Raw genomic sequence first — 72,089 nt, forward strand, 5'->3', positions numbered from 1 at the left:
GGGAAAGGCAGGAATGAATTAATGGAGTACAGGGCATTTTTAGGACAGAGAAACTATTCAGTGTAATACTGTAATGGTGAATATATGACATTATACATGTGCCAAAACCTTAAAATATACAAAACCAAGAGTGAGCTCTAATGTAAATTAGAGGCTTCCGTTAATAATAATATATCAATATTGGTTGTTCAATTATAACAAAAGCATCCCTCTAATGCAACATGATGATAATAGTAGGAACAGTAGGAAGAAGTAGGAAGGGGTATATGGCAACCCTCTATGAGCAATTCTTCTGTAAGCCTAAAACTGCTCCAAAAAATGAAATCTTCTTTAAATACATATAGAAAAACTCTATCCTCAACTTTGCCAAATTTGTTTTTAAGCCACCATGTCCATTCCCAGAGAGCACCCACAATATGGGATGAATTGGGGATCTACATATATTCAACATTTACAACCTTAGTTCTTGCATATGTTGCATCCTGCTTGTACTTCCCCCAGATGCCAACCATACTGTTTCTCCATTTTTCTTACCTCATTTTGTCTTTTTTAACTTTTAGCCTTACTTCTCTTTTTTATAGTTCTATAGGGTTGGGTATACATTTATCTATATGTACATATATTAAATTCAATAAATATATGTACATGTAGTATATAATATACTCAACATGAACCATCAAGACTAAAGTCCATGCAAACAATTTAATATATGTGCTACTGAAGCAAGCCCAAGTCCTTGCAAACAAAGTAATAACAGCAAACACTATGTACCTGACACCCTTACGAACACTCTACATAGCCTAACAAATTTAATCATGACCCCATCAACATCAAATCAATGAAAAATTTAAATTGATAACCATTAATTTTTCAAGATTAACAAACAGTCATAAGTTGAAGGTCACACTTAAAGAAAATGTTTTCTGCTTTTCTGATTTCTGTTGACCCTTATTAAACAGTACCTCAGTCTAACGTTAATATTAGCCCAGCATAGAATACTAACCTACACGTACATAGTGTCAAGCACATTGGAGGTGCCCAAGACTCAAAGCTTGATAGAAATTAGGCTGAATCAAAGACACTTGAGGTGACACTCAATGGAAATTTTCAACAACATATACAGTATGCATTACAAAAACCAGATTTTTTTTCTCATAGATGATCATCAGATACATTTTTAATGATGGTAGTAAACAAACAAAAAAGGGGCTGGGGATATGTTCATGGTCAGGTAACATTATGTTACTATATTATCTGTCTATCTGCCTATGTATGTATTATTTATACCATTCTATATACTACCTCATATATTACATATTACAGTTATTAAATTATCATAGTTGGTGTATGGACATGTAAAATTATTTCTCTTGCATATGAAATATGACCAACTGGAACTAAGAACATAGAAAATAATAAAAATCTAATTATTCAAACACCTCTACGTGTGTGTGTGTGTGTGTGTGTGTGTGTATCTCTCTCACCTTCTCTATCACAGCTCTCTGATCATGTGAAATAGAATAGCTTCAACTATGCCAGTGTGAGTTTGTGAACACTGGAAAACTCTTCAAAATGGGGTGTCAGGGAAAAGAATTGACTCTCTCATGAACTGGCTTGCTGTGCTAGTCAGTTAGATTTAAAATACATATATATACACACACTAATATACACATAGGAAAAGGATTAGTAGTTTAATCTTATTCCCCAAACTACCCACAGCCTGCCTACCAAAAAATTCTTAGTAGAATTTTTTACATATCCTTTATTTATAGGGAAAGGACCATTGTTTCAAGTATTCGCTAGTAATATAGCCTTTTTCATCCTAGTTTTTGATTCCCCAAAAGACATCTCAATTTCAACCTCCGGAACTCAGTTATTAAAAAGTACTCCATTGCTTTACAATTTAGAGATAGAGAAAAAGGTGAATTATCCACTTCATGATTGGCAAACATTTTCTGTGAAGGTCCAGAGACTAATATTTTAGGCTTTTTGTGCCTTACTTTGTGTCTCTGTAGCAATTTCTCAACCCTGCCAATGTGGCACAAAAGAGCCATCAACAATATATAAATGAATGGGCATAGTTGTGTTTCCATAAAATTTTATTTACAAAAACAGGTGGCAGGCTGAATTTGTCCCATAGGCCATAGTTTGCCCACACCTGATCTGATCTAATATTCATTTCCTAAAAGATGAAAGGACTCTATGGATCTCTGTTAGTAATTATTGTTGTTACCCCTTTCCATAAGATTCTGTATCTGTTCCCTGAGTAGTCCTCTCCCACAGTGACTTTGCTGAGCCATATCACTTGTTTAGCCAATGATATAACAGCAAATATGATGCAAGCAAAAGATCCACAAAGGCTTGTGCACTGGGACTCACCTTTTCTGCTTGGTCTTCTGGAACTACAGAAAAGCCTGGGCAAACCTCTTAGAGAATTAGAGAGCATGCAGAGAGCAGCCTGAGCTGTCCCAGAAATAGCCCAAATATAAGATTGAGCCTAATCCAATATCTGGTGTTGCAGAGCCAAGCCAACTCAGCTGGGCCCAGCCCTAGTTGCCAAGCCACAAAATCATAAACAAAGAAGTGGTGGTTTTTTAAACCATTATTTTGGGCTGCACTGGTAGACAGCCATAGGTAAATGATAGAATACTCCAGAAGCATAAAAACCCCAAACAATCATTCTCATACATTTGTTCTATCAGTATAACCAAAGCAAGAAATTAATGAGATGTACATTTAACTTGTGAATATGGAGCTTTCTTAGCAGCCCTTTCAGAGAATTCTGAATTTCTCAATTGTCTTAACAGCTAAATTGGACTATTCTGATATTTCTCTGAATATTCAGAATTACTATAAAAATAGCTCAGATTCACCCAGTAATTCACAATAAACCTTTGCTTCCCTTGATTAAAGAGGCTCCATGATGAAGATTCATAGAAATAGCTAACTTTGTAAAGACATTACCTTGACTGAGGTTCCCACAAATTACTTTCCCTTGGATTACAAATAGCAAATCCAAGTGGAATTTTATTTAAGAAGCTAATTTTCATAAGTGACTAATGCATGAATCACTGGATTAATATATATTATGTCCCAAGTTTATGAAAGTCCTGGATTCTAGCTTTTTTTGATGTCATTCTCAAGACTGTGTTATGCTCTTAATAAGCTTAGCATTGCCAACATGTCTTTCTTAGGAGACCCAACTTCATGACTATTGATCACATAATTTTATAAATTTTCTAAATAATAAATCTGGAAATAAATACATCCAAGAAAACCATGGAGTACATGGTTTTCACAAAGGGAGTTTCACTGGAAGAGATTAAGAGGGAAAATTAAAATTTTCTCAGCATTTAAATATAAGCAAAGGCTCTTATATGGAAAACCGATTTCCTGTAACAAACTGACAAGGGTCTACAGCAAGACTGAGAGGTTACCAGTTAGAATTAGTAAAATGTGACATTAATGGATTGTAGGTTTTCAGGTAGGGAAAGCTCTGAGTTTGTGTTGAATTTTCTGATATCGTGTTTTCATAGATATGTTGGTAGGCTATATACTACACTGCAACATAATTTGTGGAAAACAGATCATTTGTTCTCTAATCTGCAGAATATTTAGCTCATGCATAATCCTACAACATGTGATGGTTATTCTTTACCAATTAAAAAAATTAACTCTAAAGTATTCTGGGGGGAAGAGGGCCTCTAAAACCTGGGGAAAGATTCAACACTGTCCAAGATAAATAGAAGTTCAAAGATACATTTTGGAAAGTTTCAAAAATAATTTTGGGAAAAGTTAATAGATAAAGAAAAGAAAAGCTAAGGAATTATAGGTGATAATGGGAGCCTCAGGAAGCTGCAAAACTGTGCCTAGAGACCAGAACTAGTGTTATTTCTGGAATGGAGAACATGGGACCTGTTATGGGGAAAGGAACTCTCTCCATTCAAGGTCCCAGAAAATCTCAAGGAGGACTGGTTCCAGATTCTCCGGGCCTCTTGCCACACTATCCTGGAATCTTCAACCACTGGCAATTCCATATTAGAGAGATAGTTAGGTATAATGAAACAAAGAAACAAAACACGATCTTTCAACCACTAAGACATACACTCCGCCTCTACTTCTGCTAATCGTGCTGAGTTAGACAAAGACAAAAGAAAACCTGTACAGATAACATCCTAAAGGTTTGTTGTGAGCATTAAATTGATTCCTTTATGTGAAGAATCCTAGCAGAAGGCGCCTGGGTGGCTCAGTGGGTTAAAGCCTCTGCCTTTGGGGCTCGGGTCATGATCTCAGGGTCCTCAGATCAAGTCCCGCATCGGGCTCTCTGCTCAGCAGGGAGCCTGCTTCCTCCTCTCTCTCTCTGCCTGCTTGGTCTCTCTCTGTCAAGTAAATAAATAAAATCTTAAAAAAAAAATTAAAAAAAAAAAAAAAAGAATCCTGGCAGGATATCTGGCATTTAGGAGACCCTCAACAAATGCTCATTTTTCTTTCTTCTTTTTCTTGTCTGCCTCTGGCATAAAAGCAGTCATACTCAATCTCCTTGTGCCTCCACATTTTTCCTATAAAATGGATGAAAATTATTTAGTCAATTGTTAAGGTTCTTTTCCATCTGTAAATCTATGAATCTGAAAGGATACCACAGGTATTCATAATAACCCTCTGGTTTATATAAATACATATATGAAAAATATAAACATACTCATTATTGTGATTCCAATATAATGTGTCAACTGCTCTTTAAGATTTTAGCAATTATTAATTGCACAGAAACTTGCAAGCTACTTTTGGGGTTGATGAGGTCCAGTGAACACATTCTCACAGAACTCCTATGTATTTATTTATTGAGTGTTTTATAGGCCTTCTTCCCCCCAACCCCTCCCCACAGTTGCTCTGCCAGTTAATTAATTCTCTCTGGGAAAGGAAGATTAAGTGTTATCAGTCTCTTGCCCATTTCAGCTGGGGGCAATTGAACTGAGCACTTGCCCCAGGTTTCTGAAGGAGGTAATGTCAGAGCCAGGTTTAGCACACAGGGGTGCCCCTGTCCCCAAGCCTGTGCTCACCCCACACCCTTCAGCCAAAGCTGGGATTGTTCCTGGTGCCAGATTACACTCAGCAATGCTTTCATTTTTTATTATTTAAAGATTTCAGGGATGTGAGGAATGATTAAATATGAGTTCTAAGAGATATAAAAGGATATAGAAAAGACTCAGGGGACTTCAGCGAAAAATACATGCTGCCATTATTCAAGTTTCTATTCTTATCATAGAGAAACATGCATAGCTAAATTTAGGAGTGATAGTACTGTGGAACTGATGTACTACTATTAAATAACAAAAGAAGTGTATCAATTGGGGACCACTGCTACAGGATGACATGTATTTCCCACTACTTGTGAATACACATGCTCTCATGATGGGACAATTCACTTACCAGCTATTGAGCCTAGGATTTAATTCTTATGGGCTTTCCTAATTACTTCATGGATTTCAGATTGTGTAAAAATAACCAGTTAGCATCTGTTAGGTAGGGGATTGATTTTGGCCAATCTCACATCCATTTGTAGTCACATTTATAGACTAGAGACTTCCTTCAAGGTCTGTGCTCTCACAGAAGAACAGAGAGCCTGAGGTACTGGAGATTCAGAAAATGTAAATCCTGCCCAGAAAGTTTTGTGGCGTTTCTTTTCCTCACCATTTTTTTTTTTCTTTTTACTCTGGCCTTTGGAAGTTACTCATTCTGGAAAAGTTAGCCTACCTACTAAGTCATGAAGGACTTGGTTTGATCCTGAAGTTTGTGAAAGTAAGACACTGTAGCCAGTCAGGTGTCAGATTTTCTGGAAAAGTTTCTAAGCAATGGCAACTTGAGAAGTTAAACCAAATGCTTTAAGCTTTGCCATTCAAAGTGTGATCCAAGAACCAGTAGCATCAATATTAACTGGCATCTTTCAAAAAAATAGAAGTTTCATACCCAACCAAGAACATGCTGAATCAGCACCTACATTTGAACAAGAACCCTACGAATTTGTACACTTGTTGAAGAATAAGAACTGCTGTCTTAAAGAATCTCTGGGTCAAGACTATGCTGTCTTTCAGAAGGATAATCTCAAACACATTTGGGTAGGGGAGAGAAGTAGGTATGTGAGAGAATAACACATCACAGTTCTGGAAGGGAATAGATTTTGCTTTATTAAGAGCAATAATAACTCAACTATAAAATAAACTTTTTAAGTTTTAGGATCCTGAGTCTCACATGCACCATCCGAAGGGGTTTTAGGAAATAGCTATGGTTTTTCCCTTTCAAGTATTCCTTTCCTTTATAACCTTCTTTTGATAACAGCACTCCTCTTTCCTCTTTTCTTTCACTTATTTCATGTGGTATAAAAGGAAGTGCCCTCATCCCAAAATAAAGAGAGATCACAGTGACAACACTGTATCAGCTCCCGAATCCCGCCATATCTGAAGACTACTCTGTGTTTTATTTCTGTGTATGGCAAGAGAGTTCCCTTTTTTCTTAAGCTAGCTTAAACTGAGTTTCCGTAAATGACAAATGTCAATTCTGACAAATGAGAAAGTATAGTAGCCTGTCAATTTTATTTTCTGATGCCTCTCATTCACTGATACCTATGAGTCACCAGGCAACTGAGAAAAAGCTCCAACACAAATGTAAGATTAAAAAGGAAAGAAAAATGAGAGACACTTCTAAAATTTTTCAAATATTCAAAGTAATAAATGGAAATGTTATGTCTATAAAACAATAACTACCACATGCTATGTAAAACAGAAAAACAGAAACATTTAAAGAACAAGAAAGAATAAGTAAAACATGCTAAAAAAAAAAAAAGAAACAGGGTAACTTTATAAATGTTGGAAAACAAAGTTGAGAAAAATCTCTCACTAAAATAAAATGATAAAACAATACAACAGGAAAAATAACAGAAATTGGAGAATTAATTCAGGAGTTTTACCTTCTCATTGAGAAGAGTTCCAAGAAGAGAGAAAAGGGGAAAAAAAGGGCTGGTATCTATCAAATAATGTAAGAAAATTTCCAAGAACTGAAGGATATGCATTTCAAATCACACAGGTCCACTGAAAGCCAAGAACTATGAATGGAAAAGTATCAAAGTACATCATCATGAAAGGATATATTATAAAATATGGGAAAATTATCTACATGAAATCCAGGAAATAAAGATTCCAACACAGGAAGGTTAAAAAAAAAAAAAAAAAAAAAGGTCTCAGAACTACATCTCTCTTCTGACAGAAGGAGAAAGTGAAAGACTAGAGTAAATTGGAGACATGTCGAAGGAGGGTATTGTGGAGGAAGAGTTTACTCTACCTTTCATAGTCCTTCTAGGTGGGCTAAGAATCAAATTGATGAGAGACGATTAACAGGAGAAAATCAAATTTAATAGCCTACTTATGGGGAATCCACACAGACATGGAAATTCCAAAGACAGTGAGGCAACATGATGCTAATATGATCTAAGGAGAAAGAAAGTGGTATGAGGATACAAGAGGAGAAAGACCATTAGTAGGGAGGTGAAAGGAGATGCTTGGAAAACAAAGGTTGCCTTTTTACTCAGGTAAGTTTCTTAGGTAAAGAGAAATCTCTATTAATAGGTCTTTTCCTTACTGTTATGCTGAAAATAAATAAATTAATTTAAAAAAATAGGTCTTTTCCTGGTACAAACAGGCATTTGGGGGGGGGGGTGGAGATTTTTCTGAAACTGCAGGTTTGGATTGCTTTTAACTCAAAATAATATTGATGCCAAAGTGGCCCATCTTGGGGCTGCCTGCCTTTGGTCCCTACAAGGGTTACTGAGGAAAAAAAATAAAACAATATATTACTTAGTGTTTTGGTATATAGAAATATTTTAAGGATTAGAGCAGAACAATTGGACTATTTGGGGAGAAAAAGCCATAGGTTCATAGAGAGCTAAACAAATATTAGAGGAAATGTTTAACTACAGAAAAAAAATATCCCAAAATAAAAGAAGTCACAGTATGTTACTTGAGTCTGCAATGCACAATATTTACAAAGTAATAATATCATAAACACTAACAGCTGATTTAAACAAAAATTGTGGTAGAAGACTATATAAGAATAATGAGGACAGAAATTAGAAGAACAATGAAAAGAAATAAATGTTATTATATAAAAAAATTAACACGCAATACCCAATGTTCATAATTCAGGAAATAGCAGTATGTATCTATTATTTAGAAATATCAAAAAAGAAGAAACAGTCATTGAGGGGGTAGAAAGGGATGAAAGAACTCTCAACTTTAACCTTGTTTCTGTTTATAAGTCTTTTAAAAAATATTTGCTTTAAAAAGCATGTGTTTATTACCCTGGTTAAAAAAAATAAAATTTTAAATATATTTCAAAAGCTAGGTAGCCTGGGTGGCTCAGTTGGTTAAACATCTGCCTTCGGCTCAGGTTATGATCCCAGAGTCCCAAGATGGAGTCCCATGTTGGGCTCCCTCCTCAATGGGGAGTCTGCTTCTCCCCAACCCCCAATGCTCTTTAGCTCTCACTCACTCTCTCTGTCTCAAATAAATAAATAAATAAAATTTTAAAAAAACAAACAAACAAACAAAAAAAAAAACCAGAAGCTAGGTAGTCTGGAAGGAGAATATAGAGAGACTTCTTAAAGCAGCAAGGCAGGAGAAGTATTATCTGAGATGAGGAATGCAGAGGGACCTGTTGTAAGAATTGTGGCCTCTCTGGACAGGCCCACAGCAGAGTCCTAAAAGGTGCATCCTTTCTACAAGAGAAGCCACCTACATGTTATACCAGGAATAGGAGCAAACCCCATTGTACAAAAGCAGAAAGTCACCCGATTTTGAGGAAACTCTGAAGATGACCAATGAGGATTTCAGAAAGGATGAAAACAGCAGGAATTCGACCAAACTCAAACTCTGAGGCTTACTTAGCTAAAATTCTGTACAGAAATTATGGAAGCCAGGGGCACCTGGGTGGCTCAGTGGGTTAAAGCCTCTGCCTTTGGCTCAGATCATGATCTCGGGGTCATGGGATCAAGCCGGCATCAGGCTCTCAGCTCGTCAGGGAACCTGCTTACTCCTCTTTCTCTCTGCCTACCTCTCTGCCTACTCTCTCTGTGTCAAATAAATAAAATCTTAAAAAAAAGAAAAAGAAAGAAAGAAATTACGGAAGCCAAACTGCCAGGGCAGACAGAGTATAAGCAATAAAAGAAAGAATCTGTTTAATGAGAGAAACAGAAGAAGCAATAAATAAAAAAATATGAACAAGGTTAAAGTTGAGAGTTCAAAGAAATTGGAAAAGAAAGAAAGAGAAAAAATAACACAGGAACCAAAAGACAATACTGCTGCTTAAAAACTGCAAAGATCTACACTACATGTAACATTTCAGGTAAGTCAGTATCACGTCTGAAGAATTAAATCCCTAAGATGACATCTAGAGTGTGGCCCTGAGCAATGCAATTAACCATTTAGGTCTCAGTTTCCAATCTGTAAAATGAAAATGATATCTATTTCACAGTGTTGATGAGAACACAACGTTGAGATGATTTTAATAAATAACAACACTGAGGAAATAGTAAATCTCTATGGCAGAAATTCCAGTGTGAAAGAAAAAGGCCCCCAAAAAAATCCTAAAAAAGGAAGAAAGTTAGTGAGGTGAGAATGGAGGGATAAGAAATAAACTCCAGGTTTTGCTATCTGTCTCCTTGGGGAAGAATATGCCAAGGCTATCATTTGTTTGAACATCCCAAGTTTGATCCATTCTGATTTGATCCTGACATTTGTACTGATAAGGACAATACCATAATCTAGAAGTTAAAGAAAATTTCTCCTCAAGATTAACAAATATTCAGGGCACTTGGGTGGCTCAGTCCATTAAGTGTCTGACTCTTGATTTCGGCTCAGGTCATGATCTCAGGGTCATGAGATCAAGTTCTGTGTTGGCTCTGCACTGGGCCTGGAGTCTGCTTAAGTCTTTCTTCCTCCCTGTCCCTCTGAGACCTTCCCTCCCTCTGCTCATGCTCTCTCTTAAAAAAAAAAAAAATTAAGTATATCCAATGGCACAGTAATTTAAGTAAAGGTGAGTATTTACATGATGAGAAAACCTAGAAACAAAGTAACAGAAATAGAATTTCAGAGTGGAGGTGCAAGATGGCAGAGAAGTAGGAGACCCTGTTTCAGCTGGTCCCCTGAATTGAGCTAAATATCTACCAGAACACTCTGAACACCCATAAAATCAGCCTGAGATGTAACATTATACATTTCTGGCTCTCTACAGGGGCAGAAGATCATCAGGGGAGAGGGGCACCTTGACTGGATCGTAGTTGATATATATACATCCTCATAACCGCCTCTCACCAAAATGACTAGGAGGATGAAAACCCAACAGAGGAAAAATTCAGAGACTGCAACCTCTGCCACAGAACTATTGGATATGGATATAAACAATATGTTGGAAATGGAATTCAGGGTAAAAATTGTCCAGGCAATGGCTAGGTTGGAGAAGACCTTTCGTGGCAATAAAGAATCTCTAAGGGTGGAAGGGAGAGCTGATCTGGAAGAAGTTAAAAATACTACCAAGGAGATCCAATCTAATCTAAATATTCTAACAGCTAGGGTAACTGAGGCAAAGGATCCAATTAGTGATCTAGAAGAAAAACTGATTAGAAAAGCAGGATCAGGAGGAAGCCTGGAACAAACAACTTAGAAGCCATGAAAACAGAATTAGGGAAATAAATGATGCCATGAAATCTTCTAATGTCAGAATTATTGGGATCCCTGAGAGGGTGGAGAAAGAAGACTAGAAGATAGAACTGAAAAAACACTGGGGAAAATTTCCCTTATCTGGGGAATGGAACAAGTGTTCGTGTCAATGAGTCTAGAAAGACCCAAGATCAATGAGTCTAGAAAGACCTCCAGACACCTAACTGTGAGGTTTACGAATCAGAGATTCAGACAGAAGGTCTTAAGGGCAGCTGGGGGAAGAGATTCCTTATATACAGAGGAAGGAAGATCAGAATAAAATCAGACCTGTCCACAGAAACCTGGCAGCCAGAAAAGGCAGACAACACATATTCAGGGCACTAAATGAGAAGAACATGCACCCAAGAATACTTTATCCAGCAAGGCTGACATTCAGAATGGATGGAGAGATAAAGAGCTTCCAAGACCCACAAGGCTTAAAAGATTATGTGACCATCAAGCGGGCACTACGAGAAATACTAAAGGGATTATATAAAAGAAGAAAGAAGCCACGAGTGAGAAAGTTACAGAGATAATGTATGGAAACAAGGACTTCACAGGCAACATGATGTCAATAAAAACTTACCTTTCAATAACCACTCTCAATGTGAATGGCTTAAATGCTCCCATAAAAAGGCACAAGGTTGCAGGTGGGATAAAAAGACAGGACCTGCCCATGTGCTGTCTACAAGAGACATGCTTTGAACCTAAAGATACATCCAGATTGAAAGTGAAGGGATGGAGGGGCACCTGTGTGGCTCAGTGAGTTAAGCCTCTGCCTTCAGTTCAGTTTATGATCTCAGCATCCTGGGATTGAGCCCCGCAACGGGCTCTCTGCTCAGCGGGGAGCCTGTCCCCCCCTCTCTCTGCCTGCCTCTGCCTACTTGTGATCTCTCTCTCTCTGTGTCAAATAAATAAATAAAATTAAAAAAAAAAAAAGAAAAGAAAGTGAAGAGATGGAGAACCATCTTTCATGCCAATAGGCCTCAAAAGAAAGCTAGGGTAGTGATTCTCATATCAGATAAATTAAATTTTAAGCTAAAGACTATAGTCAGAGATACAGAAGGACACCATATCATTCTTAAAAGGTCTCTCCACCAAGTTGATCTAATAATTATAAATATTTATGCCCCTAACAAGGGAGCAGCCAACTACATAACCCAACTGTTAAACAAAATTAAGAGTCATATTAATATGAATATATTAATTGTAGGGAATTTTTTTTTAATTGTAGGGGATCTTAACATACCACTCTCACCAAGATACAGATCATCTAAGCAAAAAATCAATAAAGAAACAAAACCTTTGACTGGCACATTGGACTAGAGGACCTCATAGATATATACAGAACATTCTACCTTAAAACAAGGGAATATTCATTCTTCTGGAGTGCACGTGGAACTTTCTCCAGGATAGACTACATAGTGGGTCACAAATCAGGGCTCAACTGATACCAAAAGACTGAGATAATTCCCTGCATTTTCTTAGACCACAATGCTTTGAAACTGAAACTCATCCATAAGAAAAAGTTTGGAAGGAATTCAAATACTTGGACACTAAAGACCACCCTGCTCAAGAATGTCTGGATCACCCAGGAAACAAAGAAGAACTTAAACAATTAATGGAAACCAATGAGAACAAAGAAACAAAGAGGTCCAAAACCTAGGGGATATGGCAAAGGCAGTCCTAAGAGGGAAATACATAGCCATCCAAGTGTCACTCAAAAAAATTTAAAAATCTCAAACACACCAACTCCCTTTATACCATAAAGAACTGGAAAATCAACAAATTAAGCCAACCCTATGCACAGGAAGGGAAATAATTAAGATTAGAGCATAGATCAATGAGTTAAAAACTAGAAAAACAATAGACTACATCAACGAAACGAAGCTAATCCTTTGAAAGAAATTAATAAGATTGATAAACCAATGACCAAACTAACCCAAACTTTTAAAAAGAGAGAGGACCCAAATTAATAAAATTATGAATGAAAGGGGAGAGATCATGACTAACACCAAGGAAATAGAAACAATCATCAGAAATTACCAACAGTTATGTGCCAATAAATTAAGCAACCTAGAAGAAATGGAGTCAACCTAGAAAGCTATAAACTTCCAAAACTGAAACAGTAATAAATTGACAACCATGAATAGACCAATCTCTAGTAATGAGATTGAAGCAGTGATCAAAAACCTCTCAAAAGCAAGAGTCCACAATCTGGCAGATTGCCTGGGGAATTCTATCAACCATTCAAAGAAGAAATAATACCTATACTCCTGAAGCTGTTTAGAAAAATATAAACAGAGGGAAAACTTCCAGATTCTTTCTATGAAGCCAGCATTACCTTGATCCCCAAACCAGGCAAAGACCCCATCAAAAGGAGAATTTCAGACCAATATCCCTGATGGAATATGGATGCCAAGATTCTCAACAAGATCCTAGATAACAGGATCCAACAATACAATAAAAAGATTATCCACCATGACCAGGTGGGATTTATCCCTGGGATGCAAAGGTGGTTCAACGTTCACAAATTAATCAATGTTATAGAACAAATCAATAAGAGAAAAGAAAAGAACCACACAGTCCTCTCAGTTGATGCAGAAAAAGCATTTGACAAAATACAGCATCCGTTCCTGATTAAAACTCTTCAAAGTACAGGGATAGAGGGAACATTTCTCAACTTCATAAAATCTATCTATGAAAAACCCACAGTGAATATCATTCTCAATGGGGAAAAGCAGACAGCCTTTCCCCTGGAAAGGAAGAAAACTACAATGAACCCTGTGGTGTTAGATTATAACTAGAAGTATTGGTGTGAACTCACAACTCCCAATACATGTAGAGATGAGAAAAATAAATTAATATTTAAATATGTGAATGTGTGTTTCTGTGTGCATACATATACACATATTCCTTAACTCTATTTATTGAGACAGCCAACAAGCAGCAACATCCTAATAATAATGAACACATCTACCAAAATGATTTTGGCTTCTAAATACCATTTTCCATTAAAGAAATCAAAAACTGAGGGATTATGCAGGGAAAAGTATACAATCAGCTTGAAACACCTTTTTTGTGTCAGAAAGTAAAAAATGATTGAGATAAATCAAAGGAACACAGCAGTCAGACTGAGGTAATCAGCTAAAAATGACAATTTGGGCACCAAAATAAATAAATAGTAGCAGACTGAACTGAATCAACTAGGAAACTAATAGTCTATATTGATATAAGTAGCAAAGAAATTAGTTAATTGATTGATGTGTAATGAGACACTTTGTGTTGGAATGGGGTATTTAACTGTAATGAGAGTGTTTTAATTTTGATCAGGAAAATGTGAACATATATTACTAATATAATTAAAATTAATTACCAAAATATAGCTCATGACCTGAAGGATCTTATAATCTATTTGGAGAATATACCATACTGTGAGAGTTCTAGGATTTCTCTGCACGGCATATTTTTCCAGCTTCTACACGAAGTAGCTGACTACCTACAATAAAGAGGGAAGAATGTAATGTGGCTCTTGTGTTTCTTGCTTGGCTTTTCAGGTGCTACTGATACTGGGACTGTATGGGGAAGGGAAGGTTAAAGATAAAGGAAGACAACAGGTTCAGTCTGTAAGATCTGATAGAGGAGGTTCAGCAAGCAGTTGGTTTCCCTGGCTTGACACTCAGAGGACCGTCTACTGCTGAATCAGCTAACCACATGAGCACACAACTCATCTAAGGAAGCAGGAGAAAGAAAAAAGCGATTGGCCTAGGGCAGAATCTGGGGTTAATCAGAAATAGGAAAAGCTTGATGCTCTTTGAACAGGATTGTACTTGTTTATAAACAAGTACAATTATGACCAAACATGGCAAGCAAAACAGTAAAATTTCAAGTTAGAAACTAACCAAATGTCAATAAAAAGCAGTTGAATATTCTACCACTTAAAAGAATGTTATCATAAAAACGTTATGAACGTTTATAATAACTTAACAATGTTTATGATAGTGTTTTCAGATAAAATATGTATTATTTAAGCAGTATTAAAAGTAGACATAGTAAAATCTCTAAGAAGATGCATCAGAAAGTTAACGGTAATTGTTTTGAAGGTGGGAATCTATGAGGTTTTTTCTAGCTTCACCTATCTTTCAAATTCACATTTAATACTTTCTAATAGTGGAAACAGTTGCAAATGGGATTCTCTTCCACCGCTTACTATGATAAACATGGTGACACTTCCTAACACAGAACCAGGACACACAGCATGCATGAATGCATCAATGCCCGCAATGTAAGGCAATTACCTGAGTGTTTCTAATCAAAGACTCGTAGTCCCGCCTGCTGGAGAGGTGCGCGTCCTGCTATCCTGGTTCAGGCAAGGCGTGACAAATGGCTCTGCCTCTAGCCTGTCCGTAATGCCTCGATGACCTATACCTGAGGTTCCCACGAACCATTCCTACTGAACTCACCGCTCGGTCCCCGTGGTTGAAGCTCTTGTTGGCTTGTTTGAAAACTGCGAACATCCTTCCAGTTCCGGGTTCTGCCCCGATCAGAAATGATGACTGTTAATTGAGTGTCTGATCTCACATCTTGACGTCTCACTGTCCCGACCAGTGCAGGCACTTGCAAGGCACTAGGCTCTCCGGGGGCCGGAAGTCCCACGAGGTCACCACAGGCGCCCCAAACCCTTCAGTAACATCAACCCTTAACACGACTCTAAATGTTTCACTTCATTCCACGTCTCAGGGCCACCCCTGTCAGATATTATTATCTCTGCAAATAATAGATGAGATCCGAGCCAGGCTTCTTGTACAAGGGCAGGCAGCTGGTACAAGGTGAAGTCTTAACAGGGGTCCATATCGCCGCCCTATTCATTACTAGGATCACCTCAGCAAGTTCCATCCAGTGACCTCCGCAAAGGGCGCTCGCGTGGCCCAGGCGCGGCCCCACCCCCAAGCACGTTCTCTGAGGCCCTTAGGCGTTGAGAGGCCTCTAGAGCCAACAGCCAGGATGGAAAAGGCAGACTGTGGGAAGGGTCCTTCTGGGTAGAAGGGTAGGTCGTTCCGATATCCAGAAGTTCTCCGTCAAAATCTGACTTTGAGGCAAATCAAAACTCGACTTTCAGAAGTGATGGAGACAGGATCCAGAAGACTGAGGTGAAATGCTTAACAGTCAGACGGTACAGCACCGCCGCCATGAAGAAGCCAAACACCACAGTCTCCTCAGCCCCGCACCTAGATGGGCTCACTCTGGACATGGTCCGCCCCCGCCGACACATTGTCCTGAACGTTGTCCAGCTCTTGGCACGGTTTGACCTGGACACAGTCTCCACCCCAAGTGTGGCTCGTCCTCCAAGTAGCCCCGCCGCGTGTGTGCCTCGACCTCGACGTGACCCGCCCCTGAGCGTGGCTCACCCTGGGGTAATACCGCCTCTGGGTGTGGCTTTCCCGAGATGAAGCCCGCCCTTGGATGCAGTCCCCTCCTGGATGCGACTCGCCTCAGGGTGCGGCTTCCCCCGTACGTAGCCACACCCCCAGGTGCGACTCGCCCTGTGCGTGGCTCCGCCCCCAGAGCAGGCGGGTTGGAACCTCCCCTTGGAAATCCTTTCCTTACTGGCTCTTCTGTCTAGAAGTTTCTGAACTCTGCTGGTGTGCTAGGCTGTATTGAGGTAAATATGTTCTCAATTTTCGAGAAATGTAGATGACTAAGCCCAATATTCAAACAATGGAAAAAAAAGTGTTATAGGTTGGGAAGCAAGGACAGATCCCCGAGGAAAACCTTCCAGTATAATAGGAAGGAAAGAAAAAAGAAGGGATAGATGTTCATGTGTTGATATTGTTACTCTTGAAGTTTTTTAATGATGAAAAGTTCTGGTGACTTTTTATTCCCCTGCCGTGGTCCAGCACATACGCTCAACGAATGAGGAGACAGGAGAAATTGTACAAAAATGAAATCGTTTTGAACACTTAAGAGAATTGACTAAAGAACAATCACAGAGGTTGGCTAAAACAGGGAGCATTGTTTCCTTCACTGGTGTGCCCCTAATGCTTCGAAGAATGCCTAGTGCACACTAAACACTGAAGGAAATAATGGGTTGTTTTTAGGGATTGCTGAAGCTAATACTATAGTATAGTATTTATGGTGTTATCGACATAATTACTTGTGTTGATTTTATCCTAGATGAATCACCCCTTTATTAGAATACAGGTCTAAAAAAGGCACTACTGACTTTTGCCCCGCATGACAGATGAAAGGCGAATGAAAAGCTGTCAAAAGTAGAGCTCTTAGATGGAGAGGAGCAGGGAGCTGGGGGAAGTTGGAGGGGGAGACAAACCATGAGACACTGTGGACTCTGAGGAACTAACAGCGTTTTGGAGGGGAAGGCTGTGGGAGGTTGGGTGAGGCTGGTGGTGGGAATTGTGGAGGGCACGTATTGCATGGGGCACAGGGTGTGGTGCGTAAACACAGAATTTTGTAACAGTGAAAGGAAATTTTAAAAATAAATAAAAATTTTTTTTAAAAAGTAGAGCTCTTTAGGTTTGGAATTAAGTGATGAACAATGAAGTTTTCCTTGGAGAGGGAGGAAACGAGACAAACCATTCTCAGATGAACAGAGAGATGTATAAAGTGTCTTGTAGTTCCTGACTAAGTTGAAGAATTGGCATAGTGAGGGCATAAGCTGAAAGGACAAATTGGGTGGAATGTCAGACTGTATGTTCAGGTGGCAGAAGTGTTCCTGGTGATAAGTTCTAGGATATGGCCATAACTAAACTGAAATGGAAGTAAAGGACTCAAGGATGAGAAGGGGTGAACAGTGAGAGATCAGATTATTGGATACTCTATCCACCTGGATGTTGGGGACTCTTCTTATCCCTAAGTCTCCTCAGAATCAGCGTTTCCTGCAACTCCAAGCTTTAGTCATGACATAACTCTGGACAAGAAAGCAGAAATGGGGCAGAGAGAAAGAGGTCTGGAGTAGATATCTGTTTTATTTTTGATACCTAGCATTCATTCACCTTCTGAAAACAGTCCCTTTATTGATCTCTAGGGAACTAACCCCATTCTCAGTCTCAGTCTATGGGCAGGTGGAGTTGTTTTTCCCTAACACTCCTATTTTAAGAATGCATCTATAACTCAAAAGATGATATTGTGCTTTTGACAACAGTGATTGTTCAGGGATGGGCAAAACTGAGCCAACAGTGGAGCCAATAAGGCACAGTGGGATTTTCTGCAAGGACTACTGAGAGACACAACCGTTTTTAGCTACACTTAAAACGTGGAAGATACTCTGCAAGATACAAAACTGACAGAAAGTCCATCCAGAATGCCAGGAAATGGATAGAAAGTGTAACTTGAAGGCATCATTTGAGGCCCAACATGAACCCTTGTACCTTAGGCCAGCCTTACTCCCAGACATTTTTAGGTACCTAAGTCAACAGATTCTCCTTTTAAGTCAGCGAAGTTGTATTTCCTATCTTTTACATGCAAATAATTCCTCACAGTATAAGGGGGCTCTCCATTCCTGGCTTTCTCTTTCATGCTAGCCCACTAAATATATAATACCTCCTCTGTCCTTCAGGTTGCCCTTCTATGAGAGAGGATTAAGAAATCTGCATTGAGATTGCAGCCCAAGATGGCAGAGGAGTAAGAGACCTTACTTTTCTCTGGTTGCAGGAATTCAGCTACATAGCCATCAAATCATTCCGAACACCTGCGAAATCAAGGGGAGATCATAGAAAAGAACACCTGCAACTCTACAAACAGAAAAGTGACAATGTTCTGCCAGGTAGGAGGTACCAAGGAGGGAATCCAAGGCTATATATGGGAAGATAATCCATGGGGGATAGGGAGCCTCCATCAGCTGGCTACAGGCAAGTGAGTAGCAGAAACAAAATCAGAACTTTCAGAAGTCAACTCCAGTGAGGGATGTCCCTGTCTGAAAGATGCCTTGGTTGTGAAGCAGGCAGAATTCTAGCTTGGGCAGTGTGGTGTCAGGATCCCCGGGATCACAGAAAGAATGGGTGCCTGAGTGTGACAGAGTCCCCAGGCATCAGAGCCTTAAAGATATAGGTATATGGAAAATATCCCAAATGGTAGTATGTGCTCTAAGATCCCTAGTACTGCTTTTTCCAAAAGTTGAGTGACCCATTCTCTCTGATGTTCAAGCTGTGAGAATTAAACTTGAAATGATGGATGTGCTATATTAAATATATTAACAAGAACAGAAATTAAACCTTGCAACCTGTAGGGTTCCCTTTCTCTATAATGTTGGCTAGGTCTACAGAAGCTGAAAGTTACTTCTGCACACCTAAGGTCTGGGAGCTAGGGCAAAAGAGAGAGACTGTGGTAGAGCTGGATGAGCCATATTACACCAGCTTCCCTCCCCATCCCCCAGTTGGAACACTGGTAAGTCGGGTGGTTCTCAGGGTTTATTTTCATTAACCATTGAGGATAAACCCAAACTACCTTGACCTCTCTATGTCACCTTTTCTTCCTTCCTTTGGATGCTCCAATCTCTTTGATGGTGACTTACCAGTGCCACTTCATTTAGCCGTTAAGCAGTTTTGACCTTGATGACTTGGACATGAATGAGGACAAAGATCCACATGGCAACTTTGGCCATGTTTGCTTCAGCAAACTGAATAGGGTGTCCAAGAAGAAACCCTTGCATTAAGAAAACTTCTGAGAAGATTCCAATCATCCCCACTCATGGTGTTCACACCCTTGTGTAATTACACCTCCCCTTAAGCATAGGCTGGATTTGCCTCTGAGAGATAAAGGAAAGGTGATTGGATGTCATTTCCATTACTAGTTTCCAAAAGATTGTAACTTCTCTCTTGTTTGCAAACTCTCTCCTTGCTTTGGTGAAGTAAGCTGCCATGCTGGAGAAGCCCACTTGATAAGGAACCAGCCAGCTCCAGCCAAGAGCCAGCAAGGTTCTGAAGATCTCATTCCAACAGACTTTGAGGAACTGCATCCTGCCAGCAACTATGTGAATGAGTACGGAGATTGGTCCTTCCCCAGTCAAGCCTCCAGGTGAGAATGTAGTAGCCCCACAAAAGCCATGAGATAATAAGTATATACTTTTTAACCCACTAAATTTTGGAATATCCATTACACAGCAATAGATAGTTAATGCACCACCCCTCAATTACTATAACCTTGGGGTAAAATGTTGCATGTCCGGGAAGGCGGGCACCATATAGGAAGACAACATCACTGGAGTTACTGTCTTCATGCTCAAAGACTATCCCGTATATTCATATGTTGAAAGGTATCATTGGGCCTGAGTAGCCTCCAGGAGGTGAGGCCTAGCTGACATAGTATCCTACCGGACAAATAGTTTGGGAGCAGATGAAAGACAGTTTTAATCAAGTTCTAGACTTTAAGGGTTTTTCTCACTATTTGTAAAGGCCTGAAGATTTTCAGAGTAAGCACATTATCCTTTTTATGAAAAAAAAAGTAAATGTTTTAAATACAGGATATTGGAGCAGGATCAAATAAAGGACCTCAGGATAAAACTGAGAAGGCCACTGTCAGGATTTGTACAAGGGACTGGTATACTTGTAGAAGCCAAAAGCGTTAACTACTAAGAGCTGAACACACTGCTTCCTTTCTCTGATTGCAAGCCCCAGCCCCAGTCCCAGTGCAGCACACAGAGAACACCACTCTCTATTAGAAGAAATGTTTATTGAGGAGGATGAATATTCTTTGTTGTGCTGAAGGTTGTTCTCATCAGAGGATATATTGTCATGAAAACTGTGAGGCTTTCTCAACAAGGACTGAATGATTTCTTTAGGGACATTTTTCTCCCTGCAAGTGCTGGAGAAGCATTTTCTGTCTGAGTAGAAGAGTCAAATCGCTAAACACACTACTTTCATCAGGGTCACCCCTGGTGGCCCAAAGGACCTGGCATACTTGATGCACAAAGGTGGGGCTTGGATGAGGCACAGACTCCCCAGAAGGCAGAGAAGAAGGGCATTGACTCTGGATTAATAGCTGATTCTCGAAGGTCTCAGCTTTCCGGGGCTGTCTGACCCTGTCTCTCTCCTGTCTGATACCTGTAGGATGGTTCTTGTCAACACAGACAGCTTCTTGGCTGCAGGACTTGATACTTGCCCCTTTCTCTTGTTGTGGGTCAGAAAGAGCCGATATTTGGAGGGAGGTCTCTTCTCAGGCCCTACCTGGGCCTGTAGTTCCTCCTGCTGCTGGCTTAACTCTGAGGCCTCAGATACATACATGCATTCCTCAGCATACATACATACATACATAGAAGCTTCTCTTCTAGGACCTTCCCAGTGGTAGTGAGCTTGTGAGCTTCAGGAGGCAGATCACGCCCAAAAGTAGCCACAGTTTCAACTGGGTCTTGGTGCTGCGCTAAGGTGGACATGAACTTGGCTTTATGCTGGGGACTTTCCTGATGCCCTGAGATTTTTTTCTTGGAATTGATTCACTGAGAAAATTGCCTCATCTTTTTTCTGAAGTAACTTTCAAGAGGAAACTGTTCATTTTGTGACAGAGTTGAGGAAGCATGCTCTAATTTTCTGTCCTCAGTATGGAGGCTCTCCTCTCTGCCTACAGATGTCCCTTCTCCTGTGTCCTCACTTCTGCATTTTCTTGCTTTGGGTTCCTGAGGACTACTTTCTTTGCACTTTTACTTTGTGAGAAATTTGTAGGCTGGCTCTTACAGAAGGCCAGTTTTGAGTCCCAGTATTCCTCCTTCTCCTCCGTGCTAATTCTGCTGTCCTTCATTTGGACGTGCAGCACCTGGGATGCTTCCATGTCCCCACTGCACACACCCTAGGACTGTCAGTGAAGCCTTGGAAGTCAAACTATTTGAAGGAAGGGGCATGTCAGTGGGACATCCTTGAGCCTGGTTATGCTCCTCACTCTTTAGTTTAAACTTTAACTCACTCAGGATCTGTCTTTTCAGATCTGATAGTTTAGAATCTAGGGAAACCAGTATTTTTGGTGAGGGGTGTTCGGTGGTGAGGGCAGTTTCTACTTAACTCATGTTGACATTTATCATCTTGGAGCTTCCCAACTCACTGCTTGTCAAGGTGTCACAAGATTGGGATTGAAGGGTACAGAGTTCCTTGGTGTCGAATATATCCCTGGACAGGTTGGACATGGCAAAATGTTGTAAGTTCTTCTCCACCATCACTTTGCCCTGTTGCATTTCTACTCTGTTACTGGAACTCACATTCTTATGTCCAGCCCCAGCTTGACTTGTGGGTAACTCTGGGCCACATGTGTTGTCTTGTCCAGTCTCACTGGTTCTCACTTGAGCTCTGATGCTCTGTGGAAGGAGTTGAAAAGTCTGGCTGCCCCACTCAGCTATTGGGATACACTCTGCAGTCTTATGGTCAGTGTCAGAGTGTGATGCCTTCAGGCCCCACTTTCCTTCATTGCCCACAGATGACATAGTGGGGAGAGGATGATCTGCAGTGGGGACTGACTTTGTTGTTCGCACGCTGTTTCCCAAAAAAGGTTTAGAACTTCCCTCAAGGGGTTTTAAAAACTCAGCTATGGAATCCACCCCAGAAATATGCATGGCTGAGGAGGAAAAGTCAAATTGGGGAAGAGGCCATATTTTGGCTTCTCTCAACATATAGAATTTTATGGATTCAAGAACCCTGAGGGGTACACCCCACCTCTCACTCATGTGAAATCTAATAATATGAGCCTCTAACACCTGCCATGTACTGGGATCAAGAAAAGAATGCTCTAGAGTGATGCTCTGGCCGTAAACCCTACCCACCATGTCTTTTTAGAATCTGTGTTTTCTGGAGCAGTCTGGGAACTCCCAGAGAAAGGCAATGTATTGTCATCAGCTAGCCAAGAATAAAACACACCTATAGGAATCCTACCCACAGTGATCTGCCAAAACTTCTTGCTCATATGTAAACTAAGAATACTTTTCACTTCATTCTGGTCTGTGTCCTTCCTTGAGACATTTAATAATTCATTCCCTGAGTAATTCCTTGAATGACACACACAGTTCCTTGTTGTCTCCAAGGCAGCCCTCAGACCCTTCACTAGGTGGCATTCTGAGATCCTCTGTGGGCTGTCTTCTGGACTCTTCTCCAGGATATACCCAAGATTCCTCCTCATATACTTTCTTAGCTGAAACGTTGTTTGGACCCTCTCATGGAAACTTCTGGGGAGACTCAATTCAGTCTTTGCTAGATCCCTGTTACTATGGCCCTGGAACTCAGAGAATTATAAGCGAACATGTCTGTCTTTTTGCTGAGAGAGTTCTGATAATGTATGCTGAGGCTCCATCACTGCTAGGGAGTCTAGATTTCTAGAGTCATGGAGGCACCAGCATGGGATTATCATCCTTGGGTTATGTAACTCCAGTGTTCTGGGGTTCACAGATGATATGAAAATGGCCAGGCAGGATGGAGACTGGTACATAGGCATGGGATGACTGGCTAACCAATGGAAGGTTGGGAGCTTGAGGACAAATGATTTCTTTAGGTTCTGGAACACAGGGACTAAAGCCCACAAACTTTCCTGTTGCTTCTGCAACACGTGCCTTCCCAGGTGTTGATTTTCATTCAAGACAGGAGAATCTGATTCATTCTTGGATCTATGGAAAGACACTTCACAGTCCCTAATCTGGGGTGAAGAAGGTGGTATGTTTGGGAGGCAGGATTGAAAATGGGTGTGAGTATTCACATTAGTGAAAGGTAGGGGTGGGGCGGGGACAGGGTTTGAGGCAAGGATTGGGGATATACAATGGGAAGAGGAAATGGTTGGGAATGAGGAAGTGGTGGAGGTGCTTGCATTTTGGTGGCGGAAATATTGTGAATTCCATTGAATAAGACAAAGTGAGACTCTGGTAGGGAAATACTACTAGAAAACAGGAGAGTGGCTACTAAGGACTCACTGTGCAAAGAAGGAAGACCCCAGAAGAGCTGGCTATATTTCTGATGCAAGTTTTCTGCCAAAGCCTTGACATAGAGGAGCTGTTGATAGAGAGCTGCTCTGGTTTGCCTTCAGTGTTCCAACCAGTTTTGGAGGCTGTGGTGACCTGTACATCAAGAGGATGCAACAAATTCCCTAAAGATGTCCATTGGAATTCTGACCACATTTGTTTGGAAAATGGCACCTCCTCTTTTACTTTCTTCTCTAAAATCTGGAAAGCCATTCTCTTCTCCATTTGTCTCTCCAAGAGGGCCTGGATGTTAAGGCAGGAAAAGAAATTCCACTGGCCTCCTTGTGTTTAGTAGCAGAGTCTTTCCTGAGATAGGTGTCTGGTTGATGGAGGTAGACTTGCTCTTGCTGAAAATCGGAGTGATAATGTGGGGAGGAACATGTTCTTGGCATGGACCTGCCAATAGGAGAATTCTGAACTCGATGGGTTTGAACAGTCACTACCTTTAATTGTTGGGACATATAGACAACCCACCGGGGCTATCTAGATATGACTTCTCAGGAACAGGTTTCAGTGAGATGGAAATTGATTTAGATTGAGTCACAGTTAAAAGGCAGTCTGGCAGTGGTGAAACAGACTTGGTGGTACACATGATGACAAGCAAAGAAATCAGTGGGATTCCTTGTCTGAGACAGATGTGGTAAGAGATTGTTATCTTGTGAAATGGTGGGGTCAAGAGTGGAGATGGTATTCAGAGGTAAAGTGGCCTCTGGTTGTCTGAGCATTATATGGTAGGAAAGGAGGAAAGGCAGGGGGTAGAGGTATAGAATGGTTCTCTGGGAATTAAGAATCCTAGGCTTTGGGCTCTAGTGGGAGGGAGTACCTAGCGGTGAGGGTAAGAAAAAGTCAGCTAAAGGGGTCATTGGGTTAGGTGAGAAGATGGAAGGGATTGGGGGAAGACTCAGGCAAAGAGCCTGGTATTAGGTCTGGAGCAACTGCAGAGAAGTCAGGAGACGAAGTGAATGATGACTCAGTCCCAGAAGCTGTAGGAACCAAGGGGATCACAGAGGGAGTAGCATCTTCCAGGGCCTCTGGAATAGCAGTTGTGTTGTTACACAACCCACAGAAGGGGTCTGGACATAATAGTTGACGAAAATGGATGATATCATGACGTTGGCCTAGGGGGCTGTGGGAGACAGGAGTTACAAAGCTGCAACCAGGACCTGAGGAAACATATGTGACCCTGGCAGGTCTGGCAAAGGTAGCCCCCACTTACCAATATCCCTAAGACTCAAATTCTGAGAATTTTCCATCCCATGTCAATCCCAGGCTTCCCTGAGGCCCTAGAAATACATAAACTCTGCTTAAAAGAGGGGTACAGGAAAGAAGGTAATGTTTACTCACCTTTATTTACAAGAGAAAGCACCTTTCTTGCCTCCTTTATTTCTCCCTGGCAAGTTTTCCACCCTGGGAAACCAGGAGAATGATGAAGATAGAAGTGAGAAATCTTATAAAAGACTGAATATAGTGTCCTTTAAAGATATCCTTGGTAGATTCGACTAGGAAAGCTCCCAAGAATTAGGATACAAGGTCACATGATCAATGATAATAATAAGACTTGCATTATTTGATCATTCACAGTGGGCTTTTATATGTATTATCTATCCCATGTGTTACTGAAAACCGCCCTATGTGAAACATAGGTCAACGGTTACCTCAAAGAGGAAGCTGAGTATCCATGATGTCACAGGTCTTTCACAAAGTCTCAGAACTTCAGTAGTTTTGACTCTTAACGTCTCACATGGCCATGTATTGAATAGCACCCATTGCCCAGATCCATTACTGCTTCATGCTCAGTCATGGTCAGAGCAGGGAATCTGAGAAGGGTTTTGCACTCTGACTGCATTTTCATGAGCCTCTCCTCTGAGGCCTCTGTTTTCTGAGAGGGAATGTGTCTGGCATCCTCAGAGATCATGGACTGGGCCCTCATGGAAAGGACAGGAAGGGCCAGCCTTGGAGAGCTCAGGTGGAATAGGCAGAACCTTACCTTTCAGAGTCCCACCTTTCCTCCTCTTGGCTCTGCCCTGACGCTAGAATGAAAAGAAAAGAATGAGGGGTGGGGACTCATCTCTCACTCTTCTCTCAGAAATGGAGATATTCTTGATCCAAGAATACCAGGGCTTTATTTTAATTTGTAGAATTTTGTGTTCCTTGCTTTTCTCAATTTTTAGGGTGATAAAATACTTTCCATATTTACTTTGAAAAACAAAGGAGGATTTTATTTGGGAGGTCCACACTTGATATTCTCACTCAGAAGTTCTTTGTTCAATCAGGACATAGAAACTGAAGCCTGAGACTCACATCTGTGCTCCCTTAGGTAGACCCTGTATCCTAGGCTATAGCTCAGACCCCAGTCTCTTCTCAGAGGCTCAGCACTGTTCTCCTGATCAGCCCAACATAAAGGCAGGCTTGATTGAGTGATGCTTGACATCGTAATGTGACTCATGATCAAGACCTGGGAAATTTTGTTTATTTACACAGACCTCATACTCTCCAAATAACCCAATTTAGAACTGCAGAATCATTATGTTTGGGCTTTTACCCAAGACCCACCACCATACCCAAATAGACTATGAGTTTCAAGTAGAAACCTTAGTGCTTCCTTAATCCTTCGCCCTATCAAATCTCTTTTCCTAGAGGAGTTAATGTTTATTCTTTCCTTAGACTTCCCATTTTAGGTGTTTCTCTGACCCTACCAAACTCATTTAGAAATGTGGGAAGAGGAAGAGGAAAATAGTCATTCTCTGAAGGGCAACTTCTGGTTCCAGATCTAATATTTAAAAAGCCTGGGAGTCAGGGGCACCTGGGTGGTTCAGTGGGTTAAAAGCCTCTGCCTTTGGCACCCGTTATGATCCCAGGGTCCTGGGATTGAGCCCCACATCGGGCTCTCTGCTCAGTGGGAAGCCTGCTTCCTCCTCTTTCTCTGCCTGCTTCTCTGCCTACTTGTGATCTCTGTCAAATAAATAAAATATTTTAAAAAATAAATAAAATAAAATAAAATAAAAAGCCTGGGAGTCATCACTTCAGTCTGTGAAAGAAGCAAAATGCTGAACAGACTAAAACCCAATGACATTTCTTGGAACCATAGTGGTAAACCACTACCTCAAATCTTCTGAGAGTGTCAGTGCATAAAATCATACCTAAGATTCACTTACCTGAAACAGAAGCACTGGAGGCTCAACACAGCTCTCCTGGTAGGAACACTTAAACTGACACTTTGACAAATTGCTGGAGGATGCATATGGGCTAGCATGAGAGTGAGAAATTCCTGGGATCATAATCTAATGGGGGAACCCCCATTTATTTATGGGTTACATTACCAGTAACCCAACCAAGTTCTCACAATAGAGTTACCAAAAAAAAAAAAAAGAAAAAAAAATTGCTCAAGTTTCTGTCAGGGGAATGTGGTGTTGGAGAGAAAAGAGAAAGGTAACCCATTCTGAAAACATTGTGAAGTATTCCCAGAGTGTTTTCCATAACATAAACCTACTCAATGGGAAAAGCCTACCAGAGTGTTGTGCCCCATGGGAGAAGGTAAATTACCCAAATACAGCAGCCCCCTCTAGGCTTCCTTTCTCATCGACAGAGTGGAACAAAACAAAACAAAAACTTTTAAACACTAGTGAACATCATAGTCCAGGGACATAAGCCCATTAAAAGATGAATGATTAATCATATCTCCTCCCCTGACACCTTGCTATACAGTATTGATGGCTCTGGTGTAGGAACAGGCTCATAGCTAAACAGAGCTGCAATGTATAGTTTCTATTTAGGGAAAGTTAAGGAAACCTAAAGACACTAGGGGAGACAAAAACAAGGACATTAGAGGAAACTGCAGGCTCTGATATGCATAGCTACCATAAATATTGAACCCACCCCAACACCTGACCTGATTAACGTAATATTTCACATTAAAATCTGTTTATTTCAGTTCCGATTACTTAAGACATCATGTTTGGCTTTCAAAGAAACTTTGAAAGCCATGCTAAAGGCAAGAAAAAGCAAACTGATAAGACAAACCAAGCATCAGGTACATATTCAGATATGACAAATTTCAGAATTCTCGTATGTGGAATCTAAAATAACCACAATTATTATGTTAAGGGCTTTAATGGAAAAGGTAGACTACATGCAAAAACATACAAGAACAGCCAAGAGAGCGAAATTCCCTGAAAGAATCAAAAGGAAATGTTAGAAAACAAAAGCAGTATGACAAATGAACAGTGCCTTTGATTGACTTATCTGTAGGTTCCATACAGTAAGGAAAGAATATATGAGTTTGCATATATGACAGTAGAAACTTTCCAAACTGAAATACAAAGAGAAAAAGAATTTTATTAGTGCTAATCTAGAATATCCAATCTAGATAAATCTAGAATATCCAAGAACTGTGTTTCAAACTGTATAATAGATATGTAATTGGAATACCAGAAGAAAACAGAACAGAAAAAGTTTGAAGTAATAATGGCCAAGGATTTCCCAAGATTAATAACAAGTTAGTGATACATTTTGGAAGTTCAGAGTACACCAAGCAGAGAAATACTAAAAAAGTCTATACCTGGACAAATCATATTCAAACTGTAGGAAAACGAAAGATAAAATTTTGAAAGAATCCAGGGGGAAATATAAACCCTACCTCTAGAGGAAAAAACATATAAACTATGACATATTATCATAAACCATGAAACGAAGAAATTGGAGTGAAATGTTTAGTGTTGAAACAACCATCAATCCAAAATTTTATATCTAGTGATATTATCCTGCAAAAGTAAAAAAGAAATAAAAACGTACACAAATAAAATAGGGAATTCATCAGCAACAGACCTACTGTGCATAAATGTTAAAAGAAGTTCTTTGAGGAGAAGGAAAATAACTCAGATCTACATAAAGGAAATGAAGGAATAAATGATGATCAAATAAAACTTTAATTTATCTTATTCTCAGTTGTCCTAATAATAATAATGTGTTGGGTGATTTTAGTATATGGATAAGTAAAATGAATGGCATCAATGCTACAAGGGACAGGAGGGATTGGACACTCCTACACTATGAAGTGGTATAACATTTTATGTAAGTGGACTTAGAGTAGTTGTAAATATATATTACAAACACTAGGACAACCACTAAAAGACTTTTAAACAGAATAATTGAAAGACTAACAAAAGCGAGAAAATACAATTATATATAATACTTATTTAAAAGCAGAAAAAGAGGGGAAGGAGAGGTATAATGAATAGCAAACAGTAAAGACAAGATAAAGATATTAATCCTACTATACCTAAAATACACCTGGGACACCTGGGTGGCTCAGTAGGTTAAGTGGCTGCTTTCGGCTCAGGTCATGTTCCCGGGGTCCTAGGACTGAACCCTGCATGGGACTCCCTGGTCAGTGGAGAGCTTGCTTTTCCCTCTCCATCTGTCTGCTGCTCTGCCTACTTGTGCTGTCTCTCTCTCTCTCTCTCTCTGTGTCAAATAAATAAATAAAACCTTAAAAAAAATAATATCACTAAGTGGAACTGGTCTAAATTCACCAATTAAAAGAGGAGACTGTCAGAGCACATTAAAAAAAAGAACTAATTTTATGTTGTCTATAAAATATTCACTTTAAATATAAAGATACAGATAGATTAAAAACAAAGAAACAGAAAAAAATATACCATGCTAACACTAATGAAAAGAAAATAGGGGTAACTCTATTATTTTTGACAGACTTCACAACAGGAAAATTATCAGGGGTAAAGAAAAGCATTATATAACAACAAAGAGGTCAATTATCCAAGAAGATAGAACACTCGCTAACAAGTACACATGTAAAAACATAGTGTCAAAATATGTGAAGCAAAAACTAGTATAATTGCAAAAAAAAAAGAAAAAAATGGATGAATCCACTGATATTGTTGGAGATCTCAACAGCACTCTCTCAGAAATGGGCAGATTCAGCAGGCAGAAAACCAGTAAAGATAAAGTTGACCCAAACAACATCATCAATCACCTTGCTGTAATTGACATTTATAGAATACCTCATCCAACCACAGAATACACATACTTCTCAAGCTCACATGGAACATTCGCTAAGAGGGACCATATTTAGGACCACAAAACACACCTTAACAAATATAAAATAGAAATCACACACATGGCAATTCACAGACCTGTACCTCTAGAACTAATAATACATTATATGTTAATATAAAATTTTTTTTTAAAAATTAAAAAAAAAAAAGAAATCACACACAGTATGTTTTCAGACCATAGTAGACTTAAACTAGAAATCAACTACAGAAAGATAGCTGGAAATCCCAACATGTTTAGATTAGATTAAATGACACACAATTAATACACAGGCCAAGAAAGGAGACTCAAAAGAAAAAAAAATATTTTAAACCAAATGAAAATTAAAATACTACTGAAGGGGCACTTAGGTGGCTCAATCAGTTAAGCATCTGGCTCTTGGTCTCAGCTCAGGTCTTGATCTCAGGGTCATAAGTTCAAGCCCTGTCTTGGGTTCTACACTGAGTATAGAGACTCATAAAATAAAATAAAATAGAAAAAAAAATTACTTAAAACTTGTAAGATTCAGCAAAAGCATCATTTGGAAGTTGTTTTCAAATTCATCTATTTGAAAAGAAAGATTTAGTATCTCTGAGGGATTTTACTTACCTGATTGACATCTCTGTTTCCAAAATACTGGTAAACATGGTTTCCTCTTTTGGTAGCACAGCACCAGAAGGAGGAGCCCCACCCGACCCAGGAAGGCAAGGATGGGAAGACTGAGCAAGTGTAATTGGAGTTCAGCCATGGTTCAATAAGGCTTCTCAGACAAAGATGATTCACATCATTGCAAGTGCGCTCCTGCCTCAGGCAGCTGGGCATGGAGAATGCATGTGCTAGACTAGAGTTCCAGGCCCACATCACAGGGCTTTAGTATAGACACCAAAGGTTCCTGAGTGCTGGGGAGGGGACAGCACAGGAGAGAGAAACTCACATGCAACCCTTCCCCCACTATCCAGCCCAGCAGATGTGTCCATCCTTCCTGGCCTGTTAGATGCCTCCAACCTACCTTCCTGCTCTACCTAGTCACATATCATATATTTACCTTAGTGAAATGTTCTCAGTCCCCTGTTACCCTGATATTACCTGAGACCCTTCTCTCTACTTGATGATCTCACTTTGAACCTCAATTCATCTCTGAAGGTTTGCTCTACCCCGGGATTTACACCCTCAAGATCTACTCTGCCTTCAGCCGCAGCTCTCCCTCATGCATTTTTCCCTGTATGAAGTCAGAAATAGACTCAGCCGCAGCCCCACCCCCATAGATCCTCAAAAGTATCCAAAAGTACTGAATACCAAAAAGTATTCAAAAGTTCACTAAAAAGCATGAGAAAGCAGAACAGCCTGTACCAAGCAACAGAAAGCATGACAAAGAGGGAGACAAGGGCACGACACACCCATGGAACTGAGGCAAACAACTTAAAAACTTTGAGTAATTCTTTCATTTCCCCAAATCCCTCTTAGGCTATTCACGCCCTACAGGTTCTCTTCCACACGTATAGTGTCTCTCCCTCCTGCTCCTTTTTCCCTCTGTCAAGTCCCCATTCTCCCCCCAACATTTTTAAAGGTTCCTTTATTTTACAGAGCAAGGGTGCTGCATCACAGCAGACCAAACTCACCTTGATTTAGGAAGTGAGCTCCTCTAGCACAATGTCTAATGAGCACAACTGTAACTATACCTAGCAATACCTTTTGGTTTTTTGAATGACACCTGTGTTTATTTCTTCCATGAAAACTGTTTTTCCTACATAGTTTCTACCTTTTCACCAAAATACCTTATTGTCATCTCTACCATTGTTAAATACTAATGTCATTTTTGTTGATGGCTATATGTATTTATTTCCTCTCCCCACACTACCTAGTCATTTAATAGTTGGAACCAGTATGACTTCATTATTTAGATTATAAACTATAGAAATTAAGCCATGTATCATTTCCTTACTTGACTTGCCTACATTCTCTCGCTGATGAATCAGTCTTGGCCTTAGACACCCAATCCTTTCCCACCCAATCGTTAGCCCTAGACACCCAAACCTTCCTGTAAGGATTTGCCAGTAATGACAGCCTTCTTTTCCTCTCTTAACCTGTGTCCACAGCTTCACCATTGTTTCTCCCAAAGGAAAGCACACTTCTAGCCCGCCCCACTTCACATACCCTCCCTTGACTGCAGGACGTATGTACGTTAAAAATCCCTCCACATATCTTTGAATTTCTGGAATTGTTTTTAAACAGAAAGTGTAGTCTTAACTGTCCCTAAGACCCCTAGGTCTCACTACTATAAAAGCATACTTTAAAGTCTGAGCAAGATTAGCTCCACCCAAAAAAATTTTCAGGTGAAAAGCGGTTATAAATATGGCACATCGAATTGATTTTTCAAACCAGGCCTTGTTTTAAAAGAGGCTGAGAAACTGATCCCAATTAAAGGAAACTAAAGATACACAGCAACTGGATGTAGTACGTCATCCTAGACTAACTCCTATAAGGAGGTTTACACACACACACACACACACACACACACACAGGACATTACTTGATAAGTTGATAAAAATGGAATTTGAGTGGGAGATTAGTTAAAAGTTTAAGATCAATGTGAAATTTGCCATAGGAGATTAGTGTGCTGCCAGAGAATATTCTTTTTAATAAGAAATACTCTATGAAATATTCAGGGAGAAAGTATGTGATGCATTAAATATATTCTCAAATATTCAAGAATGTATGCATAATTTTCATATGCATATATGTGTTTTATATGTAGAGAAGGTGAAGGAGAAAAAGAGAGATTGTAAACAGGTCGAAATCTTAATACGTACATCTGGATAAAGGTATATGGCTTTACCATCTATGCAACTTTTCCACAACTTTAAAGATTTTATTTATTTATTTGACAGAGATCACAAGTAGTCAGAGAGGCAGGCAGAGAGAGGGAAGGAAGAAGGCTCCCCACTGAACAGAGAGCCCAATGCGGGGCTCGATCCCAGGACCCCAGGATCATGACCTGAGCCGAAGGCAGCAGCTTTAACCCACTGAGCCACCCAGGTGCCCCACCACAACTTTATTTTTAAATACATTTTAAAAATGAATTTAACCCAACCTTTGAGATTTCTGGCTTTGATTTCAGAAACTACTGCCTCCACCATACCCTGACCCCAGGTGTGCAATGCTAACTTTAAAACAGTTGTCTCAGATTCTGTCTATTGCAAGAAACCTGGGATCTTCTTTGCACATTTGAAACATGCTAATATTTCAACAGAGTTTTACAAAACTGGCAAAGACCACCCCCCTCGAAAAAAAAGAAAAAAAAGATTTTAGAAGTTACATGCTATATAAAACAAACAACAAAGAACAATAGTTCAACATGGTTACCAACATGGAACCCCTAATTCTTTTTTCTCTAGTGCCACCAGGTTGCATGTCTCATGGGTTTTGCAGTGTGAATTGATTTGCCAGCACTTCGTTTGCTCTGGTAGTCAATTTCCACTCCTCCACCAGATTTCCATCTTCCAAAACTGTGTTGACAACTTTTGTCCTTTATGCTCCCCTTTTTGTCATCCTTAAGCATTAATTTTTAAATCTTTTACTTGTTTTAACAGCTTTATTGAAATGCAGTGCACATACCATAAAATTTACCCATTTAACATGTATAATTCCTTGATTTTCAGTATAGGCATCACCACAGTCAATTTTAAAACATTGTCATGACTTAAGGGAAACAAATCTGCAAACTTTTGCTATCATTCTCCTCCCCCCTCCTTCCTCCAACTCGAAGATGAATCTACTTTATGTTTCTAGATTTCCCTATTCTGGACACTTCATGTGAATGGAATCATATGTGGTCATTAGTGACTGGCTTCTTTCATTTAACGTGTATTCAAGGTTATCCCTGTTTTGGCTTTTTGGCCTTTTTGGCCAAAAAATATTATATCATAGGGATATGTTATATTTTATTTACCCATTTCTCAGTTGTCAGATGTTTGAATTGTTTCCATCTTTTGACCTCATAAATAAGATAGCTATGAACATTTGTTTACAAGTTTTTGTGTAGACCTATGTTTTCATTTCTTGTGAGTATATACCAAGAAGTGGAACTGCTGGGTCCTATGTTCACCCTATGCCTAACATTTTGAACAACTGCCATACTGTTTTCTAAAATAGCTGTACCATTTTTCATTCCCACCAACATTGTGTGGGGGTTCTAATTTCTTCACATTCCCACCAACATTTCTATTCATTTTGATTTCAGTCATCCTTGTGGGTTTGAAGGTTTGGTAAATATTTTGATTTGCATTTTCCTGATGATTAATGATATTGAGAAATTTTCATCTAATCTTTTACTTTTAATGCCATTTTGAAAAGAGGGGAGTTTTTGATCTACTTCATTTAAGGTGAAACATAGTAGTTTATTTGGAAAATAACAGGACATATTTTTCTTCTAAATATTTGAAAACACATAGTGTCAAGTCTTTAACAACATATACAGTTTTCCTCTTGACTTTTTGCAATTACAGTTACTGAGTGATTAACGACAATGAAATTCTGCCCTGAATTTGCTCCGAAGATTACTTCTTGTGTGGGGTTGAGGAATTCACTCAAATGGCTCCTCAGGGTTGACTATAAGGCAGAGCAGAACTGATTGCCAAAGCCTCTAAAGCCCAGTGCCTTTTTGTCACCAATTCTATGTACACCGGTTGTGAATAAGGGTGTTCCACAGGTGGTGAATATCAAAGCAATGTGAGAGCTTTGACGTGGACACATAGCATATGTCTCAGAGATGGATGGCAAGATTTAAAAGGGCGTTTCCACTTTAATCAGTGTATGGCCCCCACCCAATGATAACAGTGCAAGTTGGGTGACAGATATGTGGGAAGTTATATTGTTCTATGTGCTCTTGGACATGTTTAAACATTTCTGTAGTGAAAATCATTTAAAAAAAAAAAAGATGTTGGGTGCCTCATAAGGACAGGGTGTAGGAGTCAGGAGGAGACCTGGCAAGGGTAGATCAGTCCATCAAGACTAGAAGTTAACTCTCTCAATAAAGACACTTCAGAAAAGTATATTTCCTTTGAGATTGGGAAGGAGTCCTCTTTCCATATAATAGGAAAAGAAGAATGGGGAGATTTTTTGGGAAGGATTTGAGTTTGTTTTGTTTTGTTTTTTGAGAGGCTCAATCACTGCTTTCTTGCCCCTCTGTGAACTGTGGTCCAGTACATCTGCTGGGCAAGTGAAGATGGCCTAAGTTTGAGGAAAATAAAGGAAATTTGAAATAGATCTGAGGGCCACTCTGAGTGTCTCAGTCAGTTAAGAATCTGCCTTCAGTTCAGGCAATGACCCTGGTGTCCTGGGATTGAGTCCTGCTCCTTGCTTGGCAGAAAGCCTGCTTCTCCCTCTACCTCTGCCAGTACTCCTGATTGTGCTCATGCTCTCTCTCAAATGAAATTTAAAATAAAACAAATTAGATCTGAGAACACTGAAGAGAGAATGTACTAAGGAAATAGTGACCTAACTCCATTTATTTTGCTCACCTTAGTGGGATTTGGATAAGGATTTGTGTAATGAATGAATGATTTCCAGGTAGTGCTGGGGCTGAATTTCATGTGGCATCAATAGACTCAGTTGTGAGTAGACTCAGTTTTGACATGGGAGATTTAATCCAATGGTCATCAGTTACATACAGAAAGGCACTTCCAAAAAGGCAGAGAGATTAGATTCTTCCAGACAGGAAGAACTGAAGGGAATTAGATGGGGTCCACTTGTACTGGAGCCTGTTTTTTTTGTTTGTTGGTTGGTTGGGTTTTTTTTTAATTGAAGAATGGCTGATGCAATATCACATTAGTGTCAGGTATACAACTCTATGCTGTGCTGTGCTCACTGCAACTGCAGCTACCACATGTCACCAGATAACAGTTACAGTACCATGGACTCTATTTCCTATGCTGGACTGGTGCTTTTTACATGTTGGTTACCCGACAACCCATCAGTGAGGAAAGGAAGAACAAGGCCTTGCTGGATAGGCAAGAAGTGGAAAGTGGGTGCTGTGGAGTAGAAAAATTAACAGGGACATATAAGCTGGAAGGACAGGGGCATGAGGAAAAGGAACAGAATGTCAGACTATAGTATTCCCGGTGGCAGAAGTATTGCCAGTAATAAGCTCTATGGGTGGCGTGAAGTACACTGGATTGGCCATAATGGACCCTAAAATGAGATTATGTAGGAACCAGCGGGCTGCGTTATTGGCTGGTCTGTCTGCATAGATGTCCCCCTCAGGGCCTCCACTGCATCAAATCTGCATTCTTTCTGTGACCCCAACATTCAGATAGTGTAGGGTCAATGATAACCTGGACAAAAAGCTACAAGTGTGGTAGTGAGGGAGGTCATGGACACCTGGTTTTCTGTTTTAGCCCTGAGCAGTCCTGAGACTGTCCAGAAGACTACCTCAGGTGTTCTCTAGCACACTCACCCCATTTTGAGTCCCAGTCTGAGGTGGAGTTGTCTTCCCTCCAGAGCCCTGTTGTATGGGAATGTGTGCCATCATGCCCTCCCCCCCCCCAAAAAAAAGCATTCTGTGGAGTTCCATGATAAGCCCCCAAACATCTGTATCCTGGTACACAGTCTAGAACTCACCTCTGGTTCAGAAGTTGCACGTCTTCTGGGGAAGAGCTACCAAGGCTCCACTAAGGCCGTGAATATTGAAGGTGGCAAACCGCCATCCCTAGCCATAGTAAAGGCCGTATCTTATATATTGTCATCAAGTGTGGATGGAATGCAGGCACCAAGATCACCTTTCCCCAAAGGGGATGCCATGCCTGACAGCCTGCAGGTATTGCTTGCATACTCAAGGAACCTTTTTGGTATAAGGCATCGGTAGGCTGTGCCAGATTCCAGTCTGCCTCAAAGTGGTGGTGCCTGGATCAGACTGAGGAAGGAGGGGAGCGGGACAGGGTCCTGAGAAGGGGATGAGTAGACATAAACTTTTGTTCTACCAGCAAGGTCCCTCTTTCACCTTTTCATTTCATCAAAGGTGTCTTATCCTGGAAGGTGGTAGCTGCCTTGTCAACATTCCTATCACTAACATCTAAGTGATGCTTTGGTTCTGCAAAAAACATCCTCAGTCCAGCAGCCTGAAGAAACACCCAGGAAAGGGAAGCACTTTCACTGGAAACCTCAATGTCAAGTTTAACGTGACTAACAGGAAAGATTCTTCAGCATCATCTAGGGTATTCTCTGATGCTAACCCAACCAGCCCAAAATCAACCCAAACAACACCCCGCCTCCTGAAAACACATTTGAGTTTACCCACCTGTGGAATCCTCAGATCACTGACTTCCAAATAATGATTAAGCTACTGTAACACAATAACAGTGAAGAAACAGTGGCTTAATCATTTTCTGAAAACTATACCTGTCTTTGATCTTCCTCAGATATAGAAGACTTGCTGTAAAAGATGGAAAACATTCAGTGAGGGGAGAGGTGTGAGCTACTATACAATTTCAGGGAGTCTAAGCCATGGGACAGGAGAGAGAGTGCATCTCCTCAAACTTCATCAGAGAGGGAATGGGCTTTTGGGGACTTTTGGGGGCACATGATACATATTTCTCAAGAACTCCACGAGACTGGTCACCTTTTAGAAACCAAAGGAAGCAATCAGTAACAGCAGGAACTGAGTTCCCCAAAACCCATGCTCCCAAGACAGTACACAGAACAGACATCACTATTACTAGGGAAATATTTATTCCTCACAAGCGATTATTTTGGTGTAGGAAATGCCCCCCAAAACCCTCTCACTGGAAATTCTGGAGAAGTTTTCTATCTAAATAGTAGAGATACATCTCTGCACACAGTTCCTTCAGGAGTCCTGAGAGTGACGGGAGGCCACGGAGCAGCCTGATGCCCGCAGGCAGCATTTGGGTGGGGCGCAGGCTCCCTGAAGGGATGGAGAGGGGATACCTCTGATGCAGAAGCTGGTCCTGAAATGCCACAGCTTTCTGAGGCTGTCTGTCCTTGTTTCTGAGCTGTCTGTTACTACTTCCAGTAAGGCCTTGGCCAGCAAAAACGGCTTCTTGCTGGCAGGACCCGGTATTCGTCTCCTTATGGGCATTAACCCTGTAGTTGAAAGGGTACCCTGGGACAGGCTGTACCTGGGCCTGCACTTGTGTTTTCTGCTGAGTTTTCCCAAAGTTGGTTGGGGAGGGAATGGGCTGCTGAGGGCAGGTGCTGCCTATTGCATGCCGATGCCTCATTCTCTCCTCTTGGAACTTCCCAACGGCTGTCATGATTTTCTGAGCTTCGGGCATCCCAGTAAAGGCAGCTTGCTTTCCACAGATGATAGGGGAGTGGGCTTCTCCTGGGAGTTTTGCCTTTTACATTTTTTCCCAGGAGGAAGCCATTGCAAAATATCCTTCATTTTTTTACTGAAAAGACTTTCAGAAGGAAGCTGACCCTTCTGTGAAAGGCTTTCAGGAGGAAGCTAACTCTTCTGTGATAGGGTCTGGGAAGGCTGGCTTCACAGCTTTACCTTCAATTTCACGTCCTGAGTAGGGAACCTCTTCAACGCCACATATTTAGTAGGGAAACTGTTCTCCATTAGGATATTCCCAGTCTTGCATCCCCTTCTCCAAGCTCTTGTGCCTTGGAGCCCTGAGGCCTCATGGTCTTTGCAGCTGGTGGGGGGGGGGTTCTTATTCTGGCACTTCCTTAAGACAGGCTTAGGGACTCAGGGCTCCTGCTGTTGTTCCCTAGTAATTCCTGTGTCCTCTGGATGGACATGCAGCACCTGGGAAGCTCTTGTGTCCCTGGGCATGAGTCAGTGAGGCCTTATAAATCAACTAATCTGAGGCAGGGGGCAGTCCAGTGCATTGGGCTTGGGCCTGGCTATGCTCCCTGTTCTCCATCGTAAGCTTTAACTCATTCAAGGATTGTTCTTTGAGATTCAGTGATTTAGGATCTTGCGGAATTGTTATGTTTGTTGGGATGCTGGTTTTGACTTGATTATTTCACTTTATAATTTGGGAGCTAACTGGCGTGTTGGATGTCAAGATGCTAGGTTGTGATTGATGTGTATGAAATTCCTTGGTCCTGAATATCTCGCTGGACTCTGTGGGCCCAACAGGTTCTGTTGTGCCCTCCTCTCCTACCTCTCCTCTCCTACCACTGAAATTTGCACTCTTACTCTTTGGCTCACGTCTGAACCCACTTTGCCTTGTAGGCAGCCTTGGGGGCCATCTGTTGCCTATGGTGTCATGTCTGACAGGTGTAAGAGGCTGGCTGCTGTCCTTAGTTTTCAGAACATCCTCTGCAAACTGATGGTTGATATTAGAGGGTGATTGCCTCAGAATTCTGTTCTTCCTTCCCCAAAGTTAAGGTGGCAGGGAGAGGATGATCCAGGATAGGGGCTGAATTTGCTGTTCCTTTGTCTCTATGGAGAGATTTCAAGCTTCCATCAAGGGGGTTGAAGCTCTCAGGTTTACAGTTTGCCCCAGAAATCATGTTGGTTGAGGAGGAAAGGCTAGAATGGAATGTGGACTCTTTCAATTAAAAGATCTCTATGATTTCAAGGACCCTAAAGGGAAGACCCCAAGTCACCCTCTTATTAAACCTTTTAATATGGACTTCCAGCTTCTGTTCTGCACTAGGTTCAACAAAGGGAAGCTCCTGGAAGGTATTCAGGGAGTAGTCCTCAGTAGTCCTGATGGTGGCAAACTTCTCTGTTTTATTTCAGTCTGGGATTTCTCAGAAAGAAGTGATGTCGGCTTCCTAGTATTCCATGAATTACACACAGTCCCAGGCAAATGACCCTCACTGATTTCCTCAGACTTTCTGTGTAAATGTATCTTCAGGGCATTTTCAAGTTGTCTCTGACCCATAGTCTCCTCAGACACCATGGAGTTTTTCACTGATGGGCTCCTAAGTTCTTTCTCAGAATCCGACCCCATTTCATTATCTGAAGAGCTAACTGGGTCACTCAACAGATAATCTTCTGGGCCATTCTCGGGGTTGTGTCCCCCATCCTTCTTCAGGTCATCATTGTCCTTCTCCAGATTTTTGTCCTTCTCCAAATCATTGTTATCCTTCTCCAGGTCACCTTTGTACCTCACCAGGTCACTGTCCTCTAGCTGAAGCATTTCTGGGTCCTCCACATACACACTTTTAGCCATACTCAATTTGATCTCACTCTTATTAGAGATCCCTGAGCGTCCACAATGGCACAGAGACTCAGGTACCTGTGGAAGAGTACTCGGACCACTCATCCATGTGAGAGACTCATGTATCCTGCGGGGCAGGCCCCACCAGTGTTGGATGAGCCTCTTTTGAAGGTGACGCTCTGGTTTTTTCCGAATCTCATCACTGAGAGGAAACTGTGCAGGAGGGGTAGAGATAGCAGCATGGGTCTGGGAGGCCCAGGGTTTGGGAGAAGGGTTAGGAACTAAAGGACAGTAATCCTCCTAGGATCTTTGGACAACAGTGGGTAAACCCCACATGTTTCTGTACCTTTTGCAACATGTTCCATTCCAGATGTTGCATTTCTGTTGACATGAGACTCTCGGAATCATTTTGAGGTCTGTGAAAACACACTCCACAGATCTTGATGTCAGGTAGAGGACCAGATGGCAGGATTGAGAGTGGAGACTGAAGGTGGGCCTGGGGCTGGACATAAGGGATAGGTAGGGGCTGGGTTTGAGGCAGGAGTTGAGGCAGGTTCTAAGGCAAGGATGGAGGAAGCGGATGGGGAACTACTGGGGATTCCTGCTCTGGGGAGGCATTCGAGATTTTATCTGAAGCATCAGTAGCAGGGAAGAAGGACTCACTATGCGGAGTTTGGAGACCCCAGAAGAGCTGGATGGGGGATTGCTGTAAATGGCCCTCCTCCAAGGTTGTAGGATATGGGTGCTGCTGCTGCATAGGCAGCTCCTTTGATTGGCCTTTGCTGCTCTAGAAAGGGAGGGAGGATGCCAAATCATGCTTATCAGCACTTGTTTGCTTTGGAAAAGAGCCCTTTGTTTCCTTCCACCTGAGGAAGTCACTCCTCTTTTGAAATTGTTTCTCTAGAAGTGCCAGGGCATCAGGACTGAGAAGTGAGAGGTTACCAGGCTCTGCAAGGTTGGCTGAAGGGTTTCCCCTGGAAGAAGTCTCTGAGGAATGGAGGGCCAGAACTCGATAGAAATCATGTGGAGCCAGGGCTGAAGGGAAGAAGTCTTTGGCATGAGTTTGCCACCAAGGGAGGTCTAAAATTGATAAGCTGGAGGGGTCAATGCCTGTGATTGTTGGGACATAAGTACACAACCCATCAGAAGCTCTCTGGGGGTGAGCTCTCTGGAACAGGCTTCCTTGAGATGGAAATCAGTTTAGATTGAGTCACAGATAAATTGCAGTCTGCGGTGGTGACACATACCCGTTGGTGGTGCATGATGACGAGCAAAAGTCTCAGTGGGATTCACCCTCCGAGACAACTCCGGTAAGGGGCTGACTTCTTGGGAAAGGGTAGGGTTTGGATACTGTTTGGATATTACAGTCCACTGAATGGGCATGATGGGGTTGGACAGGAGGAAGGGGAGGGGGCTGGGTTGGGAAATGGTGCCTTGGGAATTTGGAATCCAAGGGAGGAAAGGACTCTTATGGCAAAGAATCACCCAGTGGGAGGGCGGAAAAAAATCAGCTGACAGGGATCACTGGGTTAGTTGAGAAGTTGGAGCCAGGTGGTGGGGAAGGCTCAGGCAGCGAAGCTGGTATTAGCTCTCCTGGAGGGACTGCTGAGAAGTCAGGGGAGAAAGTGAACGATGAAGAAGTCACAGGAGCTGTGGAAGCCAAGGGAGTAGAATCTTCCAGGGCCTGCAGGAACACCAGCCAACTGATCTTAGCAGTTGTGCTATTACATACCTCACAGGTGGTGTTCTGGACATAACGGTTGATGAAAGTGGATGGTATCATGATGCCTGGCAAAGGAGGCTGTAGGAGACAGGAGGTACAAAACTGCAGCCAGGACCAGAACGAGGGGAAGAGGCCTGACAAGGGAGGCACCACCTGAAGCCTGATGCCCCTTCACAATGCCCCACCTTTATGACTTCACAGTGTACTCAGTAGCCTTCACCCCAATACCTGCTCCTATGGCAACCCCCTCCCATGGCTATGACAGACTGCAGTGAATCCTGCAATTGCACAAAACGTGCTCTAAGAGGCAACAGGATCGAGGGTAAAAACTGGTCACCTTCTTAAAGTAGAGATCAGCTTCTGGGTCTCCTCCACTTCCCATTGGTACCATCTGTTGTCTGAGGAAACAGAAGTTATATAGTGAAAGTAGAAACACAGGTATTGACACAGGAGTCCCCATATGGGACATCCTTGGGATGTTGGGACTCTGAAAGCCCTAATAATAAATAGATGAGGGAAAATGTCCAATGATGTAAAGCTGGTTAGTAATCTTGCTTCATGTATAAAGTACTTTCATGTAATTTATCCATGTGATGATCAGACCACCTCTCTGAATTAGAGAGGTCAGGGAAGACTCCTGAGTACCCATGATGTCACAGAGCTTTCACAAAGTCAGGAGACAGAAGTTCTGACTCTTGAAATCTCACATGGCCACCCATTGGGCAGCACCCTTTGTCCAGACCATCACTGCCTCATACTCAGTAATGGTCAAAGCAGGGATCTGAGAAGAGTTTTGCACTCTGGCTGCATTTCCATAAGCCTCTCCTCTGAGGAAATGTACGTAGTTGCTCACATCCTCAGAGATCAGGGACTGGGCCCTCATGGAGGGGACAGCAAGGATCCCCCTTGGAGAGCTCAGGTGGAATAGGCAGAACCTTACCTTCCAGTGTCCCTCCTTTCCTCCTTCTCTTGGCTCTGCCTTGACGCTAGAAGAAAAATGAAAAGAATGAGGGGGGTTGGGACCCTTAATTACTCTTTTCTTGGAAATGGAAACATTCTTCATCCAAGAATTCTAGGACTTTTTTTTTTAACTTTATTTATTTATTTGACAGAGATCACAAGTAGGCAAAGAAGCAGGCAGAGAGAGAAGGGGAAGCAGGCTCTCTGCTGAGCAGAGAGCCCTACGAGGGGCTCCATCCCAGGACCCTGAGATCATGACCTGAGCTAAAGGCAGAGGCTTAACCCACTGAGCCACCCAGGTGCCTCAGAATTCTAGGACTTTAATAGAACATTGTGTTCCTTGCTTTTTTTCAGTTTTTAAGGTGATAAAATATTGTCAATACTTACTTCTTTGAAAAATTCAGGGGATGACTTTGTCTGGGAGGTCCACACTTGGTATTCCCAATCAGAAGTCCTTTGTTCAATGAGGACATAGAAAAGGAAGCCCAACAGTCACACCTGTGCCGCCTCATGTAGGACCCTGTATCCTAGGTCATAGCTCCCACCTCACTGTCTTCTCAGAGGCTTAGCAGTGTTCTTCTGATCAGCCCAGCATGAAGGAAGGCTTGATCAAGTGATGCTGGACATGGGAATGTGACTCGATATGATCAAGTGCTGGGAAACCCTGTTCTCTTACACAGACCTCTTCCTCTCAAAATCACCCAATCCAGGACTGCAGATTCCCTGTGTTTGGGATTTTATCCAAGAACCACCACCACACCCAGATAGACTGTAGTTTCAAGTAAAAACCTTAATCCTTTCTTAATCCTTACCCCTGCCAGGCCTCTTTTCCTAGAGGAGTGAATGTCTGTTCTCTTAAGACTTCCCATTTTAGGTGCTTCTCTGACTCTACCAAACTCCTGTTAAAACCTGGGATTAGGGTGCTGGATGGCTCAGTTGGTTAAGTGTCTGCCTTGGGCTCAGGTCAGGATTCCAGGGTCTTGGGATCTAGCCCCACATTGCACTCCCTGCTTAGCTCTCCCTGTGCCCCCCCACCTCTGCTCACTTGCTTTCTCTTAAATACAATCTTAAAAATAGATTAATTTGGTATTAGAAATTTAAATCATAATAATCTATGTTGAGTCCCCCCCAAAGGATTTCTTACCTTTTGGGTAGTTTTGGTTTTCCAAGTTGGAAATGGATTCCCCACCAGGTAGCACAGAACAGGAGCAATCCCAACCCACACAGGAAGGTGAAGTTGGGATCAGTTTCCAAGCACGTTGAGCCAAAGCTCAGACATGGTTTAGTATCGCTATTCAGAAATGAGAGAACACTCCAATGTTTGATGTCCATTGTCTGAAACACAAGACAGCCTATACTGTGCACACGCTGAATATATATCCTCCCCAGGCTTACATCACAAAGCACTGTCACAAAGGGTTTCTGAGGGTGAGGGAGGGGACAATTGAACAAGGTGTGTCCACAGCCCCTCCCCCACTCACTAGTTCAGAAGACCCCTCCTCCCCTCCTAGGTCCTTCAGGTCTGCCATCCTATTTTCCTACTCCTTTTCATCATTTATGAAACGTATGAAATCTTCTGTTTGTTCCATTTATAATTCATATTCCCCCTTTACTGTTTACTGTTTGAGATCTTGACTTGGGTCTTACCAGATCTGTGCCTTGAAAGTCTTCAAGACTACCTGGAATTTTTGCTTGTACCCTGACATTTACACTCAGGATCACATAGGTCCTCAGATCCAGCTTTCATATAGAATGTGTTTGCCTGGGACACCTGGGTGGTTCAGTCGGGTAAGTAACCACCCTCAGCTCAGGTCATGATCTGAGGATTCTGGGATCAAGCTCCACATCAGGCTCCTTGCCCTACGGGGATCCTGCTTCCCCCACTGCCTCTGACTGCAGCTCCCCTGATTGTGTGCTCTCTGCCAAATAAATAAAACCTTTAAAAGAAAACGTGTTTACCTTACATGAACCCTTAAAGTTCTTTCATACTTACTTAGTTTTGTACATGTTGCACAGCCCATTTCAGTTTTTGTTTTATTCTGCCTTTAGTATCTTCCATTAGAGAGGCTAACTCAATTAAACTCAATAATGCATTATTCAATAATCCTAAAACTAAAATCAATATAAAATAAATGTAAATAATTAAACCTTCAAATTGTCTTGGGGGTAACTCTGTAGCACTCATATTCCTAAAGTTAGTGACGTTAAAGTACATAAAAGGTTTGAGGACAAGCCAACACACACACACACACACACACACACACACACCCTTTGACAAAACAATCCAGTATATTTCATATTGAAGAATAAAGTGTTTTCTTCTTTCATTCAGTCTTTCATAAAATTTTGACACAGTTCTTCTTATTCTACCTAAAATACTGTGTCCTGTACATCAATACCCTAATAGGTGTACCAGTCCCTTCTCAGTGAGTTGCATCCCTGTAACAAATGCCATAGACCGGGTGGTTTAAATGACACACATGTATTTTTCATAGTTCTGGAGGATGGGAATTCCAAGATCAATGCACCACAGATTCAGTGTCTGTTGACACCTTCCTCCTGGTTCACACGCAGGTACATCTTCTCCCTACATCCTGATGTGGCAGAAAAAGTGGGTGAGAGGTTTCTGGGGTCTCTATTCTAAGGACACTAAACTCATTTATGAGGGCCCCACCCTCATGACCTAATCACCTCCCAAAGTCCCCATCTCCTAATACCATCACATTGGGATTAGTGTTTCATCATATGAATTTGGGGAGGAGCACAAACATACAGTTCATAAACTCCCCAAAGGCTGGGATAAGTTTCAGGCTGCTAAGTAAGCTGTTGATCCCCTCCTCTGGTGGCAGGGTGGGACCCAGGAGTGTCACAGCCTTCCTGCAGAATGTAGTCTTGAGGATCCTCACCTGGATGCCCTTGTGGGCCTTGTATATCCTTTCCTAGGAGTGCCTTGCCAGGAAAAGCCTCTGAGAAGCTCCACCCTATATTATGATCCCCACGTATGTTTGAAAATCAACTACCTGTGACAGTTTTTCCATGTTCCTTTTTGTCAGGTCCATCTTCTTTTCTAAACTCTTTTATCTTCACGGCAGCTGTCCTCTGAACTGCTTCCTAACTTCTCATGTCTTTCTTAAACTGGGATGCCCTTTATTTGACACCCCTGGCCTAGCATTATTAACTTGGTCATCTGTAAAAGGGTAGGACAGCCTTCACCCTGGCCCAGCAGAGTCTCCTTTCGGTTCTGCAGGAACAGGTCACCTGCCTGGAAGATCAGACCTGCCAAGAGGCACCACTTCTTCCTCATCCTGACATGCAATCTCAGCCACATTTTCATTTAATAAATAGTTACTTTTGGAAGCCAAGAGACACAAACACCTGTTAAGTCCTGGTCTCCGTCCTTAAGGACCTCATGGTGCTGTTCTAGGGAAAAGCCGTGTACATGCTGAGAGTTACACAAGGACACAGGACAGGTATCCTGCCACATCTGTGAATTGCCAGGTAATCTCTGGAACAGAGGAACAAAGTGACAGGTACTGTGGGTCACAAATGCTCACACACACCATGCTCCTTAGAAAGGAAACTCTGCATGTCTAATCTCTGTAATTATCTGATACAAATTAATAACTTTGAGAAGATAATCAAAGAATAGCTTTTCTCTTTTAAAAGGGCATATGTTGGCCAGATATCCTTTTGTACATTTATGTGCCTTGAGTTAAAACTTTTCTCAGAACCTGATAGAAGTTCCTTCAAAATTTAAAGGAACAAGACCTGAAAGGGGTGTGTGTGTGTGTGTGTGTGTGTGTGTGTGTGTGCGTGTGTGTGTGTGTATAATATATATATATAATCTCACAAAAAATAACCTCCACTGAGGATCAGTAGGGGAGGTTCACAGCACTTCTCCTACACTAACAGCAAGTGTAAATGATTTGCTACTTTCTCAAGAAGTTTACTGGAAGCAACCTCACAATCACCCCATGATCTAAGCAGCTCAGGTGTTAGTGTGTCTCTATTATGAAAGAACAAAACTGAAGCTCAGAGAGGGTAAGTGACTTCTCTAGATTGCTCAGCCGTAACTCATAGAGCACTGACGATGAAATCCCCAATGTTCTCAACGCCTCTATTTTAAATAATAAGTGATATCCTAAAAAGTCATCTTAGTCCTAAAATTAAAGCAGCCGTGTGGCTTGAGAGTATCTACTTTGTCTATTCAATGCTGGCAGGTTTGTGATAAAAGAAACATTCTTTTTATTGTTCTATCACCCCTTTAGGTACGTTTTACTTTTCACTCTTGGCACCAATGTCTTGATAGGTTTTCTCCACTGGCCTCTGAAAACCTGCTTTCAAGAACCATATTATATGACTCTCAGTAAGGTGTAAGTAACAAAAGCTTAAAATGTCATCCTTCGCATGAATACATCTCACACAGTTTACAGACATCTAACCCTTAAGCCTTATACTAAAACCTTCAAACGAACATCTTGGGCAGCCATCCGCAGGTAGCAGAGATGGCTTTTGGTAGAGCGAGATGTTCTCAGAACCCAAGGACATCTTCCTTGCTGACCTGGGCCACCACATAAGTCTGGTCCTGGATTTTATACTACACTTGGTTGTATCGTCTCCGAGAAGGAGTATTTTCCAAAAGCTCTAGCAAGATAATAGGCTTCTATTTGAAGAAATTCCATACAGATAAGAGTAGATTCTCATATGTCCTCCATTTTCTAAGGACAGTCCTCCATGCTCTCTCACTCCCATCCTCCTCACTGTCCCTGGGATGAGCCACATGAGGACAGCTGTTTTCGGGATAACAAAAGGCCTAAAGAACAGATTCTGGGGCAAAATCCTCTTACACTGTATTGAAAACAGTAGCTAGCTCTAAGATGTCTCTCATTCTTTCACACACCAAACTCACTGAAGTCTACTATGGAGTATTTCTAATAGAAATAACAAAACAGGGTATTGCCTCAGCCCCTGAGCAGGTCATAGTTTAGTGAGACCTGCAAACAACTATAATGAAGTGAAGTGATGTGAAATATAAAGGAAGTAGGAATACACACACAATAAAAACACGGATAAAGGAGTCTTCTACCAGGAAGGAGAAGAGAGAAGGGTTAGGGAAAATTTTATAGCTGGTGCCAACTGAGATGAGCCTTGTGAGGTATTCAGGACTTCCTCCTCCCCCTCTTCTCCCTCCTCCTCTTCCTCCTCTTCTTCTTTGTGTAGACTTTATGTTTTAGAGCAGTTTAGGTTCACTGCAAAACTGAGCAGAAAGTCCAGAGTTCCCATATGTTCCTCTGCTCCCTATCATACACACAACCTCCCCCATTCTCAATATCCAGAATGAGCAGGGGTCATTTACTATAACCAATGGACCTACAACGATACAGCATTCTCACTCAAAGTCATAGTTTACATTAGAGTTCACTCTTGGCATTGTACCTTCTATGGGTTTGAACAAATGTATAATGACATGTATCCACCATTGTAGTATCACACAGAGTAGTTTCACTACCCTAAAAATCCTCTATGCTCTGCCTGTTTATCCCATCCTGCCCCCAATCCCTGGCAATCATGGATCTTTTACTGTCTTCAGAGTTTTTTCCAGAATGTCATCTTGTTGGAATCCTACAGTGTGTAGCCTTTTCAGATTTGCTTCTTTCACTTCAAGATATGCACTTAACGCTCCTCTGTGACTTTTCATGACTTGATGGCTCATTCCTTTTTGGTGCTGGATAATATCCATTGTCTGGATGTACCACAGTTGATTTATCCATTCACTTACTAAAGGACATCTTTGCTGCTCCTCAGTTTTGGCAACTATGAATAACTCTCCTATATACATATTTTTAGGCCACGTTATTGAGACTTAATTCACATACCACATAATTTACCCATTAAAAGTGTACAATTCAGTGGCTTTTACTGAATTCAAAATATTGTGCATTCATCACCACAATCAACTTTAGAACATTTTCATTATTTTTTTTTTTAATTTGACAGAGAGAGTGAGAGAGCATAAGCAGGGGGAACAGTGGGGAGAGAGAGGGAGAAGCAGACTCTCTGCCGAACAGAGAGCCCAATGTGGGGCTTAATCCCAGGACCCCAAGGTCATGACCTGAGCCAAAAGCAGACGCCTAACCATCTGAGCACCCAGGCATCCCCATTTTTATTATTCTAAAAAGAAACTCTTCCCCACAGGTTTCATTCCCCCTTCAGTCTACTCATTCCTCCTGCCCCTAGTAGATTAGGTTACCACTAATCTACTTTATCTACTGACTTGTCAATTCTGGACATTTCACATGAATGGAATCATATGGCCTTTTGTATCTGACCTCTTTCACTTATCATACCGTTTCAAGGTCCATCCATGTTGTACCATGTATCAATACTTCTTTCTTTTTATGGTAAATCATATTCCCTTATATAGATAAGCCATGTTGTATTTATACATCGATCAGTTGAATATTTGTGTTCTTTCTACTTTTTTGGCTCTTATGAATAAATCTGCTATTTCTGTATGTGTTTTGGTGTGGATGTACGTTTTCATTTCTTGCTTTTTCATTTTTATAGTAACTTAAAGTCATACTTTGTCTAAGCATGTTGCTTTCTGAGATTTGTTTAGTAAAATCATATTAAATTCCCTATGGAATGAGATCTCTGGGGTCTAATTGCAACTTTTATCAAATGTGTGGGTGCATCAAGTTTCCCTCCTGCCAACACTTGCAAAATTAGCCCTTGAATCAACAGGAATGATGCTGATACCTAATGTTTCAGAGTAATGAACACCTTATGTTCTCAAGGTTCTATTCTTAGAAAGTCAGAAAAGGGTGTGGGAATCCAGCCAGAGGGAACCTGAGCAAACTAGAACATATATAAACATATATAAAAATGCATGTCTGCTCATACTAAAGCATGGTATGTGCCCGAGGATGAGAGCAGCAAAAAACTGGTCTGAAAAAGCAGAAGGGGAATCAATGGTGAATGCCTTTGAATGGCAGTTTCAGAAACTTGAACTTTGTGACACTGAGGGCAGCTTCATAACCAGAAGAATGGCATACTCTGTTTTGGAAAGATGACTGGCAAAGGAAAAGCCTGTTAAGAGTTCATGAAGAAATATGCAAGTTAATCACTGTATCACATAAGACTCCCTTGTGGATGATAGAAAGTCAGATGAATTCTGGCTTGCTTAATTTTAATTTATTGTCTTATGTTTCTCTGCAATATAGGAGTAGATCTGAGTTCTGACTCACTATCCCTAGGTTCTGCTTTCTCAGTGTTGACTCATTCCCAAGCCACTTCTCTTCCCATTAAGAGAAAGACATGTCCCAAGATGGATCTGGCCAGGAGAAAACAGAGAACTGTTGTCCCAGTGTTCTCAACTAAAGTCCCAACATTCAGGTGAATGACACCAGCTCAATTCGTAAGAACACTCCCGAAATAATTACTGGGTTACCATCCACAACAAGTATAGAAACTGAGGATGGTTTAGAAACTTCTGTTACAATCTGACAGAGTAACTGCATCTAATAATTAAAACTGAGGCTTATATTTTGTCTTTGTTGTTTTGTTTTTTCAATTTTTTTTATTTTTAATTTTTTTAAAAGATTTTATTTATTTATTTGACAGAGAGAGATCACAAGTAGGCAGAAAGGCAGGCAGGGGGTGGAAGGGGAAGCAGACTCCCCACTGAGCAGGGAGCTCGATGCGGGGCTCGGTGTGGGGCTCGACCCCAGGACACCAGGATCATGACCTGAGCTGAAGGCAGAGGCCTTAAATCCACTGAGCCACCCAGGCACCCCTGTTTGTTTTGTGTGTCATTTTTTTTTTCAGTGATTGATTTGCACTGTATTTTATGCATGTATCAGCCCATGGTGAATGGGGGAGTATGAGAGGAAGCAAACTGGTCCTTCACCACAGAAAGCCTGAGAAACTGTGGGCTAATGTACCTGCTCCACGGTGGAGTCTGGAAGTGAGTGAGCATTCTAGAAGCACACAGGGAGACTTTGGGGAGATCTTTCCCTCATGCCATGAGGGGGGCAAAAATAAACATCCACTAAAATCGTGAGACCTAATTTAGAGAGAGAAGGATACTCCCAGACTTTCCTCAACTCATTCATTTTCTCATAATTTCTTCCACATTGACCTACCCTTACTCAGAGTCCCTGATAAGAATTTACTCTGCATAAGCTCTGGGTATGGCCATTTTTATAGGCTAAACATTACATACACATTCACCTACCCTCCCCACTGGAACTTTGATGACTAGAATCAAAGCATTTAAATGGCTCTCCTAACCCACTAAGAGAAAAACAACTTTGAGTAAGACTAACACAAGGTAATTACTAAACTGAGCCGGATTCCTTTGCCATGCTCTTGGCACTGAGGTATGGAAACTCCAGAGCCCTATAAGAGGTCTAAAGGGGAAAAAGAATGTACAAGACAAATTTCAGGGATCTCAGTTTCTCATTAAAAATACATTTTAGAGGGCGCCTGGGTGGCTCAGTGGGTTAAGCCTCTGCCTTCAGTTCAGGTCATGATCCCAGGGGCCTGGGATCGAGTCCCACATGGGCTCTCTGCTCAGCAGGGAGCCTGCTTCTCCTCATCTCTGTCTGTCTCTCTGCCTACTTGTGATCTCTTTGTGATCTCTCTCTGTCAAATAAATAAATAAAATCTTATAAAAATACATTTTAGAAAATTGTTTTAGGTTAACGTGCTAGGGCAGTTGTATGGCAAGGAAAAGCATGCAGCAATTTGGCAAATTGCAGGTTTCATTGCAAAATAAAATGGAAACAATAAAAGCACAATTAAAAATAAAATTTAAAAAACAATCTGAAAGAGAATTCTGATTCTTTTTCTAATTAAAGCTCTAAATTTAAGTTTTGCTGGAGAGCAACCTGTGTTCTTCCTCTCCCAGTCCACAAAGGGCTAATACAGGTCTAGGATTTGAGATGTGTGCTACACTCAGAGCTGGAAATGACTTTGGAGAACCTTCTAGCCTGACTTTTTCAGTTCAAGAATTGGAAACTGAGGCAATGACAGGTTTACTTCCTTTACCATTAGTCTTCTCTTTCATGCATGTGTGTACATGAATGTGTGGATGTACATGTGTATTTTCTCTCAGAAGGCTTGGAAAATTGGAGTCTACACAGTTTTAACATAATTCAGACACTCAATATGGGACTTCTTTCTTCCTAGGTTCCTAACTCACCTTCTAGTATGAAGGCAAGGGTTCAATAAGCACAAAATTTTAGCCAGTGCTGCCTCAAAATGTGCAATTTTTGCATACGTGAACTCTACAAACAATATAGTAATTTTTTGTAAGTGAAACTCTAACAGAAATCTAGTACATGTCTTCATACCTTCTGCAGTAAAATAAACTGAATATAATGTCCTTCATGACCCCAGCTTTGTCTAATAAACAGCTGTTGTACTCCAAAGGAGCAGGTGTATAAGTTCCAGGATATAGACACAAATGCACATTGGCCCCCAAACCTACCATCATTAAAAAAAAAATCTATCATTTAGAATTTAGCATATTACTTCTTTTCCAGATAAACATAGTGATTGTTTATCAAATACATACAGAGTGAAAACTGACCTGTGACAGACTGTCCTTTAGCAGGGCACAGGACTACCCTTAAGAGTTAATGTACCAACCTTGCATCCCCATGCAGGGTAGTTCAGCTTTCACAAATCAATCAATGTGATGGAACAAATCAAGACAGTTCTCCAAGAGAGAGGAATCATATGGTCCTCTCAATTGATGCAGAAAAAGCATTTGACAAAAGACAGCATCCTTTCCTGATTAAAACTCTTCAAAATATGCAACTTCATAAAATCCATCTATGAGAAACCCACAGCAAATATCATTCTCAATGGGGAAAAACTGAGAGCCTTCCCACTGAGATCAAGAATACGACAAGGATGCCCACTCTCACCACCGTTGTTCAACATAGATCTAGAATTCCTAGTAACAGCAATCAGACAATGAAAAGAAATAAAAAGTATTGAAATTGGCAAAGAAGAAGTCAAACTCTCTCTCTTTGCAGATGACATGATACTTTATGTGGAAAACCCAAAAGACTCCACCCCCAGATTATTAGAACTCATACAGCAATTCAATAATGTGGCAGGATACAAAATCAAAGCACAGAAATCAGCTGCTTTCTTATACAGTAACAATGAAAACATAGGGCAATTAGAGAATCAGTTCCATTTACAATGGCACCAAAAACCATAAGATACCTTGGAATAAACCTAACCAAAGAGGTAAAGGATCTATACTTGAGGAACTATAGAACACTTATGAAAGAAACTGAAAAAGACACAAAAGATGGAAAAGCATTCCATGCTTATGGATCAGAAGAATAAACACTGTTAAAATGTCTATACTGCCCAGAGCAATCTATACTTTCAATGCCATCCTGATCAAAATTCCACCAGAATTTTTCAAAGTGCTGGAACAAACAGTCCTAAAATTTGTATGGAGCCAGAAAAGACCCTGAATCACTAAGGAAATGTTAAAAAAGAAAAACAAAGATAGGGGCATCATGTTGCCTGATTTCAGCTTTGCCCAACAAAGCTGTAGTCTTCAAGACAGCATTGTACTGGCAGAAAAACAGACACATAGACCAATGGAAGAGAGTAGAAGTCCAGATATGGACCCTCAACTCTATGGTCAAATAATCTTCAACAAAGTAGGAAAAAACATCCAATGGAAAAAAATCTCTTCAATAAATGGTGCTGGGAAAATTGGACAGCTATGTATAGAAGAATGAAACTTGATGATTCTCTCACACCATATACAAAGATAAACTGAAAATGGATGAAAGACCTCAAAATAAGGCAGAAATCTATCAAAACTGTAGAGGAGAACATAGGCAGTAACCTCTTCGGCATTGGCCACAGCAACTTCTTTCAAAACAGGTCTCCAAAGGCAAAGGAAACAAAAGTGCAAATGAACTTTTGGGATTTCATCAAGACCAAAAGTTTCTGCACAGCAAAGGAAACAGTCAGCAAAACAAAGAGGCAAGCCATGGAATAAAAGATATCTGCACATGACACTAGAAAGGGCTGATATCCAAGATCTATAAAGAACAACTCAAACTCAGCTCCCATAAAAACAGACAATCATGTCTAAAAGTGGGCAGAAGACATGAACAGACACTTCTCCAATGAATACATACAAATGGCTAACAGACATGTGAAAAAATGTTCATCATCATTAGCCATCAGGGAGATTCAAATCAAAACTACATTGATATACCCCCTCACACTGGTTAGAATGGGCAAAATCAATAGGACAGGAAACAACAAGTGTTGGAGAGGATGTGGAGAAAGGGGAACCCTCTTACACTGTTGGTAGGAATGCAAGTTGGTGTAGCCACTTTGGAAAACAGTAAGGGGATGCCTCAAAAAATTAAAAATATAGCTACCCCATGACCCTGCAACTGCACTACTGGGTATTTACCCCAAAGATACACATGTAGTGAAAATTCTACAAGAATTTTTCAAAGTAATAAAACAACCAATCCTAAAATTTATAACCCAATGTTCATAGCAACACTGTCCACAATCACCAAACTGTGGAAAGAGCTGGGATGACCTTCAACAGATGAATGGATAACAAAGATGTGGGCAATATATACAATGGAATATTACCCAGCCATCAGCAAGGATGAATACCCAACTTATGCATCAACATGAACGGGACTGGAGATTATGCTGAGTGAAATAAGTCAAGCAGAAAAAGTCAATTATCATATTGTTTCACTTACTTGTGGAACATAAGGAATAAAATGGATTAAATTAGGAGAAGGAAAGAAAAAAAATGGATTGGGGTAAATCAGAGGGGGAGATGAAAGATGAAAGACTGTGGATTCTGAGAAACAAACAGTGTTATGGAGGGGAGGGAGGTGGGAGGATGGGTGAGCCTGGTAGTAGGCATTACAGAGGGCATGTATTGCATGGAGCACTGGGTGTGGTGCATAAACAATGAATCTTGGAACACTGAAAAAAATAAAATCAAGATGTTAAAAAAGAGAAATAATTTTAGAGAAAATAGCAAATATATGTCAGAAAGGTCTTCAAGTGACTCACGGCAAAAGCTTTTTTTTTTTCCTATTTATGAATTTTGTTTTAATTTTTTTTATTTATTTAATTTTTTTTTTTTTTTTTTGCAACAACTTGGTTTGCCTCACTCCAACTTTCCTTGCTTTGGCCATTCTGATTTCCCGTTTTATTAGTTCCTCACTGCAGTGTACTAAAGTCTTTTAGAATGTGACAATAAGGGGTGCCTGGGTGACTCAGTGGGTTAAGGCCTCTGCCTTCGGCTCGGGTCATGATCCCAGGGTCCTGGGATCGAGTCCTGTATCGGGCTCTCTGCTTGGCAAGGAGCCTGCTTCCTCCTCTCTCTCTCTGCCTCTCCACCTACTTGTGATATCTCTCTCTGTCAAATAAATAAATAAAATCTTTAAAAAAAAAAGAGTGTGACAATAATAAAAAATATTTAACATGATAATGAACTAACTACTGACATTTGATTTCTCATAGCATAGAGTCAGAAACAGTAATTTCTCTGCATTTTGAGGGCTGTTTCCACCTAGTCTGAATGGTAATGGTATCAAAAATTGTTTTAGGCGTTCAGACAGTTTTCAAAAAAAAATTCAAAGGATCATAAATTGAATTTATTTGAGGTAATTCTTCAAAGAGAATACCCAAAATATTCCCATTTTTTGGTCAACCCTTAAGTCATCATTGGAATATGACTTGATTTCCTCAAATCCTTAGATTCTTAGATTTGTTTTCTGATTCTACAGCTTCAAACAGAACTAATAAAATCAGGTGAGTTGAATCTAAGTTATTACCTAAAACTATCATTTGGTGAAAAAAATGCAGTAAAGTGATAAGCTAAAAGACACTACATGCAACAGTTTGAATAAATATTTAAAATGCTTTTACAGCAACATTTTTTTTTCTTTCCTTTTGGAAAATATATATTTTTTTAATTTTAAGGATAAAAAGCCTGACTTTATCACAGGGGCTTTTTGCAGGCCAAAATGAATGAGCTCCATTTAGAGAAACTGGCATTTGTTGTCTTGAATTTCTCAAGAAATGATAGAGATTCCTGGCCAGAAATCATGCATTAATGCTATCCCTATTTATTTATGCAGCCTAGGGTCTCAAGATCATTTTCAATCTGAAATCCTAGACTAGTGTTTTCCTTAGTTTTACATTTACAAATGAAATTCAACTAAGATAGTTTCTTCTTTTTTTAAACAACTGAAACAGCTAGCAATAAGTAGATCCTACACTACTTCTCAAATTGTATAAAATCCAGGTTTTGGAAACATCAAAAAATGCAATACAGACAAACACCTAAGGATGTCTTATATATCAAATTTACCATTAAGACCATCCATCTTATAACTGCTAGGTAATATGTAATTTATGTAACACTTAAAATAAGTGATATTTCTAGTGCATATTTTTTCTTTTAAGAGTGGCCCCTGCAATGCATGAAAAAATAATTACCCATTATAATATAATTGCTTTTTGGTAGAAGGCTTAATAGATATTACTTTAAAATTGGTAACTGGGGGTACCTGGGTGGCTTAATGGGTTAAGCCTCTGCCTTTGGCCCAGGTCATGATCTCAGGATCCTGGGATTGAGCCCTGCATTGGGCTCTCTGCTCAGCAGGGAGCCTGCTTCTTCCTCTCTTTGCCTGCCTCTCTACGTACTTGTGATCTCTCTTAATGAAATAAAATGAAATTAAAAAATCTTAATGAAATAAAATAAAATAAGTAACTGGCAGACCTGGATTCTGAGTTCCATTTTAGATGTTACATGTGGCTCCCTCCAGAATCTTATTTATTAGGTATCTGGTGATTCTGTTGATTAGCTCTTTAGAAAAACTCTTAATTCTCTAAATAAAGCTAGAAGCAAATATGTTTCAACATTTTATAATGTGGCAAACTGTCAAAAAGAAAACCATAGGCCCAAAATGTAGGCACTTGGGCAATGTCACTGAACTGAGGCTTAACACTGAACATAATTGCAGTTTCAACACCACCCCTTCCAAAGGTCAGAAAATTTCTAGTCAGCACCAGTGAGGTACCTGTGGGCCCTCTCAATCTCCCAAAGGAAGACTCTCTCTGCTCTTCCTCTATGGGGAAAATGACATTGACTGAAACAACTTTTTCTTTTATTTTGGTAGTAACTTCTCACCTCACCCTCCTTACTATAAAAACCTTCCATATTGTACAATTCCTCTAAGCATCACTCTACTTGATAGATGGGATGCTACCCAATTCATAAATCAGTTCATAAAGCCTATTAAATCTTCGAATTTACCAGTTGAATTTTAACAAAAACCTTTACAAAATGCTTTATCAAAATTTAAGCTCCTCAAATTAAGTTCTGTGTGATTTCCCACCTGCCTTGCTATACTTTCCAAAGAAAATTCTACAACTGTTAGAGACAGCAATTACTTAGAAAGACATTTACTGGGCAAACTCAATCATTTTTTATGCCCACACCTTTGAACAAGAGATTTCAGAAATGCCATGACTGTCATTCCACAGTTTCAATCCCCTCAAAAAAACAAAAAGAAAAACATAAAAACCTTAACCATAATATGCAGTGCTCTGTACTGTTGTCTGACAACCTACTGAAAGAATAAACCTCAACTATGCTGGACACTTAGGGCACAAGGCCATCCAGAAGAATATTATTAGTGCACTATTTCACTGCCATCAGTTACACTGAGAACTTACACACACACTGGAATCCAGATTTTTACTTAGATGGATATAACCTGATGACTTCAAACTATGCCAGCAGAACTTTGTGTCTTTAAAGTGATTTTGTCTTGGCTGTTATTGTTGGAATGTAATTCATATACCCAAAAATCCACCCTGTTAAGGTCTACTGTTCAGTGGGTTTTAGTATATTTATAAAGTCGTGCAGTTATCACAAGATTTCAGAACATTTTCATTACTCCAGAAAAAAACTTCTGTAAGCACTAGCAGTCTTTACTCATTCCCTACTCCCAGCCCTGAAAACCGTAAATTTACTGTCTTTCTGTATGAATGTGGATTCTTGGACATTTAATGTAAAAGGAATCATATATGTGGACTTTGTGCCAAGCTTTTTTCACTTAGCATAGTATTTTCAAGATTCATCTAGTTGTAGCAAGTATCAGCACTTCATTTCTGTTAATGGCTGAATAGTACTTCAGTGTATAAATAAACCACATTTACTTTTCTATTCTTCAGTTATTGGACAACTGGGGATTCTTTGCACTTATTAACTATTATAACAAAGTTGCCATAAACATTCAGGTACAAGATTTTGCATACACATAGGTTTTCTATCAACTTCGGTATATACCTATGTGTAGAATTACTGAATCATATGGTAACTCTTTAGTTCAACATGTTAAGAAATTTAAGAATTTTCCAAAGTGGCTACATCATTTTACATCCCCACAAGCAAAACAGGAAGGCTCCATATCTAAAGTGGAATTACTGGGTCATGTAGTATCTTTAAGTTTCACATTTTCATTAATTACCAACACTGTTTTTCAAAGCAGGTGTACCATTTTACACTCCTACTAGCAATATATAAGGGCTTCAATTTCTCCATATCTTTGTCAACACTTGTTATTATCTGTCTTTCTTATAACCATCCCAGAGACTGTGAAACATCACACTATGGTTTTGATTTGCATTTCCCACAAGTCTAACAATGCTGAGTATCTTTCTATGTGACGATTGGTCATTTGTAGATGTTCATTGAAATTATGTCTACTCGGTTACTTTGACCATTTTTTAAGTGGGTTATTTATCTTTTTACTGTTGAATTGTAAGTGGTCTTCATATATTCTGGATACAAATCCCTTATCAGATACACGATTTGAAAATATTTTCTCCCATTCTGTGGCTATCTTTTTACCTTCTTGGTAATGTCCATTGAAACCTGAAACTTCCATTTTTTATGAAGTCTAATTGATCATTTTTTCGTTTGTTGCTGGCATTTTTGCTGGCATATCTAAGAAACCATTATGCAATCCAAATTGAGAAATATTTATGTATGTTTGTGTTTTACTCTAAAGTCTTATAATTTTAGCTCTTATACCTAAGTCTTTGATCTATTTTAGAATGAGTTCTTATATGATATAAGACAGGGATCCAACTTCATATTTTTCTGCAGTGAAGTCATCGGAACCAGGGCTTTCCTTTGTGGGAAGCTTTTGTTTTGTTTTGTTTTGTTTTAATTACCAATTAAATCTCTTCACTTGTTATAGGTCTGTTCATTGTTTCTATTTTTCCTTCAGTCAATTTTGGTAGTGTGTGTCTTTCTAAAAATCTGCACAGGCAGACAGTTTACTACTTTACAATGCCAGAAATGGTATTACAGAGTACCAATTTAGGAGATGATAATGGTCCCATGGAGACATATCTCAAGGGGAACCCTCACTCAACTCAGTCATGGTTAATTATGGTAGAACTATCCTAGCTCTGCAGAGGACTCCAGGTGATTAGAATTCTGCAAAGTTAGAGGATGAAGAAAGCAAGTTGATGCACTTTAAAAAAGAAAAGGAACAATCTTTTCACACTAGGATTTTTTTTAATTAAATTTTTTTGTTTTTTTAAATTTAATTTTATTTATTTTCAGCATAACAGTATTCATTATTTTTGCACCACACCCAGTGCTCCATGCAATCCGTGCCCTCTATAATACCCACCACCTGGTACCCCGACCTCCCACCCCCCACTCCTTCAAAACCCTCAGATTGTTTTTCAGAGTCCATAGTCTCTCATGGTTCACCTCCCCTTCCAATTTCCCCCAACTCCCTTCTCCTCTCTAACTCCCCATGTCCTCCATGCTATTTGTTATGCTCCACAAATAAGTGAAACCATATGATAATTGACTCTCTCTGCTTGACTTATTTCACTCAGCATAATCTCTTCCAATACCCAACTTTTGTAGCAACATGGACGGGACTGGAAGAGATCACACTAGGATTTTGGTAATTATATGTATTATCATTATTATGATTGCTAATATTATTAATAATGTTATTATTGCAGCAGTGACCATTATGGTGTGTTTGCCATGTACTAGGCTACATGTGAAGCACTCTACAAACAGCCATATGAAGTGGCTACTGTTTTTATCCCCATTTCACAGATGTAACTGAAATCATAAAAGAAACCTGTTCAATGTCACACACTTAGAAAGATGGAATTTAAATGCAGGTCCATATTTTCGTTTTAAAATCTTAACTAGATGACCTTTAGAGGAAAAACAAAAACCAAAAACAAACCAATTTTCTCATTTCAACCCTCTGACCCCCACAGCAAGAGAGCTATTTATATGTTTGTGGCAGAAACTTTGCATTTCTAGCCAGATTGTTTATTGCATATATTTCACACTCTCATTCTGATCCTAGGATATAATATTACCTTAAAAATTCCACCCGAAGGATCTCTCTATCTGGTCTAAGCTAAGTTTCTTTTTCTACCTCTTATTAGTATTAGTTGATATACGTATTACATTCTTCAAATATGCTCTTAGGCCCACTGCTATATTAATAAGGACAATATAAATAATTTGATCTCCTGTTTTGGTAGTTTGTATCTCTTCTGATATTTTAATAGCCTAGACAGATCATAAAGGAAATATTTGGCATATGTAAATACATAACACATTCAGAATAAAATATAAGCAAGTAGATTAATAGGATATTACAGTTCTTAGCTCCATGTCTTACCTCCTCTCAGCCAAAAGTGATAGAAGATGAGAAGAGAAACTAGTCTCTCAGCTATATTTAGATAAATAAGAATATGTATATGTCAAGATGCCTCTCTGTACAATTAGTCAAATTTCCCAATAGACTGTTACTTTAGCATCTATTAGGAAGAGAAGGAGAGACACTGAGTTTAGATGAGTTTTACTATTATAAGTTAAAAAATTATCATCAGGAACTTGGGAAAAGTTCAACTTACACTGAAGCCTTAAAATAAGAATAAGAATGTTCAGGGGACCTGTGAGGCCTTTAAATGAATTTTAATTTAATCTCTTTAGATGTTAATGGCTTTTGTGGGCAACAGTGTTTTCTAAATGTCAGGGAATATGGGTTTCTGTAAGCACTAGTACTAGGGGAAAAAAACATATTAAATTTGGCTCTTAGGTGAGCTTAGATGAGAACAAATAGGAAATTTAAGGTCACAAATCGTGTTTAGATAAACAACACAGCACAGTGACTAATCTAGCCTTAATATGTATTAGAAGGGAATGTCACCAAGTGCACATACTCAGTACATATAAACTGAACATGTTTAGTACCTCAATTCTCTTAACATTTATACATTTTAAAAGCAATATATGAATACAGCTTACATGTGCTATTTTTCTTCATTAGGTCACATTATTATTATATATTATATTAACATGGTAAATATTGCACTTAAACATTTTCATTAAAAATAATCTCTAAAGGCTGATACAACCCCAGAGTGTGATGTAGAAAAACTGGAAATGTTGGGAGAGACGGATAATGGGAAGTAGAAAAAATAAATAAATAATGGGTCTCAAAACTGAGAGAACTGAATGAATGGCACAGTTTAATAATTTTCCTTCAATCATGGCATTCATATTTTCTAGCAAAGATACAAAAACTGGATATGACTTTAGTTACATGGTTACATCTTTACCTTTTAATTTATATGAAAAATAATACTTACCCTATTTTGAAAAACCCTAGCTTGAGGATTTAAGCTATTAAGAAAAAAAGCTTTTGTTGGAGGTAGCAGGAATTGATTTCTTTAAACAAACAGCAAAAGGAAAACCCAGTAACACACAACTGGGTCAGAGCAGTCAAAAAGGGGAGTCAGAGGGTGAAATTAGGGAATGGATTATCTAGGCAATATGTGAAAACTAACTGGTCAGAACAAAAGAGGGATAATTGATTAACAAGCCAGGAGCACCCTAGATTGGAAAATATGACCAGTACTTTTCTCTAGTAGGGAAGATATTCAGAGAATTTTGAAGAAAATTTGAATTTGAAGAAAAATAGGGAAATGTTAAGCAGGTAATTAGTCACTTTAGATAATTAATATTAAGGCTAAACGCCTGGCCTCTGAAACCAGACATTTTGATTCAAATCCCTGTTCTACTATATTAGCAGTGGGGTCTTAACCTCTCTGTGCATCAGTTTCCCTAATCTATGAATCGCAGCAGTATTAATTTTACCTCTTTTATCGGATAGCGGTGAAGAATAAATGGGTATGTGTCTAGTGTATGCTAAATGCCATCCACATATTTGCTATTATTATTATCATTATTATTATTATTTTCCCTTCCAAATATGGAGGCTTTGGGAAAAAGAAAAATGCTTAAAGTAGATGAGTACAAAATGAAAGAAAACTAAACAGATCAGTTAAAATTATTAACAAATGGACAGTGATAAAAATATTTGATGGATGTTGTATATTTGGTGTTGCTTTCTAAATTTCAGAGGTGAAATTAAAGGTACATGTGTTTTAATATCCCCAAATAAAATCTTAGCCAAGAAAGCATGAGTGAACAAACACAATTTCCGACAGTATCTAATGACAGACAGTACTAGTTCTGGTACTTGGGTGGGGTTATGTGACAGACCTTCATGTTCTGTCTGGGTCCACTGATTAGCAAATGAGCTAAGAAGGCTGTTGGGAAATTACTTGAGTTCAGAGCACAGTTGCAATACAGACCAATAAAGATGTGTTTCATGTGCATATATGAAAAACAGATGTGTATATCCATGTGTCTGACTGACTACAGAAAACCTGAAGAAAGCCAAATTTCAGTCAAGTGTAGTCTCCTGAGAGAGAAATCATTTTGAGGGCAGAAAAATTACAGTGTGCCCAAGTGGCCTAATCTTATAAGGAATGACTAGATTTAAGAGCAAAGATTCTGTTACACATTTGGGCACAAATATGACACTGCTCAGAAGTAGGGAAACTGGGTTTTTCCTCTCATGTTAGGGGACTGTCATGTTGTCAGAATCTACAGCCGAGCTGAGAACTTCCTGCAGTGATGAAAATGTTCTGTCCAAGAGGGCTGCCACTAGAACATGTGGCTAATTAGCATCTGAAATATGGCTAGTGTGACAGAAGAAATGAATTTTTAATTGTATTTAATTTTAATTAACTGTAAATTTAAATAGTCATGTGTAGCTAGTGTCTACTGTACTAGACTGTATAGACTAAAAGCATCACTGGTCAGCAGTAAAGTACCTATGAAGCTTCATTGTTACCAAGATAAAGCAACTCAGTTGCTCTGTGGTCAAGAATATGAAGCCTGGAACCAACTATCTGACGCCTATCCTGGTTCTACCACCTATTAACAAGGTAAAAAGTTAAGCTGGGTGACATATGGGACTTCCAGCTTCTGTCTGGGATGTAGGAAGCTGAGAAAAACGTGTTCCTTGCCCTTACAAAACCAAAAGTAAAACTTCCAGACAATCTGAAAATACCTAATATTTTTTGAACTCATCAGAAGCTGAGAATTCTGGGCAATAAACTAACTAGAAATTTAAGGAAAGACAGGTACTTTCAAGAAGAGCAAGGACACTAACACTTCATACCTAAAGCAGATGCAGCCAGACACTGAGAAGAATTCATCTAGGTTAAGGGACAAAATCTCTCAACAGGTTGGTAAAGGCCAACTATAAAAGGCCAAGTAAAGGCCAAGTATGGGCTCAGGAGAGAATATAGACCCCTAGAAACTCCAGACATGGGGAATTTTATACGTTCTTTGCCACTAACTAATTAAAAGATTAGAGAGAGGCTGAAGAAAGAATTCTTCATGATGCAGACTGGGGGAAAGCAAGAGCAGTCCCCCAGATTATTTTCCCCTTCCCAGTCTCCCCTACAGAAACCAAAACCTTAGGTTGCTATGGGAAGCAAAATAAACACTGTTAACCTTAGGACCCTGATGAAAACCCATTTTGTCTAGATTAAGGGACAAGAATAGATGCTGTGCCCACACCTCTGGCTGGGACAGAGGTACAAATCCTAAGAGAGACATACCTCTGAGACTCAGAGACCCAGTACCTGCCCACCACTGAGGCTTAATCACAAACACAGATAATGACCCTCTTCTACCCACCCCCCCCCCCCGGACCAGGCTAATAGGTGTTAAATAACAAGTAACCCCGGTGCAAGAACATGGAAGAGGGGCAAGAACATGAAGAGAGGACTTCTCTGAGACATAGCACAAAGGGCACACCTGAAACTAAGAATGGAACAAATACTAAGAAAAGCTTCTGGCAAGCTAGTCCCTACCCTAAACACAAGGTAATGCCAGAGAAATTTGTAGCCTGCAGTACACCAGAAGTAATCATAGCAACAACAAATCCCAAACCTGACTTGATTAACTCACATCCCCACACTAAAGGGGGATAAAAGATATGCCTATTTCTAAGCATAAAAACTACCTGTTTCTACTGTGTTACATACGATTTTTGGCTTTCAACAACAAACATTATAAGACACATATAAAAAGCACAAATAAAAGCACTCTCAAAACACAAAACAATTAACAATCAGATATAGATATAAAGAGATATTAGAATTCTTAGACAAGAAATTTAAAATAACTATAATTTAATGTGTAAAGGGGTCTAACAGAAAAGGTAAACAAAATGCAAGATCAGATAAGTAATTTTAACAAAGAAATAGAAACTATCAGGAAAAAAATCAAATAAAAATGCCAGAAATAGGAATGTTGAATAAGAAAACTAAAGCTGGCGGCATCACAATTCCTGACTTCAAGCTATATTACAAAGCTGTGATCATCAAGACAGCATAGTACTGGCACAAAAACAGACACATGATGAATGGAATAGAATAGAGAGCCCAGAAATGGATGTTCAACTCTATGGTCAACCAATCTTCAACAAAGCAGGAGAGAATATTCAAAGGAAAAAAGATAGTCTTTTCAATAAATTATCCTGGGAAAACTGGACACCCACATGGGAAGAATGATACTGGACCAGTCTCTTACACCATACACAAAGATAAACTCAAAGACCTAAATGTGAGATGAAAGACCTAAATGTGAGACAGGGATCCATCAAAATCCTAGGGGAGAACACAAGCAGTAACTCTTTGACCTCAGCTGTAGCAACTTCTGGCAAGACACATCTCTAAAGGCAAGGGAAGCAAAAATAAAAATAAACTATTGGGACTTCATCAAGATAAAAAAACTTCCACATGGCAAAGGATACAGTCAACAAAACAAAAAGCAACCTACAGAATGGGAGAGAAATATCTGCAAATGATATTACAGATAAAGGGCTGGTATCCAAGATCTATAAATAACTTATCAAACTCAACAACCAAAAAACAAATAATCAGTTGAGAAATGGGCAAAAGACATAAACAGACATTTCTCCAAAGAAGACATACAAATGGCCAAGAGACACCTGAAAAAATGCCCCACCTCACTTGCCATCAGGAAACCACAAATCAAAATCACAATGAGATATCACCTTAACACCAGTTAGAATGGTTAAAATCAACAAGACAGGGAACAACAAATGTTGGTGAGGATGTGGAGAAAGGGGAACCTCTTACACTGTTGGTGGGAATGCAAGCTAGTACAGCTACTCTGGAAAACGGTATGGACATTCTTCAAGAAGTTAAAAATAGAGCTACCCTACAACCCGGCACTACTAGGTATTTATCCCAAAGATATAGATGTAGTGAAAAGAAGCAGCACATGCACCCCAATGTTCATAGCAGCAATGTCCACAAAAGCCAAACTGTGGAAGGAGCCGAGACGTCCTTCAACAGATGAATAAAGAAGATGTGGTTTATACATACAAGGGAGTATTACTCAGCCATCAGAAAAGATGAATACCTACAACTTACATCAACCTGGATGGAACGGAGGGTGTTATGCTAAGTAAAATAAGTCAATCAGAGAAAGACAATTATCATATGGTTTCACTCATATGTGGAATATAAGGAATAGTGCAGAGGATCATAGGGAAAGGGAAGGAAAACTGATGGGAAGAAATCAGAGAGGGAGACAAACAATAAGAGACTCTTGTCTTTGGGAAACAAACTGCAGGTTTTGGAAAGGAAGGTGGGTAGAGGGATGACATAACTGGGTGATGGGCATTAAGGAGGACACATGACTTGATGAGTACTGGGTGTTGTACGCAGCTACCAAAATCTAGTGGTGTATTGTATGTTGTCTAGTTTAATTTAAATTTAAAAAAATGCTAGAAATGAAAAACACAAAGATGAAGAACGCATTTTATCAGTACATCCGAAGTAACCATGTGGGGAAAGAATCAATTTATTGGAAGATAAGTTAATAGAAACTACCTAAACTGAAATACACAGGGAAAAAAGTAGGAAAAAAAAATTCAGAGGATCCAAGAGCTGCAGGACTATATCAAACCAACCATTTAATATAAATATAATTAAAATCTCAAAAAGAAAAGAGAGAATAGGCAGAAAAAAAATATTTGAGGAAATAATAGTCAAGAGTTTTCCCAAAAATAATGACAGATACTAAATCATAGATCCAATCTCAGAAAATAGGAAATAGGAGGGAAAGGGAAGAGAGGGGAGGGAGACAAACAAAAAGTAAAGTTGTTTCAACTCTATATGCTTTAACATTTTTATCTGTAAATTGGATATAGTAACATTGTTTCTTCTGATGATTAGATGAAATTTAGTGAAACACTTAGAAGAGTGATGAAAACACAGTAAGTACTCAATAAATGTTATTATGCAATGCCACAGTTCCACCATCACCAAGGAGTGACAGCCAAATTTAATTCTAGTGACTTGACACAGGAGCATGATCTTACTGGTAAGTCAGTGTCAGTGTCTGGGAGTCCCCGGTTAGCTGGCCATAATAGAAAAGAGACTACCAATGAGCACATAGAAGTTGCTATTCTGAGAATTCCTAGAAATGCTTTGCTAATAGAACTCTGCAACTTGCTGCATTTTCTACAAGAATGAGAACTTAGAGTTGGCAAGAAAGTGGTATTGATGTTAATAAGACTCCAAGCACAGGATGGGAATCTCTGGGACACTAAATAGTAATAATATACCAAGCACTGTGCTATACCGTTTACAGACTTTATTTCGTATCTTTCTAATAGCAATTCTCTAGGGTAGCTATTAGTATTATTCCCACTTTACAAATGAGGCTCAGAAAGATTAAGTGACTTCCCAAGTCCAAATTGCTAAAAAGCAGTAGTGTCAAATTTCGAACCCAGACCTGCCTATATCTAGAGCCAAAATTCTGTTCCAAACATAACTCTATATTCTTGTTATTTGGCATTTACGAGTGCTTAAATTCACTTAATTCCTGATCTATCTTAAGCTATACAATATCAGCACTTCACTTAACTGTCCTAATTCATCTTTATGTGTGTGTGCTCCTGAAACTCTAAGCAGCACACAAAGTCTTATTCACTACTCCAACACTGCAGTCTTATGACGTCCTAGCCACTGTGCTAAGTACTTCATACAGGTTAATTACCTCATTACCTCACAAAGGAGGTATCAGTAAACATAGTCTACAGATTTAAAAATTGACACACATGGCAGATACTCTTTGTGCCTTATGCCTGTGGTGTAGGAAAGGTGGGCTGGATGCTTAAGAGTGATGTATACTCTCTCCAGAGTTTCCTATGATGGTCGTAACCTGTTTGCTAATGCACCTGTATTGGCTTCCTCGCCTAGCCCATCTCACTTCCCCAATCCTTTGACGAGGCTTTCTAGAATCACTTCCCAATAAATTACCTATATTAAAATCCTTATTATAAGCTCAGTTTTTGGAAGAACTCAAACTAAGTCAGACTGTAATTAGTGTCTGGTGAATTTTAAACTTAAATTTTAAACAGAATTTTCAGTCTGGCTCCATACAATAATTACCCAGAAAACAATTTTTAATATTTTTTTAATATTTTTTAATTTTTTTTAATATTGTTGGGTACCACTCAACAAAGATTTTGATTCAGTGATCTGGGAGGAGCCAAATATCAGAATATTTAAAATACTCTTGACAAGATTCTATAGCCAGGGTAGAGAACCTCTTCCCTAAAGTGTGTTTCCACTGCAGTAATGTGATGATACATGGCTCATTTTTCCAGTGGACCATGAATATCTTAAGAGGTTTTGTCTTATTCATCTTTTCATTTCAGTTTCTTAGACTAGTATATAATATGTGTATTCATGTATTGAATGAAAAGAATCCATTCAAGTTACTGTGGGACACAGCTGGTGGTTGTTTTAAATATGCATCCTTGCATTCTTTGATACTCCTCCCTCCCAAAAGTAAAACCTAACTCCTCCCCTTGAGTATGATCTGGATTTAGTGATTCATTTCTAATGAATAGAATGTGGTAGAAATAATGATACGTCACTTTATAGACTAGGTTATAAAAGATGCAGCGTCCATTTTGGATGCCAGTGTGCATGCTCTCCTGCTCTCTCTTTTTCTCTCAGATCACTCATTTCGGGGGAAGTCATATGGTGGGCAGCCTTATGAGAGGCTCCCATAATAAGGAACTGAAGCCTCCTGCCAAGAGCCATGTGAGTGCTTAGAAATGGATCCTTCAGGCCTGGAATAGTCTTCAGAGACTACAGGCCTGGCTGACAACTGCAACCTCACAAAAGACCCTGAGCCAGAACCACACTGCTAAACAACTCTTAGATTCCTGACTATGAGAAAATATGTGAGGTAATAAATGTTTGTTGTTTTAAGCTGCTAAATTTTACAATAATTTACATGCAAAAATAGGTAATGAATACAGTTCTTCACCAGGGTGTAACAAGTCAAAATTCTCTGAGCTATATGAATTAGACAGCAACCCAGGTTTAATCTAGGAACAAGATGACCCAACCATAATCCACAAATCTTTCAAAAAAATGTAAGACTAAAGTGGATGTTTGTAAAAAACATCATACCAGAGAAAAGCTTCCATAAATGAACTCACCTAGTGCATTGCAGCTCTTGTCTTCATTGGAAAATCCATACAACAGCCCTGTTAAGTTAGCCCAATTCCATTTTTGCTATAATTCTGAGTCTGCCATGACAAAGAGAGTTTTTGTAGGCCATTGTGTCCTAACCACAGTTAGGGAAGTTCTGCTACTATTCTTTAGGACCACTTGCTGTAAATAGAGTACTTACTTATTACTTAAAGCTTAGTAAAAATGAAAGATTTCTTTCTAATGGAAAAATTTTCAAGACCTAAAGTCCCCGGTTTTGGTAGCAGACCTTCTTTCTATAAAGAGGTAAACTATCTAAGATCAGGTCTCTTAAAAGCAGATCCAAACCCATCTAACTTCAAGAAGAAAGACAGAGAATTCACCCTTCTACTATTTCTGTTGTATTTGGACCAACAGATTGGACAGTGCCCACATGCATTGGACAAGGTCATCTTCTTTACTCAGTCTACTGATTCTACTAATTCTTCTGGAAACAACACTCACAGACACACCATCAGCGGCTTCCTCAAGGCAGAAGCTCCCAGGAGAAGGCGGTAAGGGAGTGGGAGAAAGAGTGGGACAAAAAGAGGAAGAAGACCATCGAGGCTGGGATTTCCTTTCTGATCAACCCTGACACTCGCCCTGATCCAGGAGGGAGAGTTCATTCTAAAGAGCCAGGAGGCTCCAGTGCCCAATGGCAAACCTCTTGACTAAGTTGAAGGTGTTAGCGGTTAGCAGCAAAACGTCGAAAACATGGGCGATGGGTATACAGAGTGATTCAAGGGGATCTGAATGGGACCCCAGCAGAGATTTCTACAGAAACCAACTGTGGACACTAGCAACATTATTCCTTCCATGCATAATTGTTATAATTAGCAAATAAAAACCAGGATGCCTAGTTAAATTTGAATCTTAGATCAGCAATGAATGTTTGAGTATAAAAAACTCCTGTATTTTAGTTGGAATCCTATCTTTTAGTTTCCTGTGTGGATTTTTTTTTTCTTTTTTTTTTTTTTTTGGTGGGTTGTTTTGTTGTTGTTTTGTGGGTTTTTTTGCAAATGGAAAAGTCTTCATTAGACAGCAGAGTTATGTCTTAGGTCAGCGGGTACCTCATACTACCAACCAATCAGTTTGAAAGCTTACTCTTATTGTTTATGCAATGTGAAATATCAGGATAAAAAATCAAAGGTATTTAAATATGTCACTCATTTACTCGATGCCCTATCCATCTTGTAAACATTTACTAATTAAGTGCTAACTACCAGGCAATGCTGGGAATAAAATAGTGAGCAAAACAGGACTCTATGTCTATTCTAATAGGACTAATGATTTCAAATATCTAGATACATAACCACATTTTAATTTTTCATAGATTCCTGGCATTCTATAAGCATATTCTGGATCTAAAGGAAACACTGCTTATTTGATCAACATTATTTTTCTTGAAATGCTTTATCTATTCATTTAGAAGTAACGGGTAGGGGAGGATACCACTGTTTAAATATTCAGTTCATTTGATTCTATGTGTCATTTAACCTACATGATTTAATCTAATTTTACCAGTTAAAGAAGTATAGAAGTTAACTCTCAGACATTTGCTAGAAAAAACAAAAAACTATAGGTTATTTGGGTTTTTTGGAATAGGCTCCTCAAGAGCATGCCACAAAGTGTATTATACTTTAATAGTACAATAAATAATTTGTTCAGAGAACAATAGTCTTGTCAAAGACGGTTTTCAACTAAAATATTTAAGAAGAGATCACAAGTGTTTCCAAAGAATTACACTCTAGGGGCGCCTCAGTGGCTCAGTCAGTTAAGCATCTGGTTCTGGGATCTAGCCCTGCGAAGAGCCAGTGGTGGGCTCTGTACTAGCTGGGAGTCCTCTTCTTTTCCCTCTGCCCCTACCTCTGCTCATGCATGCTCACTCTCTCTCAAATAAATAAATAAAATCTTTTTTTTTAAAGGAAAGGAATACATTTAAAAAAAACACAAAGTATTATACTCTGTTATTTTATGTCTTGAGTAAATCTATATCACTATCACCATCATCCTAATGGTTTTTTAAACTGTTCCTCTAGTATATTAGAGCATACTATTTTTATTTTTAGTCACAATCAATAGCACTCATTTCCTCAGAGACGACAGACTTGTTATGTTGCCAATTCAAGTCTTCAATTTCCTAATTTCATTCAGAAGTGCAATATTGTTTAATCTGTTGTTGTAGAAGGACTCTGCATCCACTAAAGACCTATTTTAGCAACAGCTGGAAAAAGAAGGTATTATTTTTAGAAGTATCTTGGTAAACAAAGTACAAAATATAGATGAACTTGACAAGGTCCCATTTATTTCAACCTGAAAATTGCTTCAGTGTTACTTAGCCTCTTTTCCATTATTTAAAAGGAAAAAAAATTTTTAAACAGAAAAATAAACAGCTGAATCAACTTCAGTAGAAGAACAATCACAAATATATACATAAGAAAACCGAACAGAGATTTTTTAAATCTAGTCCTTCTGCTTTTGCATGCTATTTTGAAACCTTATTTCATCCCTCAGAATATTGAAGGAGACAAAGTTTGGTAAAGAACAATGTCACCCCAAAGAACTGGCAGAGCTCCAGTGGAATACAGATTCTGATAAAAGCTTAGCAAAGGTTTTGCTATATAACAGTTGTCAAAGTTTAAGTAAAGCTAAAACTGTCACTCAGCCAGCTTCCTGATTACTGACCCTAAGACTCTTCAAGAAACTAACCAGTGGCTTCACATCCCATCTATTTGCTACCTTGTAGTGAGACAGAGAACTCTATGGTCTCTGGCTGGCCATAGTCTAATGGGAACTAGGAATATGAAGAATCCCAAGGAAATTGCATTCTTGTAAAGTTGAAATGAATATTCTTCAGTGATCCATAAACAATTCCAAGATAATATCCAGGAAATTACATAATACCCCAAAATGTATTCCAGGAGATACTAGTTCCATGGACTCTAAGAGATATTGGTGGGTGTAAAGGTGGGGAGGGATACCAAAGTCAAAAATTAGAAACACCTGAAAAAAATTGAAAGGATTTTCTCCCACCAAGTAAGGGTCTTTTAATATGTTAATGTATACTGTGACCCTCCAAAGGTGTGGGCTTTGCAGTTGCCTAATCTTTTTTTAAGCCCCAGAGCCTTTTTCCCAACTGAGGAAATCACTGTTGTTCAGACAGCACTCATCTCTGCGCTCCCTCCATCCACCTACCAAGAAAATTTGAATTTTAAAGAAAGGGTCCAAACCTGAACCGAAGGAGTAAAATGCTGAAGGCTGCATTTCTCTAGGTAGACTAACAATAGATGTAGAAGATTTTGATGAGGTATTTCAACTTCACAGGGCTTCTGGTGACACATCTGCCACCAAGAATCAGGGACAGCTCTGCTAGCACACAGGGAGAAAAAACAGTATTTCTTAGCCAGAGTTTTTGGAAATAAAAGCTGCTTTTCAGAGTTTGCTCTTATCTTCAAATTACACTTTTTTTTTTTCAAATTGTAAGGAACCACCTT

General features: G+C 39.8%; 1 protein-coding gene, 1 long non-coding RNA gene and 2 pseudogenes across 2 annotated transcripts; 1 reads left to right on the top strand and 3 right to left on the bottom strand.

Annotated features, from left to right (window-relative positions):
- Positions 1-16,367: 16,367 nt before the first annotated feature.
- On the top strand, positions 16,368-19,953 carry LOC116570505. The gene is made up of 3 exons (XR_004277449.1): positions 16,368-16,407; positions 18,319-18,525; positions 19,610-19,953. It is a non-coding gene; the product is annotated as an uncharacterized LOC116570505 (long non-coding RNA).
- Positions 19,954-24,127: 4,174 nt separating this feature from the next.
- LOC116570008 lies at positions 24,128-38,021 on the bottom strand (annotated as a pseudogene).
- Positions 38,022-39,389: 1,368 nt separating this feature from the next.
- On the bottom strand, positions 39,390-41,131 carry LOC116570009 (spermatogenesis-associated protein 31D4-like). Its single transcript, XM_032306508.1, has 3 exons — positions 41,117-41,131; positions 40,462-40,656; positions 39,390-40,169 (listed from the first exon to the last, which is right to left on the bottom strand). The coding sequence occupies exons 1-3, from the start codon at positions 41,129-41,131 to the stop codon at positions 39,390-39,392; spliced, it is 990 nt and encodes a 329-aa protein (XP_032162399.1).
- LOC116570500 lies at positions 40,622-43,884 on the bottom strand (annotated as a pseudogene).
- Between the last annotated feature and the right edge of the window lie 28,205 nt (positions 43,885-72,089).

Source organism: Mustela erminea, chromosome 12 (genome assembly GCF_009829155.1).
Source record: "Mustela erminea isolate mMusErm1 chromosome 12, mMusErm1.Pri, whole genome shotgun sequence".
Classification (NCBI taxonomy): Eukaryota; Metazoa; Chordata; class Mammalia; order Carnivora; family Mustelidae; genus Mustela; species Mustela erminea.

Bases quoted from the DNA above. Each gene is read 5' to 3' on its own strand.
- LOC116570009 (XM_032306508.1), bottom strand. The intron at 40,170-40,461 runs GTAGTTCCCCAT...CAAAGATCCTAG, and splicing joins CCCCAGAGCAGGAATCCCCA to GAGGATTACTGTCCTTTAGT.